The 72,089-nt window shown below is 37.9% G+C and overlaps 2 protein-coding genes and 1 long non-coding RNA gene across 4 annotated transcripts; 1 reads left to right on the forward strand and 2 right to left on the reverse strand.

Annotated features, from left to right (window-relative positions):
- Positions 1-10,471: 10,471 nt before the first annotated feature.
- LOC121984325 (F-box protein At4g18380-like) lies at positions 10,472-13,462 on the forward strand. Its single transcript, XM_042537203.1, has 2 exons — positions 10,472-10,682; positions 10,939-13,462. The coding sequence occupies exon 2, from the start codon at positions 11,085-11,087 to the stop codon at positions 12,144-12,146; it is 1,062 nt and encodes a 353-aa protein (XP_042393137.1). The 5' UTR covers positions 10,472-10,682; positions 10,939-11,084; the 3' UTR covers positions 12,147-13,462.
- A 14-nt stretch (positions 13,463-13,476) lies between these two features.
- LOC121984326 lies at positions 13,477-14,296 on the reverse strand. The gene is made up of 3 exons (XR_006112852.1): positions 14,197-14,296; positions 13,685-13,859; positions 13,477-13,589 (listed from the first exon to the last, which is right to left on the reverse strand). It is a non-coding gene; the product is annotated as an uncharacterized LOC121984326 (long non-coding RNA).
- Positions 14,297-40,024: 25,728 nt separating this feature from the next.
- Positions 40,025-55,548, reverse strand: LOC121984327 (tRNA-specific adenosine deaminase TAD2-like). 2 transcript variants are annotated; one of them, XM_042537206.1, is made up of 8 exons: positions 54,957-55,548; positions 49,082-49,135; positions 45,562-45,599; positions 44,665-44,731; positions 41,644-41,803; positions 41,468-41,561; positions 40,825-40,925; positions 40,025-40,369 (listed from the first exon to the last, which is right to left on the reverse strand). In XM_042537206.1, the coding sequence occupies exons 2-8, from the start codon at positions 49,100-49,102 to the stop codon at positions 40,323-40,325; spliced, it is 528 nt and encodes a 175-aa protein (XP_042393140.1). In that variant the 5' UTR covers positions 49,103-49,135; positions 54,957-55,548; the 3' UTR covers positions 40,025-40,322. The 2 variants fall into 2 exon arrangements, with proteins under 2 accessions (XP_042393140.1, XP_042393139.1); XM_042537205.1 differs by having other exon boundaries at positions 49,082-49,144.
- Between the last annotated feature and the right edge of the window lie 16,541 nt (positions 55,549-72,089).

Below are 72,089 nucleotides of genomic sequence, written 5' to 3' on the forward strand. Positions count from 1 at the left end.
TCCGAGCGCCCCGGACTGTTCCGGGCGCCCCGGAGCCTAAAGTCAACAGCGTTGACTTTTTTGTCCGGGACCTCTTCTCTGGTTCAGTCCCTCCTCGGTCCGATTCTTCTCCTCCGGATCCGCTCGCTTGGGTGATCTCTGCCATCCGGAAAAGGGCTCACCCGAACCCAACTTCCGGTCTTCTCGAGCGTGCTTCCCTCCGGCTTCTCGTCCCTCTGAATTGCCGCATGTTTCCTTCTCGTCCGCCAGCGTACTCATCCGCAGTCTTCGTCCCTCGGTCGTCGACCTTCTCGCTAGCTGCGTCTCTTGCTCCCCGAGCAATCTTCCGCTCCGACTTTCGTCCCTCGGAACCACCGCGTGCTTCCTTCTCGTCCGCCGGTGTACTCTTCCGCAGCGCCTCATCTCTCGGACGCACAGCGTGCCGTCCTTCTCGCTAGCTGCGTCTTCCGCTCGACTACCTGCACACTTAAACACAAGGTTAAATACGCAGGACCTAACTTAACTTGTTGATCACACCAAAACAACCTTGGGGTTCCAACAATCTCCCCCTTTTTGGTGTGATCAACCCAAGTTAAGCTAGGGTTAAAATAGACATAAAATAGAATTAAGTAAATTAACTTAATTTGCAATTTAAGTGCAAAAAGATAGAAAAAAATTAAAATCTATCTACCTCCCCCTAGACTTATACTTTCCTTTCTCCCCCTTTGATCACAAAAAAATGGGGTTCCAAGAAAAGAAAAAAAAACAATCTAAGGGTTTAAAAACATAAAAAAAATTTCTAGGTTTTTAAGAAATTTAGAAAAAATTTCTAAGTTATTTAAGCTGAGATTTCTCGTTTCAGGAAAAAGTTTTTAATTTAGGAAGAAATGATTTTTGAGAATTTTTCTTAAGTAAGAAAAAATCCTAACTTAAATTTTTGAGAATTTTTAAGCACAAAAAAAAAACTTAGGGAAGAAAAAAAAAATTCTAAGTAAGTAAATTTCTGAAAAAAATATTTTGAATAACCTTTTTGAAGCACTAATTAATTCTTGTATTAATGCTTTATTAGTAAGTTAATTAAATATTTATTTCAATATTTTGGCTTCCAGGTCGTGGCGAGGCACTAGGCCTTCTTGGTTATTGGAGCAACAACCACTTCCTTGACAAAGCCTCATAAGGAAATTCTTTGTTTAATTTTCTCACTTAAAGCGCTAATTTTACAATTTAGTTTAGGCATGATTTAGGAACCCAATATAGGTTCCATCCTACTGGATTATTTAAAAATCTTTTAGGGACATATTTTCTTGAAATGTTCCTAATTTGTCCCGGGTGATATTTAAAGTACCAATTTAAATTATTAAATCTTTTAAAATTGGTTTTAGATGAACATGCATAGTTTTTCAAGTTATCTACTTGAATTTTCAAATCATCATTTTCAAATTTCAAGTTTTCATTTGCTATTTTTAATTTATCTAATTCTTCTAAGGGACAAGATTTAGCTAGAATTACTTTTAAATTTTTATTTTTGATTTCTAATTTGCAGCAATCTTTTGTTAAAAGTTTAACGAACTTGAACATTTTATCGGGAAGAAGAGATCGTACCTGACTTACCTTGTCGATCTCGTTGTCCGTTTCTCCCCCTGAGCTGCTGCTTTCTTCCGATGTGTCTCCCCCTTCATCGATGCTCTCGATGCTCATTTCGGAAGAGCTTGAATCACAGTCGTCGTCTTGATGACTCGCCATCAGTGCGAGTCCGGAAAATGCTTCGACTTCCGATTCGGACGAGGTATCATCCCACGTCGCCTTCAGGGCCTTTCGTTTTTGGATAGGCTTCTTACCCTTTTCCTTGTCTCTGTTCTTCAGCTTGGGGCAGTTGCCCTTGACATGCCCTTCTTCGTCGCAATGGTAGCAGCGGATAGTTCTTTTCTTTCTACCCTGTGGATGGTTAGTTTTTCTAGAATTGTATAACTTCTTAAATCGTCTTACCATCATTACCATTTCCTCGTCATCGAGAGAAGATTCCGATTCAGGTTCGTCTCTCGAAGCTTTGAGGGTGACGTTGTTCTTTGGCTCCCTCATTCCTGCACATCTTGACTCATGCACTTCAAATGTTGAAAAAAATTCTTCTAATGAAATTTTCTCTAAGTCCTTCGAAATATAAAAAGCATCTACTAGTGATGCCCATTTTGAATTTCTAGGGAAGGAATTTAAAGCGTACCTGAGCGAATCTCGGTTACTTACCTCTTCTCCGAGATTCGAAAGTCCGGTGATGAACTCCTGTATCCTCAAGTGTAGATGTGCAATTGTTTCACCTTCTTCAAGACTGAGGTTGGTGAGCTGCTTGCGAAGTAAGTCCCGTCTCGCAAGCTCGGCTTCGGATGTTCCTTCGTGTAATTCAAGGAACTTCTCCCAAAGCTCCTTTGCCGAGTTGTAGGTGCCGACATGGTTGACTTCTTGTGGCGGAAGTACGGTTAGCAGATGGAATTCTGCTTTCTTGTTTGCCACGTACTCGGCCTGCTCTTTCTTTGTCCATTGATTTTTCGCTTTGCCCTCGGGAGCTTCAAAACCATGTTCCATTGTTAGTAATAAATCAAAATCGGTACCGAAAAATACCTCCATGTGCTTCTTCCAGCTTGCAAAGTCCCCCTCGAATTTTGGTGGGTGGATGTTAGATCCAGCCATCTCGTTGCTTCGTTCGGCGGTTAGTCCTCCTGAAGCGTCTCGGCTCTGATACCACTTGTAGGACTGTTGGGCCGTCTAGAAGGGGGGTTGAATAGTCTGAAAAAAAATAAACAGAAAAGACCCTTCTCGAACTTTCAACAGAACACTTGCATAAAGTAAATTAGCAGTAAATAAAAAGCAGAAAGAAGAGGCTCACAATTTGACTTGGTTACAACCAAGGAGGTTGTTAATCCAAGGAATGAACGTGCACTAAAATATCTCCTTCAGGCAGAGAAGCCTCTTACAGCAGTGAAAGCACAAAACACAGAAGCTAAACTAGAACAGAAGCGCACAAGTGTTTGGAATGTAAATTTCTGAGTTGATGAAAAAGGCTATATTTATAGCCTTGGTCGGGGCGCCTGGAAGGGTTCCGGGCGCCCTAGGGGGATAAAACTTTATCCCCCAACGTTCAGATCGCGTAAATCACGATCCTGGTCAAAATCAGGTCCCTTCCGGGCGCCCCGGACTGTTCCGGGCGCCCCGGAGCCCAAAGTCAACAACGTTGACTTTTTTGTCCGGGACCTCTTCTCTGGTTCAGTCCCTCCTCGGTCCGGTTCTTCTCCTCCAGATCCGCTCGCTTGGGTGATCTTTGCCATCCGGAAAAGGGCTCACCCGAACCCAACTTCCGGTCTTCTCGAGAGTGTTTCCCTCCGGCTTCTCGTCCCTCGGAATTGCCGCGTGTTTCCTTCTCGTCCGCCAGCGTACTCATCCGTAGTCTTCGTCCCTCGGTCGTCGACCTTCTCGCTAGCTGCGTCTCTTGCTCCCCGAGCAATCTTCCGCTCCGACTTTCGTCCCTCGGAACCACCGCGCGCTTCCTTCTCGTCCGCCAGTGTACTCTTCCGCCACTCGGACTGACATCCTTCTCGCTAGCTGCGTCTTCCGCTCGACTACTTGTGTTCCTAAGCTCCTGCACACTTAAACACAAGGTTAAATACACAGGACCTAACTTAACTTGTTGATCACACCAAAACAACCTTGGGGTTCCAACAATAACATATTTGTATCCTAACATAAAACATAACATGTGATCTTCATGACATCAAGCATAGCATAACATATCATGAAGCATAGCATAGCATATCCTGAGCATAGCATATTATATCATGAGCATAGCATATCATATCGTGAGCATAGCATATCATATCATGAGCATAGCATATCATATCATGAGCATAGCATATCATATCATGAGCATAACGAACATAGCTTATCTCATACATAAGGCATAACATATCATATCATGAGCATAGCATATCATATCGTGAGCATAGCATATCGTATCGTGAGCATATCATATCATATCATGAGCATAGCATATCATATCATGGAACATACTTATCTCATACATAAGGCATAACATATCATATCATGAAGCATGGAACTTAAACTAATCACATATCAAAGACCAAACATCATGAGAAAACATAAGCATGCTTGATTAGATTCACTCTAAACCCATTTATCCACCTTGGCCGAAACATTACTAATTGGGTTTCCCATTTTTTTCCACTATAAGAAACATGAAACTAAAGCCACCTATAGATAAATAACCATATATCATAAATGAGCATAAACAAGCATGGTTAGTTTGCAAGACATGGCTCTAAGTCTCTACACTTGCTTGGGCCGAACCCTAAGGTGAAGTTCTAAGTTTCATTTGTGTAACATGTAACATGAAAACTTATCTAACAATATACCAAAGATCATATATCATTTAGAAACATAACTAAGCATGATTAGGGTTCAAAACTTTACCCTAGGTTTGGCATTCTCTCTTGGTCGAAACCTACATTTAGGGTTTTAAGTTTTTTCTAATGCCACATGTAACATAATGACTTAACCTATCTTCATACAAGATATCATACCTCATGAGTAAGCATAAATAAACATAATTAGATTTCAAAACTTTCCTCTAAGCTTTGCATTTCACTTTGGCCGAACCCTATAAATGGGGTTTTAAATTCTTCTAATGCAACATGTAACATAATGACTTAACCTCACCATATACAAGATATCATACCTCATGAACAAGCATAACTAAGCATGATTGGGTTTCAAATTTTGAACCTAAGTTTGGTATTCCCTCTTGGCCGAAACTTTACACTAGGGTTTCCATCATTTTTGTTACCACATGAAGCATAACAATCTAAGCTATCAACATATAAAAATTCATATATCATGAGGGAGCATAAACAACATATTTCCTTTTTAAAATTTTTGCTCTAACTCTTATAATCCATCTTGGCCGAAACTTTACATTAGGGTTTTCCTCATTTTTGTTACCACATGAAGCATAAAAACCTAAGCTATCAACATATAAAAATTCACATATCATGAAGGAGCATACACAACATATTTCCTTTTCAAAATTTCTTTGCTCTAACTCTATGATTCATCTTGGCCGAAACATTAGGTTAGGGTTTCTAATTCTTCTAATAACATATAAGGTCTTAAAACTTAAACTAACAACACATGAAAGATCCTACATCATATAAGAGCATGGGCAAGCATGATACCAAAAGAAACTTTGCTCTAGATCTTCCCTTTTTGTCTTGGCCGAAACTTCAAGATGAGGTAAATATATATTTTTTTCTACAACATAAAGCATAACTTGTAAACTTGTAAATCCTAAGTGACTACCAATCTATCTTGTCCAAAACTTTCAAGGAAATTCATAAAATTTAAAAAAAAAACATTTTCATACAACACAAATCGAAACTACTTGTACTGCAGTGAGGGGATACTCACATTCTCGCTTGATTTTCTTAGGGAATGGACCTTGCTTGTGGAGCCTTCCTAGAGAGGAGCTTCTTGCTTGGGCTCGGCAATGGTGAGGGGAAGAAACTCTTGGTCACGGTGAGGAGGAGGAGGAAGGGAGAAAAATGAAGATTTTCCTTCATTTCTCCTTTTATTCTAAATGAGAAGAAGAAGGAAAAATGGGTGTTTCCTTCTCTTTTCCTTTACTTCTCTTTTTAATGAAAAGAGGAGGCAAGAATTCTCTTTTCTTTTGAGAGGAAGAAGGCAACTCTAACTTCTCCTTCTAATGAAAGAAACTCTTTTCTTACTCTTAACTATATTGTCACTTCTCTTTCTAACAATATCTTCTCTTGGTCTATTGGTTAACACATACATGTATCTAGTAAGAGATCCAAGGTTCAAACCTTGGTCATCTCTTTTTGGTTCTCTTATTTTTATTGTTTTTGAAATTTTTACATATAAGGCCTACTAAAAAAAATATCTAAAATCTTGCTAGATATCCTAGGGGTGTTACAGTATGTTGGCAGGTGGAGATTGGTCCATTCACATAGACAATCATCTTTGTTTGTTAAGTACAAATAGGGGTAAGACTGTTACTTATGGAACAACTTACATAGCTGAAATTAGAGACAGATCCATAAGTTGAGGTCGTCTTGATAATTGTGTTAAGATGAGATCATTTATGTGTTAATAATAATCAAAGTAAATGGACCCACCATTTACTGAACCTGTTGAAGGTCAGATTAGAATTCATATGTTGAATTCAGGATTAGACATTAGGTATGTCTAGATCAAAATCTGAACGATGTTAAATTTGAAGACAACATGCACTCTTTTTAGTAAAGAGAATAACATCTTAACATGTGATTCATACACATGTGCTATTGTGACAATAAAGGTAGTAGGAGAATGAATCTCTATTTCTCTACTATGTAAGTCCTTTGAGATTATAAGTTAATCTCATTTTTTGCCTTAGTGACTATTTAGCTGTTTACTTGAAGTTTTAATCAGTGTCTGCTACTTTAGCGTGTATCCTATGGCTATGCATGATTCGGTCTATGGAGCATAACTAGGAAAGCGACTGATTAAAATTAATAGATTCTAGCTAAAAAGAAGAATTAAATATATTTACATCTTTTGATGTTATTCACTGGTCGACCCATTTCTGTTATGTATAGAAATGAATGTGAATATTGGATATGGAACATGCTCTTAACATAATGGTCATTATAAGGGATTAGAGATGTTCATATTGATGTAAATGAAAATTATTTAATCTAGGTAAATAGCAAGACATGGATATCTCCAAGATAATGGTTGTGTGCCACTTGAAGATTGGATGGTTCCTGGATAAAGGCTATGTGCCATCAGGAAAATGGCTATGTGCCATGAAGAGTGAGTCTCTAATTTATTTGAGCGGCTAAGTAAAGTGTAACAACTTTATTAGCATTGATCGCTCAAAGAGCGACTAAGTAAAGATGTAACAATCTTCTTAGCAACTATCGCTCAGTGTGCTTACTGTCGCACAAAATATTTTCTCTAAGTATGGATTGGATGTTTTAATAAGGTCTTTATGACCAAACTCTCAAATAGTCTATGTGACTTATTAGGTCTTTGTGACCAAACTCTCAAATAATCTGTGTGACTTATTAGGTCTTTGTGACTTACCTGAATGAATTAGTCTTAATGACTTACCTTGGACGAGTGGGAGATGTAGGAAATGGGGAAAGTGGAAACATGGAAACATGCCCACGTTCCCCACTAATCTTAATGGAAAAGTCTATTATACCCCTGGGTTATTTCCCTTTATAAGGGGTGCGTCCAAGGATCATTCGGGAGTAGCTTGAGGATATATAAGAAAGAGAGAAGGAGAACATCTGAGGCGGTGGAATTTGGTTCGTGAAATTACGGAGAGGTTTCTGATCCTGTGATTATTCTTCCGATAGTGAGTCTTGTCGTCGTCGATTGTAGATCTACGGGAGATAGCTATAAATCTTTACCGTATTAATTCGTTTTAATTCATGCATTTAGAATTATCAACATCTCTAGTACCCTGTCAATTCATAGTTAGATAATTTATCTATATGTGGTAAAAGGTGATTAGATCGCCTCTAGCGCCCCGCCAATCCGTCTCTAGACTAACATGGAGGAGGTAAATTACGGGTGGCTACTAGCCATTAATGGCCAAGGCATAGGGAAAGATATGCTCGGACGGGACGAGTTTCGACCCCAAGACTTTATGTGATAACATTCCATGTCTCAACCATCGCACCACCCTGAGAGGACTGGGATAATTTATCTACATGCTCATTGTGTCAATTGGTTTCTTAAGTGATCCTTATATCTTAGTATCGTTTATAAGTTTACTACATTTATTATTTGTCAATGACATTCAATAATGATATTTTTGTGATCTAGTAAGTTTCTTCATTGCACATAGATAGGCATACCAATTAATTTCATCACTATTTTATCTGATTTTGTTCGTTTGTGTTGTAATGATCCCAAGATGACAATGACAATTTAAAAATATTTATTATAATCAATCACTAGACAAAATACTTAAGCTATAAATTATTTCATGATTCTGCATGCGAGACTAAAATAGAGTATCAAAGCAAAGTCACACATACGAGAGAACTATTCCTTCGACTCGTGAGGCCTAACCATTGCTTATTATGTTTAAGTTGTGTCTATATGCTATCTTCGTTAACTTGTAACTCTTCTTAGGTGGGGCTTAAATAATGTGTATAATTCTCCTCATTTTAAGATTATACTTTTGCCAAAGCACAAAGTTCAACTTATAATTGAAAAAATCATTCATATTTGGTGAAACCCTGTAGTCTCTCCACTATCACATTAAAACACCTCACATAGATTTATGGATCCTTATCAAGTTATCTCCACAGAGTACCCAATTTGTTAGAGAACAATAATTTTACTATAATAAAATAAGGGGTCAATTTTCGATGACCGCATGTACTTAGAGAAAAAAAATTTCTTTCACTCTTTAGCCACTTGACGATCATGTACTAATTAATTTCATGATTTATCTCTTTTCATATAACTTAGAGACAAATTATGAAGGATGTCTGAAATGAACGTAAATAACTTTTGCTATAACAAGGGATGCTCATCAAGCTTGGATTTAGAGATTGGAGATAAGTTTAAAGGATGATAAATATTATAGATTGTGGAGCCAAACTTGGTCCAGTTTACAATTGTCGAAGTCGAAGTTTTATTACTTAGATTGAATGTTTTTTAAAAAAAAAAAATTGTTCAAGTAGTTTTTCCCAAACAAAAATTAGAATATTTTGGTATTAAAATAAAAAGAGAGAGAATTCACCCTTATTTAACTATAGAGGTTTACTGCTCTTATAATTTTTAGTTTTTTTATAAATTATTATACCTATGATTTAATTTAATGTTTTTGGGGAAAAAAAACTCTGATTGGAATTATTATTATTATTATTTATTTTTTGATATGAAATAATTCTTCATTTGAATTTGAAGTGATATCACTAAATTCCTACCTATAATACCATTATACAAATTTAAACTTTAGACCATTGATGTAAATCCTCCAAATCTTACTTATCCCTCAACAAAACAACAAATATGACGATCATGAAACAATTACCCCGACAAATCCTAATACATAGAAAATTGATACAACTTATTTTTTTATTATTATCTAAGTATCTAGGTTTCGCCCGATCAATCTTGGAGATAGACATTTTTTTATCTAATTCATCTACTAGATAAATTCTAAGTGCAACTTATATATATTCAGATGCCGACCTTCAAACAACTTACTTAATCCTTTTAGGTCTCTAGCTGAGTTGTGTGGGCAAGGGAACTTCATTTCTTATGCTGCTTACTCTATCCTTCTATTGGCAAACACTAAATCTAGGGTTCTAGGCAAAGGCAGAATGGTTTGAATTACCCATAAGCAAAGAAACAAGGCACAATAACAAACAATTGGTTATTTTTTTTTCCTTTTATAAAATCAAAGAGTATCTTGGCATCTTGCAAATGTGATTAAACTATGAAGATAAAATCAGAGTGTGTTAGATTGTTTATTAACAAGGTAACCTAAACCATTAAAATGGCATAGTTTTATTTCATAACTAAGTCCAAATCTAGGGTTAATAGAAAGGGGTAAAGAAATCAAGGGCAAATGAATCTAGGGTTTTGGAGATAACATTTTACCCCAAATTGAGTTAGTGTATACCTTTTAATTTTGGCAAAGCCTTGATTGGATCAAAAAGTACACACCTCAATTAACTTGTTCTTTGATTATCTTGGTGACCTTTTCTTGTCTCCTATTCATTTCAATTCCAATCCCTTTAGGGTTTCCCTTTTTAGTCTAATAGGAACAACCATTGTGCTCCCTTCTAATTTTAGTAGTATGAATATTTTTATATTGGATTTCAGAACTTAATTTAGATTTTAGATATCGAGTTTAGTATAATTATAATTCTTTATTATTCTAATTAAGAATGCCTACTAGATATGCTATTTTTATTTTTAAAATAATGCATATTTTTTCTTTATTTCACTCTCTAAAATATATAAATTTAATAAAATAGAGGAATATAGATAATGAACAAAACTGAGTCGTTTGATTGGACGAACTGATTAGGTCAGTTTGGTAAGTCGGGTTGGGTCAAGTTGATCGTATCGAATAGATCAGTAGTTCAATTTGTTTAATTAGATTAGTTGAGTTGGATTAATCGACTAATCAACCAATTTCAGTTACAAATTGCAACCGTGACTCCAAATTTGGACTCTAACTGTGAGATTGTCGATGCAAACAGCTGGACAGCGAACACAGGAATTCAACCAACGGGCTCTCAGAAGCTAATAATAGTAATATTAATAGTAATACTATAAATATTTCCATACAACTAATCATAACTAAGTTAGGTCTATTTTGAGTAAGATTTTTTTTTAACAAAATCGTGGAAATTTGGAAATTCGGAAGAAAATAAATATAAAAAAAGGTGTTTATTCTATAAAAGGGGGATCCCCGGAAGGGACGACATAACCCGCTGCCTTCTGCCCCTCCGCTCACTCCCAGCTCCGCCTCCGCCACATCGTATCGATGATCACGACCAGAAGAACGCGATGCTGCATCCAGTCATGTAACAGGATGCTCTCTTGCTTTATTATTCTCGGTCTTCCAGTCAAAAATTGGATGTTGGAGGTCGCCCTAGTGGAAGGTAATTACTGCTCAAAATTGAGTCTTTGTTCACTCTGTAGAGGTGATTCAGCTACGTGGTTTTGTTGATTGCGTTCTTGATGTTGTGCTCTTCGATAAGATTCGTTCGTTTTAATTGCCTCTGTCGGTGTCTGGAGGTGGAAAGGTTATGAATCACCGAACTTGGGAACGGGGCTTGCTTTTCTCTGGCTGAATGTTGAGCTGTGGTTGATTTTTGAAATCGATACTAATCGTGGAGATTATTTGTCTTTCCGCAGGTTATTGATTATTCTCTATATCGGCCTGGAAAAAGATCCCTCCTTGCTTTCTTTGTCACTAAGGTCTTGTCGTTACAGCTGAGCTAGGTTAGACATCAGTCGATCTTGCTACCACCCTTAATTGTTCGATTGCCCTATCAAGAGAAATGCAGACCAAATTCCGGATTCATGCAGACCCCTCACTCAACCAGGACCATTTTGACCAAATTCCTGATTCATTGCTCCTTCTCATATTCAACAAGCTCGCTGATGTACGTTCTCTTTGTCGCTGCTTGGCTGTGTCAAAGCGCTTCAATTCCCTTGTTCCCCTTGTTCACGATCTGTATGTCAAGATAGATCGGATAGTGTCTGTTGATGGTGACTGTGATGCTATAAGTCTTTCTTCCCCTAAACCCAGAAATATCTTTGCCCATCTATTAAAGGTCATGTTGTTCCGCATCTTCAAGCCTTTTCATCACCTTCAGAGCACCAACGGTGGAAATAAACCTCTTTTTCCACGAATCTTCCATCATTCCCCAGCTCAAGTCCTCAAGACTTTCACTCAAGTGCGCAACCTGAGGATTGAGCTACCGGCTGCTGATGTTGGAACAGAGGATGGGGTCTTCTTGAAGTGGAGAGCAGAGTTTGGAAGCACTCTTCAGAATTGTGTGATATTGGGTGGAACCAGGATTGAACCTGGTTCTGATTCAGTAAATTCGGAAGGGTCGGTGGAAGACAACGGAAGCATACCAGAGTCCTTCTATACGAATGGAGGGTTGAAGCTGCGTGTTGTTTGGACTATTAGCTCATTGATTGCTGCATCAACAAGGCATTATCTTCTCCATCAGATAGTTAAGGAACACAGAACATTGAAAAGCTTGGTCTTGACAGATGCTGATGGTCAGGGGACATTGACCATGGGAGTCGAACAGCTGAAAGAGTTCAGGGAGAAGCCGTTGACAGCCTCAGCATCATCAAACAGGAGTCAGGTACCAGCATCAAATATGAAGCTAAAATATGCTCCATACTTGGAGCTTCCTGAGGGAATGAGGATGCAGGGAGCTACACTTGTTGTCATCAAGCCTGCTGGAGAAGGGACAAGCTGTGTTAACAGTGGCAAGAAGGAAACTGAGGCATTAGTTTGTGGGGCATTCGATGGGCCATTTCAAGCTGCTGTTACGGCATTAGGGAAGAGACGAACTTACTTGTTGGAGATGAATGGTTTTTAGACTAATTTCATCATTTGGCTTAGTTATCTTCCTATGGCTTGCACTGGTTTTTATTGTCCATTGATGTTGAACCACTTTCAGATTCCCATTTCTACTGGAATGATATTTCACTTCTGTAGTTGAGTAGGAATGCAATTTCCAAAATTTTATGCTTTTTTGTTTAGTAAGAGCATCTGGTTCTATGGTTTAGTGCATAATATGGACTATAAAGGTGTGAATTTTCATCTCATTGTCACGATTTGTATACTTAACTTAAGTTGTACAATGGGTGCAATTACATATCTGAGTGTTGATAAAGGTAGTATTAATTACAACCAACATGGCCATAAGTTATCTCAAAATCGCATTTGGGGAGACCAACCTAGTTTCATATCTCATATCTGAGTTGGGTAGTCTAATGAAATAATGGTTCAACCTTTATTGCTCGAAAACTGTTGTCCTGGTTCTCTTGGAGCCTAATTCTGCTTGAAAATGGTACGAATAGTTTCTACTAAGAACATGCTACAAATTCTGATTGGCTAAATGCCTAATTTTCTTGCAGCCTGCTTCCCCAAGTTTTATCTTTAGTCATTTCTCAATTTGTGATCTGCATGGTCGTTTCATTCTTGGTATGAAAACATACGGATCTCTATTCACCTGATAAATTATAGTTTAAACAATCCGGAATGTTGTGGTCTAGGGATTTAGTTATGAAATATCGTTAGATAAACATGTAGCTGTTTTTGGGAAATGCTATTTGCCTATTTCCATTGTGATGATTCAGACAATAATCATTTTCTGGAAGAGCTCTTTTGTAAGGGATGAGTTACACACGAAAACTCATAGATCACTACCTACCTGATGGATAATGACATCTTTCTGGACAATTTAAGCATCTTTTGTAATTTTGTATCGGCTTTTGATACACATTTTGACAACTGCAGCAATCTTCAGATAGAAAAGCTTGTTTTGTTTCAATAATGTGATTTATAATATGCTCACTGGTGAAAGGACTAGTACCAGTATTATTATTTGTTCACTAACCAAAACACCCATTCAATATAGAATATTTTCCATTTTTTGATTGGGTACAGCAAGTATTCATCTAATACAATTGTGCTATGAGTACTTGCCCACATGTTTATGGGTGATTTATGCAATAAAAGTCCACTTTGAACATAGCTACTGGCCATGTACACTAATGCTGACTACATAAATTTCTTCTCATTCACGTTACAAGATGGATGCAGACAATCATGCTGGGTGGCAATGCATGGGAAGTCAGCCTGAAAGGTAAGTACATGCTGACAATTGATTAACAATGAAAATGAATTGCTCAAAAGAAGCCATCCTTTATCTCTGACCTTATCTGCCCACCCTCCTTATCTGCTTGAAAAGGAGAGGTGGATATCTTGCTGGCAGCAATTGATTTATTCTTTTGATATGGTCAGTAGAAGTCCATGTCTGCGAATCAACTTGTGATGTTTGTGCACTTGGTTAGATATTTAGAATCAAGAACTTGATTTCTTTAATTAGCTTCTTGGTCAACATTTACTTACCTGTGTCTTATTATTGTGTCAAGACCAAAGGAAAAAAGGTTGGTGGGAACCTAATGCCAATGCCAAGGAGAAACATGGAGGCAGTACTGAACTTTGAAGTCGAGATTGATTCTTGGACCATGCGACTGGCTGCCTGCCTATTCCTGATAATTAATTGTGAGTGTTCCAATCGTATCTACAGAGATGCGGTATTTCGTTACTTTTAGAGGTGTGCCTTGCCAGGCGGGCACTAAGAATAATTTCTCATAAGTTGTTTAAAATTGACTGAAGAATTTTGTCTGTTTATTTTGCTGCTTCCATAATGAATCAAGCAGCATGAGTCAACTAAGATGATACTCATAATGAATCAAGCAGCATGAGTCAACTAAGATGATACTCATAATGAATCAAGCAGCATGAGTCAACTAAGATGATACTCATAATGAATCAAGCAGCATGAGTCAACTAAGATCATACTGTGTATGGAGATTATTGGTTAATATTAAGTCGACTGATGAAAGTTGAAACCAAACCTTGAAAAACTATACGATTTGTACCCTGCAAAGGCAATGGACTCTCATTTGCTGCTGCCCACATGCTCCATGCTGCCTGGTTGTGGAAAGGAAGGACAGCATAAATGAGAGAGATGCAAGCCATAAATTTTGCAATCATTCTAGTGGAAGAGTGGGCAAGTATCTGGATAGGAATAATGATGAGGGGCGCAGGTGTTGTCGTTAACTGGGGGAATTTTTAAAATAGACATAAATAATAAAGTTATTATAAAAATAGTTAAAAATAAAACTTTTTACGAATTTAGGTGAGATGAATTCATATCCGGGATTTAAATCCCGCTAATTATTATTTTTTATTTATTCCTTTATATTCCAGGATTTAAATCCCGGTACCTTCTAATTACTGGGATTTAAATCCCGGATATGAATTTTTTTTAATTTTTTTACAAATGGTTTCATTTTTCATTTGCTTAAATTTTATTTTTTTAAAATAAAAAAAAAATAACGACGCTATAGCCCAACAATCACATGAGCGGAATACGGATGGTAGAATTCTTTTTCTCAGACGATTCCTTCCACACTGAAATCGTCGATGTCCGAGATGTGGTACCGATTGAATATAATTTATAGCATATTCGATAAATATTTTTATATTTAGACGTGACAATCTTTCTACCAATAATATAAATGTTGATTTTCCTTATATTAAATATGATAATCTTAAATATTTGTTAAATCTCATAATGTCTTTTATTTTCAATTTATTGAAATTATTTGCTAATATAATTTATATTATATTTAATAAATATAAATATAATTTATTATTATTATTTAAACCTATGTTAATAAAACAATTTAGCTTTGTAAAAGAAATTATAAAAAATTATTACGAATTTGATTTTTTTTAAAAAAAAAAATAAAACTTAAGCAAATGAAAAATGAAACAATTTGTAAAAAAAATAAAAAAAAAATCATATCCGGGATTTAAATCCCGGTAATTAGAAGGTACCGCGATTTAAATCCCGGAATATAAGGAAATAAATAAAAAAAAATAATTACCGGGATTTAAATCCCGGATATGAATTCATCTCACTTAAATTTATAAAAAGTTTTATTTTTACCTATTTTTATAATAACTTTACTATTTATGCTTATTTTAAAAGTTTTCCCTAGTTAACTTCGCAAAATGATTCGGGCTATAAATGTATAAATCAAAGGTAAATTTGCATGCAGTCCCTAATCATAAACTCATCTTTACATGTAGTCCTCATCCACAAAAATCTTTGTTTCCACTCCCTAGTTAAATATATTTGTCTAATTGTCCATGATACTTTTCGGTATAAAAAGTCTAAATTAAATTAGAATCTAGTATATTTTCTATCAATTGAGTACAATTCTTTTTTCACCTCAATTGGATGAAAAATATACTAGATTTTCTTTAAATGATACTCAATTTGATGAAAAATATACTAGATTTTTTTAAATGGTAAATGTTGCTGAATTTACGAGGAATTATATTAAACAAGAAAAAAATCGTGTTCAATTTAATAGAAAATATACTCAATTCCAGTTTAATGTGTTGAATTTGATAGGAATTATACTCATTTTTAGACTATTTGTATCGAAAAAATATTAGGGTTAATTTTGATAGAAAATATACTCAATTCTAGTATAAAGTATTGGATTGTAGTGTAAAGTGCTGAATTTAACTCCCTGCATACTCGTTTTTAGACTTTTTATATCTAAAAAGCTGAGGGACAATTTAGGTAACAATTTTACATAAGAGAGTTGAAACAAGTAATACTTTGCATGCAGAGAGTGGAAATAAAGTTTTTTGTGATTAGAGACTGCATGCAAAGTTGTGATTGTGATTAGGGATTTTTCTCTATTTTACCTCCATTTAACTTGATAAAATTTATCTAAATTTATTCAATTGCAAAATATATGTAATTAAATAAGTTGAAATAAATTAAATTCATTAATATTTATGAATAATATTAGTGAATATTATGAATAATTTATGAATAAAATTATTTATTATTTTATATAAATTTAATTATAAAAAATATATATTTTCATGTTCTTTCAAAATTTAGTATTTATAATACGTTAAAAATAATATAAATTTTATGAATAGGATGATTTTTTAAAAAAAATATAAATTATAAGAATAATAATGTTGATAATTGAGATCCATTAAAAGCTTGAATAATGTTTATAAATAAGTTGAAGATAAGATTTTAAGTAAATTAATTAATAAGTAAATAAATAATATTGAATATAGTAAGTTTAATTTGACTCGGATCATTGACACCTTTAAAGTTGTTGCATTTAATTTTTTTTTTTTTGAAAAATATGGGAATAGGGGCAATTTTTTTTTTTTTTTTTTTTTTTTTTTGGCAAAAGTCACTAGAGGATTTTTTTTTTTTTTATCAAAATCATCAAAAGTATCCTATTGATTTTTTAATGAAAAAGGTATCTCATTCCTATAAAATAGCACAACTGTTTTTCATTATTATACTCATTATTATTATATCTCTTGTCTAAATAGGATACGTTGTAGGAGCTATGAAATTGTAGTTACTATATGAAATTTTTTTAAGATTAAAATTATTCGGAGCTTCTAAAAATATTTTAAATACAATTTTTGAAACTAAAATTGAGTCATTACGGGTTCCACTTATAGTTAGTTGTAGATCTCTGAACGAGTTTCGATTTGATATATTATACATCTTGTGGTTTAATCTGAATCAAAAGTTATGGTCTCTTAAAGTTTATAGTTTAATATTCACATTATAGTACTATAATTTTGTAGTTAGTACAACTGAGATACTATGTTGTTGTAGCAACTACGATTTCGTAGCTATTATAATGTGAATGTCAAGACCTAAATTTTGAGAGATCATAAATTTTGACTCAAGTTAAACTACACAACACATAATATATCAAATCAAAGCTTATTTAGAGATCTACAACTAATTAATAGGTGAAACCCATAAAATATAATTTAAAGTCTTTTTCTCTGAATAATTTATCTTAAATAATATTCATGGTGTAACAACTATGATTTTGCAATTATTACAACTGTGTGGTAGTTACAATTTCGTAGTTACTATTGTTGGTGCAACCTTAGGTCAAGGTTGACCTGGTTGACCAGACTCGAGTTGACTTGACTCGAGTTGTGTTTTGATGTTTGACGAGTTATGTTTGACAATGTTTAACGTGAACAGAAATGTTTATACCTTGATGTTTTACAAGGATACAAGCTTGGGAGATTGTGGGTGCAACCCGTGGTCAAGGTTGACCTGGTTGACCCGAGGTGAGTTGACCTGACTCGGAAAAGTCCAAGCAGGGAGCTTGGCACGGGAAAAGTCCAAGGATGGAGACTTGGCACGGAGAAGTCCAAGTATGGGAACTTGGCAAGTGGAAGTCGGAGAGGGCTCGGTAGCTCGTTCTCCGGACTGTGGTCAAAGAGGGCTCGGGAGCTCGTTCTCTGGACCGGATGGAAGTCGGAGAGGGCTCGGTAGCTCGTTCTCTGGACCGGATGTGGAAAGTCCTGGTGAGTGAAGCCGGGCAGACTGAAAGTCCTGGTGAGTGAAGCCAAGCAGTGGGAAAGTCCTAGTGAGTGAAGCCAGGCAGTTGGAAAGTCCTGGTGAGTGAAGCCGGGCAGATTGGAAATCCTGGTGAGTGAAGCCAGGTGAAAATCCTAGTGAGTGAAGCTAGGTGAAAGTCCTGGTGAGTGAAGCCGGGCAAGGGAAAATCCAGATGGATCAAGGGTGATCAGACATCTGGTGTTGAGAAGGTCAAGTAGGTCAAGGGAGTGACCGGATACTTGACACGAAGAGAAAAGTCCAAGTGGGTCAAAGGGATTGACCGGACACTTGGTGGGGAGACTTAGCAGGTCAAGGGAGTGACCGGATGCTAAGCATGATGTACCAACAGGTCAAGGTTGACCGGATGTTGGTTTGGAAGGTTTGGGAATTGGTTTGGGCAAAACCAAGCTCGGATCGATCGTGGATCGATCGGTGATACTATGTATCGGATCGGTCGGTGACCGATCGGTAACAAACAATAGCCTCTGAGTATTATCGATCGGTGCCTGGGCACGATCGTGAACAAACGATTAGAAGGCAAGAAGTTCGGAGAAAGCATCTGATCGGTCCTCGGACCGATCGGGAAGCCTGATCGGTCCCGGGACCGATCAGAGTCTTCTGGACCGATCGAGAGATGTTCGATCGGTCCAGCCGTTAGCTGATGGCTCTGGCGGCTAGTCTTCATCTTCGTTCTTCGCGGTGAGTGCAGTTATAAAGGAGTTCAAGGGCTACGATGGCGCTTTTCTTCTTCTTCCTCTCTGCTTTTTTCTGCTTCTGAGCTTTATTGAGCTCTCCGAAGCTTGCGGTGAGCTTCTTCTGGTTTTCTAGCGAGCTTGGATCCGAGAAGTTCTTGCTTCATCGAGATTCCATCGACAACGAGCAAGCAAAGTTTTATATTTCGATTGTTCTTGTTTGCTTTCTCTCGTTGTACTCCTTATTGCTATTGCAAAGTTCTTGTGGCGAGGTTTCTCCACCCATAAGGAGTTTACATTAGCTAGGACTCATCCACCAACGGATTGATAGGCTTCAGTCCACCTTAGACACGCACGAGCCGAGGGGATCATCTCCGAACCTCGTTATCTTCGTGTTGAGGCTTCGCTCTATTCTATTTCGCTTGGCTCGCTAACCCTAATCGTAGGAAGAAACGAAGAATTTGGGTCGGCTATTCACACCTCCCCACAAGTGGTATCGAGCAAGGTCGCTCTTCACGGATTAACACCCGAGGGAGCACAAGCTAGAGATGGATCAACTCGGAGAAGACATCACCATTCCACCTTTCTATTTTGGAAGGTAAGAATGAGGTATTTTCTTATGACTAACCTAGAAAACTGGAGGTGTGTGCAATTAGGTTTTACTCCTCCATTGGATAAAGAAGGAGAACTTTTGGAGAAGAAGAAGTGGACGAAGGAGCAAATCCACCAATCAACCATCAATGATGAGGTAACGAAAATCATTGAATTTTCTTTACCTAATGATGTTTTGTGTAGGATAGGTGGATATAACGATGCCAAGGAGTTGTGGAACAACTTGGCAAAGTTCCATAAGGGGAACTCCACTTCAAGCCATGAAGAGGAGTCAAGTGAGCCAAGGAGTTCACTTCATGGAGGAATGGATTTAGGAGTTGAGGGTCACTCAACATCTAAAGAAGAAGAGGAGGAGAGTTCTTCTTCAAGTTCGGAGCAAGAAGAAGAAGCTTCTACCTCCGAAAGGGATGAAGAAGAAAGTCTTCATCCATCCTCAACCCTAGGTAACTCAAGCATTTCAATTTCAAATAAATTACACATATTATGCTTTGAGTGTAGGGAATTTGGACATTACAAGAGTAAATGTCCAAAGAGGGTTAGAAAGACTCCACCGGCGCCAAAGATCAAGGAAGCCGGAGTCCCGATACGCAAGGGCAAGGACCACGTGGTGTGCTTCCAATGCAAGCGAAGGGGACATTATCGGAGCCAATGTCCGAGGGGGAGGCAATCTCACAAGGACAAGAAGACGAGCACATCGATAGGGGGAGCTAAGGCAAACCTTAAGGTAATCTCTAAGGCTCATTTTTGCAATTCAAATAGAACACATGCTAGTAGCCTTATTGCTATTGTTAATAATGGTAAGCATGATAACAATAGAAATCGATACACATGCTTAGGTGCCAAACATGTGAGCCTAGATAAGGATAACACTAGGAAAGCCAACCCTAGGATCAACTCATCTAAGGTTAGGGAGAACCTAAGTAGAAATCCCAAATCAACTAGACACATGCCTAGGAATACCTCAAAGAAAAATGAAAAATTAAAAATTGAGGTATTAGAGAAGGAGAATCAAGTCTTGAGGTCAAGACTTGATACTTTGGAAAAGGCTCTTAAAAACTTGGAGAAGTCATCTCTAGGGTTTAAGGGTCAAAAACCAATGTCCAAGGACAAGAAAGGTTTGGGTCACAAACCTAAGTCCCAAGTGGTCAAGCCCACTTATCACAATGTTCCATTCGATTATGGAACAAAATCTAGGGCTAGGAAGACCATCACCAAGGTCACAAGAGGAGTCACCCCTAGAGTTGATCTTGATGAGTCTCAAATGACCAAGGCTTCAAAGCCTAGGAGGGTCATTAGAAGGGTTGCTAGGGAAGTCATCCCTAGTGAATACTTAGTGAACCCAATGAGCTCCAATAGGTATTGGGTTCCTAGGAGCGTGATTCCATCACGCTAGATGAGTTAGGGTGTGCCAACCTTACTTGAATAGGTAGTTAACCTAATCATGGCAAAAGGTGGCACTTTAGGAATTTTCAAGGTGTGATCAAGCCTTGAAAATGAAATTAAGAATTATACCTAAGGTGATTAGGATGTGCCAATCAAATTTGAGAAATTTTTTAGAGTCAATCTAGTTGGCACATAGTGATCTAAAAGTCTTGAGGATATGATTTTAGGTCTAATACACTTAGGAATATAGAATTTATGGCAAAATGATCAAAATTATCAAAAATGGCAACTAAGACTAGAATTAGGTATTTTCTATACCTTTATATGCTATTTGTCATGTATTGTTTGTCATATGCCATGTCATGACATCATATTTATTTTATGATCATTTGAAATGTCATGATAATGCTTAGGTTATTTATATGTCATGCTTTATTAAGTTTCATACTTTATGTCATGACATCATGACATTGGCACATGTTATTATGTATGATATCATTATATGCCATGTCATCATTTCTTGCATTTATAATCAATGAAATTGATTTAAGGTTAAAAACACAATTTGATATGGAGATCAAATTGATGTTTAGAAAATGTATGAGACCTTAGCCTAAGATAACCTAAACCCATATCTCACATCAAAATTGACTTGAATGTGTTTGATACACCGTAGATGTGTGTGAGATATTAGGATGATGAGTTAGGATCAAGGTGCATGGTTCTTGTACCTAGATAAGCCTAATTCAAAATTGGGGATCATAGGGAAAGCTTGTGTACAAGTTATGTACATTTAGCCCTAAGATTGTGGTCCTAAATTAAATGGCTTAAAATCATTTTAAAATTGATTTGAAAAACCTTGATGAAGCTTTTCTAGTGATAGCATTCATCATTGAGAAAGTTGATACAAAGTTGAGTTAAACTTGAACTATTTCAAAGCTTTTAGAACTTTGTATCAAGTTTTGAAAATGGAAGTTATTTTCGTAGAAAACTATTTTTCCTTGATAGTATATGTTATGAGGAATGTATCCTCAAAATTTTACAATTTTTGGAATTTTCTGGAATTTTCTAGGAGTTTCTGAATTTCGGGAGGAAAATCAGAAATTCTGAGAAATTCAACTTGTGGGACCGACCGATCATCAGGTTCTGACTGAGAACGAGGGATCCGTTCTAATCAGGTCCGATCGGTGATGTGGTTCCGTGAGGCGAGAGAGTAGAGTGCCAAATGCTGATTTTTGATTGTTGACTGAAATTTCAGCTATGGGAGTTAGTATTTTGAAGGTTTGAAACTTGAAAGACATTGTTGGTGCAATGGTCAAGGGGAGTTGACCTTTAGGGAAATTTTACCTATTAGTCAAGGGGAGTTGACTTTTAGGGAGTTTTACTCCTAAAGACTTGAGTGATATGGGATTATCACTAAGTTAATTGTTGACCTTAGTATCAAGGGGGAAATTAAGAGTTTCAATGAAAGGTATGGGACTTTCATTAGGAAGAAACTCTTGACCTTGATTCACTATTTTTGATGTGTGTCAAAAAGGGGGAGAGTGTAGGTTTGGGGAGAATGTTCAAGGAAGAACATTAGAAAACCTAAGTTAGGTTATCGGTTTAACCTAACTTGATTATGGGTTTTGTCAAACATCAAAAAGGGGGAGATTGTTGGTGCAACCTTAGGTCAAGGTTGACCTGGTTGACCAGACTCGAGTTGACTTGACTCGAGTTGTGTTTTGATGTTTGACGAGTTATGTTTGACAATGTTTAACGTGAACAGAAATGTTTGTACCTTGATGTTTTACAAGGATACAAGCTTGGGAGATTGTGGGTGCAACCCGTGGTCAAGGTTGACCTGGTTGACCCGAGGTAAGTTGACCTGACTCAGAAAAGTCCAAGCAGGGAGCTTGGCACGGGAAAAGTCCAAGCAGGGAGTTTGGCATGGTGAAAAGTCCAAGCAGAGAGCTTGGCACGGGAAAAGTCCAAGGATGGAGACTTGGCACGGAGAAGTCCATGTATGGGAACTTGGCAAGTGGAAGTCGGAGAGGGCTCGGTAGCTCGTTCTCCGGACTGTGGTCAGAGAGGGCTCGGGAGCTCGTTCTCTGGACCGGATGGAAGTCGGAGAGGGCTCGGTAGCTCGTTCTCTGGACCGGATGTGGAAAGTCCTGGTGAGTGAAGCCGGGCAGACTGAAAGTCCTGGTGAGTGAAGCCAGGCAGTGGGAAAGTCCTGGTGAGTGAAGCCGGGCAGATTAGAAATCCTGGTGAGTGAAGCCAGGTGAAAATCCTAGTGAGTGAAGCTAGGTGAAAGTCCTGGTGAGTGAAGCCGGGCAAGGGAAAATCCAGATGGATCAAGGGTGATCGGACATCTAGTGTTGAGAAGGTCAAGTAGGTCAAGGGAGTGACCGGATACTTGACACGAAGAGAAAAGTCCAAGTGGGTCAAAGAGATTGACCGGACACTTCGTGGGGAGACTTAGCAGGTCAAGGGAGTGACCGGATGCTAAGCATGATGTACCAACAGATCACGGTTGACCGGATATTGGTTTGGAAGGTTTGGGAATTAGTTTGGGCAAAAACCAAGCTCTGGATCGATCAGTGGATCGATCCAGTGATACACTGGGTATCTGGATCGGTCTGGTGACCGATCAGTAACCAAACAGTAGCCTACTGAGTGTTATCTGATCGGTCTGCAGACCGATCAGGAAACAACGATTAGAAGGCAAGAAGTTTGGGAGAAAATCATGTTGATCGGTCCCCAGGACCGATCAGGGTCTTCCTGGACCGATCAGGAGATGTTCTGATCGGTCTAGCCCTAGCCATTGGCTCACAACGGCTAGTCTTCTGTCTTCTGTTCTTCGCAGGTGAGTGCAGGTTATAAAAGGAGTTCAAGGGCTACAGTGGCAGCACTCTCTTCTTCTTCCTCTCTGTTTTCTTCTTGCTTCTTGCAAGTTCTTCCTGGTTGCTTCTGCGAGCTTTGTTGAGCTCTCACTGCCGAAGCTTCGGGTGAGCTTCTTGCTGGTTTTCTAGCTGAGCTTGGATCCGAGAAGTTGCTGCTTCATCAGGATTCCAGTCGACAACGAGAAGGCAAGCAAAGGGTTTTACATTTCGATTGTTCTTGTTTGCTTTCTCTACTGTTGTACTCCTTATTGCTGTTGCAAAGTTCTTGTGGCGAGGTTTCTCCACCCATAAGGAGTTTACATTAGCCGGTTTTCCGGGGACTCATCCACCGACGGATTGATAGGCTTCGTCCACCTTACGGACACGCCGAGGAGTAGGAGTATCATCTCCGAATCTCGTTACATCTTCGTGTTGAGGTTTGCTTCTCCTTTTTCGTTTCTATTCGTTTTATTTCCGCTGCGTTAACCCTAATCGTAGGAAGAAACGAAGAATTTGGGTCGGCTATTCACACCCCCCCCTCTCTAGCCGCGATCATCGGTCCTAACAACTATAACACACCTAATTTAGACAAGAAATATAGGATGAGAACAGTACCAGAGAACAATTGTATCATTTTATAAAGAGTAGGGTGCTCTTTTGATAAAAAATTAATAAAGCATCCTCAAAAAAATTAATAAAGCATCCTTTGACAATTCGATAAAAAGGAACACCCTTACCCTTTTACATTTGTCTATACTTTTTTAGTAGCATATACTTCACTTTCACTAATATCTAAATCAAATATTATGTCGCTGAATTTAGAAATCTAAAATTGAGTGGTAAATTCTAAAGGCATTATTAAATCATTTTAATAATTTTATTAGAATTATGTCAATTTAATTTATTCCAATTATAACTATGAGTTGATTGATTTAATTAAATCGAGTTTTAATTAAATACCTAAGTTAAAAATTAAAAAAAAATAAAAAAAAGATCACTCATCTTCCTCAGCTGTCGCCACCCTCTTACTGACATCGTCTACCGCAGCTTGCCATCCGCTGCCCATCGTCGCCCCTGCTGCCACCTCCGGCCATCGCGTTGCCACTACTGCCCACCGTTGTTGCCCATCGTCGCCCCTACTGCCACCTCTGCCCATCGCGCTGCCGTTGCTGCCCACCACTGCTGCTGCCCACCGCCCGACTGTCGTTGCTTCGCACCGCCGCCGCTACTGCCACCTCCGCCGCCCACTATCGTTGTTGCCAACTCCGGCCGCCATAGGAAGCTTCACGGTGATCTACACGTGTGAAGGAATGTTGAGCTGCTTCTGCTGCATGCTGCCACCTTCGCACAACCCCATTATTGATCCGACACCGCTCGCCGTCCACCGCCGCCGCTTGTCGACCACCTCTGGCCACCACTCCTTCGTGTGCCACACGAACGTTCACGGTGATCTGCTTGCTGCCACCTCCGCACTGCCGAGCTTGCTTGCTCGACGGCTCTGATCTTTTCGAGGATAATTTTGAAAAAATGCTTAACCTCCGAAATTGAGAAAAACCTTGGGTGACCCATGGTTTTCTAATTCCAGCTTTGATGCCGAGATTGATAATGCTTGCTGATGTTTCGGAATCGAGAAAAACTTCGGAATCTAAAAAAACTTTGAACCAAATACGGTTATCTTGGATTACTATATGTGATACCCCTGAACCAAACACATCCTAAAATATCCATATCTCTCCTGCATGTGATGTCTTCAGGCTGGATCTCTGAATAGGTAAAAGCATGCGACCTCGCTCCGCTCCCCTCTCCAACTAGTTTAGGTGCGACGAGGTGCGGCTATCGACTCCTCAACCATGGGCGCGAGGTCGGGTATACCCTAGAATGCCTCCGTAGCCTGGTGATGAGGCTGCAACCTTGACCATCGCAGCCTAGCCACGGGCTGGTCGCGACCTCGACCTCGACCTCCCCCACAGCTTGGTCGCGAGGCTCGAGGTCACACTCAACTATTTTTTATGGTAAATTAATTTATGTTTTTCCCCTTTAGTTTGATGGATTGGTGGTGTAGTGTCCAAACCAATTATTTTAATTGAGAGGATTTATTTGATTAATTCATATTTAATTAGAATTGATTAATTTAAATAGATAGATTTAGTTAGATTTAATTAATTAAGTTATCTTATGTTTATGAAATTTGGATTGATTAATTATATTAAGTAAATGGTTGGATATAAATTTACTAAAGATATAGGAAATCCAAATTTATATCTATAAAAATTTATATGATTTATTATGTATAAAAAATTTACATGACCCATAGATATAAATATATATATAATTTATTACATATCCAAATATGTATATAAAAATTTATATGACTTAGTATGTATAAAAATTTATATGACTCATGAATATAAATATGCATAAAATTTATTACATATCCAAATATGCATATAAAAATTTACATGACTTAGTATGTATAAAAATTTATATGACCCATGGATATAAATATGTATAAAATTTATTATATATCCAAATATGTATATAAAAATTTATATGATTTAGTATGTATAAAAATTTATATGACTCATAGATATAAATATGCATAAAATTTATTACATATTCAAATATGTATATAAAAATTTAGATGACTTAGTAATTATGGCAGAAACATTCAAAGGTAAGGTTAAACATAGCAAAACCTATATAAGTGATTCCTCACCTTGGATTTTCGCCACCTCCCAACCCCTAATCCCTACCTTTAAGCCACCAGTCCCAAACTTCTTCCTCACCTTGGATTTTTCTGCCACCCTAGCTCAAGTTTTCGCCGATTTAAGCTCTAAGGGGAGGAGAAGACAAAGAGGCTTGGTAGCAAGGAATCACAGGCATGTTCGATATCTCATATCATGTATTAATTAGTTCATATAAACTATGGATGTTTAGGTACCATGGTAGATTAGATAAGTTTTGGATTAAGTTTAGTTATGTTATGTTTCTTCTTACTTCTTATCAAGATAACTTATATGTTAATTTCGAATTCTAAGTCTAGGATATATGACTTTAATCATATTTTTGATAATCTTGTAACATATATAGATTTCAGAGTTGGTTTAATTATGTTATATTTCTTCTTACTTTTTATCATGATATCTTTATACGTTATATGTTAATTTCGGATTCTAAGTCTAGGATATATTACGTTAACCATGTTTTTGATAACCTTGTAACATGTATAGATTTTGGATTTGGTTTAGTTATGCTTATGTCTCTTTTTACTTCTTATCAAGATAACTTTATATGCTATATGTAAACTTTGGATTCTAGGTTTAGGATATGTGACCTTAACCATGTTTTTGATAATCTTGAAGTACATGTTAGTTTTGGATTTTAGGGTTTAACATGCTATGACCTTAATCATGTTATTGATAACTTTACAATACATGTTCGTTTCGGATTTAAGGATAGGATGCTAAGAACTCAATCATGTGTTTTGACAACCTTGTAAGATATTGTAGTTGGATTTTAGGGTTAATATTCTATGACATTAATCATGCTTTTGATAACTTTATAACACATGATAGTTTCGGATTTTAGGGTTTAACCTACTATGCAAGTAATCATATTTATTGACCTTGTAGTATAGGTTAGTTTTAGATTTTGTAACATGTGTGATTTATCCATCTAAGCATTCTAATGTTATTAGAAGATAGCTACCATGTTTATTTAATTTAGATTTTGGTTTGGATTTATTAGGGGCATTCGGATTGTTTGCAACATGTGTGATTTATCCATCTAAGCATCCTAATATTATTAGAAGATAGTCACCATGTTTATTTAATTTAGATTTCGGTTTGGACTCATTAGGGGCATTTAGATTGTTTGTAACATGTTTGATGTATCCATCTAAGCATTCTAATGTTTTAGAATATAGCTACCATGTTTATTTAATTTGGATTTCGGTTTGGACTCATTAGGGGCATTCAAATTGTTAGTAACATGTATGATTTATCTATCTATGCACCTTAATGTTATTAGAAGATAGCAACCATATTTCTTTATTTTAGATTTTGGCGTTGGCTCATTAAGGGCATTTGGATTGTTAGTAATATGTGTGATTTATCCATCTATACACCTTAATGTTAGTAACTTGCTTGTATTTTGAAAAACATAGAATAACATGAGATACTTAGAGTTACAGCTTTTAAATTGTATAGGCTTATATTAGTACATAAATATGAATTGGGACTAAAAATATTATATTGATTAAGTTAGGTAAATTTTCACATGTTAACAACTTAGCTTTTCATAAGATTCAACTAAAAACTCTTACCTAACTTGAGCAACTAATTGAAAGCTCCTATCTTATAGATAGTCAAGCTCGAAATCAAAGTTGGACATTTCTAAAATGGCTTTTCAAAATTTATTTTGATAAAAACCTAAATATTTTGATAAATGTCATTTTTCATGCCTTCATTTCTTTTCCAATTGCATATTAACTTATTTTTGAAATTTTGACATATGAACTTGTTATTTATTATTGGATTCATTTATTATTTATTGGACTTATAGTTAACTTTTGGTTCAACTTGTAGTTTACTTTCTATAACTTTACTTCTTGACTATGATTAAGTGATGCTTGACCTATTTGGCTCAAATCTTTGACTATGATTAGACTTGAATTTTCTTTTACATTTGATTATTCTTACAATATTACACTTGACTATATGTTTTGATTTAATATTTACTCTATGTTTATATTTAACTCATTTTGATGTATGAAAAAAGGGGGAGAGAGGTAGTTTTTTTTTTTAAAAAAAAAGGTAAATACCAAGGGTTGATTTTAAATTTGTCTATTTACTTCTCAAATTTCAAGAAATCCTATATGATTATGGGAGCAAAAATTAAAGGAGAGTTATTTTCTAAATTAATATATTCATGTATGATAGAATTAATTATATTTATCTCATGCATTAAATATAAATTCCAAAACTCATTCTTTTGATTATTGCTTACTAACTTTAGCTTAGTCTTTATACAATCAAAAAAAGAGAGATTGTTAGTGCTAGATGTACAACTTTTAACCCAGAGTTTTGATATATGACTAAAGTTAAAATTAGGTTTGTTATGATCTAACGAATTAATATCAAGTGTGCAGGAGTAGGTTACTTAATAGTGGAAAAGTCCTAGTGTGTAAAATTAGGTAATGACAATGTCTTAGTAAATGAAGCTAAGTAATGGAAAAGTCTTAATGAGTAAAGTTAGGCGGTAGTGAATTTCTAGTGAGTAAAGTTACGCAACTGAAGTCTAGGTGGACTAAGCTGAAAGCTAAAACTTGGCAATGAAGTCTAGGTGGAGTAAGCTAGAAGTTGAAGCTTGACAAATGAAGTTCGAGTGGAGTCAACTGGAAGCTAAAAGCTTGACAGACAAAGTCCTAGCTAGGAGCTATCAGAATGAAGCTGAATGTTTGGTAAACAAGTCCAAGTCGAAGAAGCTGGGAGTTGTAGCTTGACAACTTAGTTTAGATGAGTTAGTTGGATGTTCAATATCTAGACCCAACTTAAGTGTGAATAACTTTAAATTAGTTTTCATACAAACAAAAAGGAGAGATTGTTGGTGCTGAAAGTATAACCTTTAACCCAAAGTTTTGATATATGACTAAGATTAAAGTTAGGTTTGTTATGATCTAATGAATTAATATTGTGTGCAGGAATAGGTTACTTCTTGACAGTGGAAAAGTCTTAGTGAGTAAAATTAAGCAACAACAAAGTCCTAGTAAGTGAAACTTAATAGTAGAAAAGTCATAATGAGTAAAGTTAAATAGTGACAAAGTCCTAGTAAGTGAAGCTAGGCAACTGAAGTCCAGGTGGAGTAAGCTAAAAGCTAAAGCATGGCAATGAAGTCTAGGTGGAGTAAGCTAAGAGCTGAAGCTTGGCAAATGAAGTCCAAGTGGAGTCAATTGGAGTCAAAGGCTTGGCAGACAAAGTCCTAGCTAGGAACTATTCGAATCAAGTTCAGGTGGAGTCAGTTGGGAGCTAAAGGTTTAGCAAACAAGTCTAAGTTGAAGAAGCTGGGAGTTATAGCTTGGCAATTCAATTTAGATAAGTCAACTGGAGGCTGAATGTCTAGACCTAACTTAAGTGCAAGTAACTTTAAATTAGTTTTCATACAATCAAAAAGGAGAGATTGTCGGTGCTGAAAGTACAACTTTTAACCTAGATTTTTAATGTATGACTAAGGTTAAAGTTAGATTTGTATGATCTAACAAATTAATATCAAGTGTGTAGGAGTAGGTTACTTGATAGTGGAAAGGTCCTAGTGAGTGAAAATAGATAATGACAAAGTCCTAGTAAGTGAAGCTAAGTAGTGGAAAATATAGGATCGAAAAGAATTTAGATATCTCCATAATTGCATGATATTGTCCACTTTGGGCCTAAGCTCTCATGGTTTTGCTCTTGGGCTCTCCCCAAAAGGTCTCATGCTAATGAAGATATCTTTTCTCTTATAAACCCATGATCTTTCCCATGTGTTTTCAATGTGGGACTATGTTTACAACCTTGCAATCCCAACAATCCCCCCTCAAATAAAGGACCACAGACTTCCCATGTCCAATCCTTGACCCACCAGGTCTTCCTGCCCCTCGGTCCACCCGACCTACTAGGACTTCCTTGCCTAACCGCAACTAGGACTTCCTGTCTGGTGTCTGGTCCTCTTGATCTGAACTTAGGCCAAACAATCTCTTAGATCTATCTCTATAGATCTGTATCCCTAGAATGCGGGATGCCTCACCTAAGTCCTTCATTGAGAAGCAACTCCCTAGCCAGGTCTTGACAGACTGAAGCAAAGGGATGCCCTTCCCAATGTGTAGTGTGTCATCCATATACAATATGAGGAAGACAACTATATCCCCTACAACCTTCTTGTAGACACAAGGCTCATCTTCGTTCTTGATGAAACCAAACTGTTTGATTGCATCATCGAATTGAAGATTCCAGCTCCGAGAAGCTTGCTTTAGTCCATAATGGACCTGTGCAGCTTGCATACTCTGTTAGTATGCTGTGGATCTACAAAACCCTCAGGTTGTGTCATGTACACATCCTCGAGTAGGTTTCCATTCAGAAACGCGGTTTTGACATCCATCTGTCATATCTCATAGTCATGGTAAGCTGCAATAGCAAGCATGATCCGAATGGACTTAAACATCGCTACTGGAGAAAATATTTCATCATAGTCAATACCATGAATCTGCTTGAAACCTTTAGCTACCAAGCGACCCTTATAGATAAGTCCATCCATGTCAGTCTTTCTCTTAAAGACCCACTTACACCCAATAGGTTTTACCCCTTCAGGTGGATCAACCAAAGTTCATACTTGGTTGGTGTACATGGATTCCATCTCGGATCTCATGGCCTCTAGCCATTTCTCAGAATCTGGTCTCATCACAGCTTCCTAATAGGTGGTAGGCTCATCCTCTATGAGCACAACGTCATCATGGTCAGACAAGAGAAATGAGTATCTCTCAGGCTGATGATGTACCTTATCAGACCTGCGAAGAGGTATGTCTACTTGAACTGGTTGTTGTTCCTCAACTCTTTGTGGAACAACATCATCCACAACACTTTGTGGTTCCAGTTCAACTTCCATCGAGGCTTCAGTGCTATGGTCCGCATCTTGAACTTCTTCAAGATCGAACGTACTCCCACTAGTCTTTCTAGAAACAAAGTCCCTTTCTAGAAAGACCCCAGTCTTTGCCACAACTACCTTGTGCTGATTGGGAATGTAGAAGTAATATCCCTTAGTCTCCTTGGGATATCTAATGAAATAACACTTGTCGGATTTGGGTCCTAACTTGTCTGAGACTTGAAGTCGAACGTAAGCCTCACAACCCCAAATCCTCATGAAAGACACCTGGGCATCTCTCCCAGTCCATATCCTATATGGTGTCTTTATCACAGCCTTGGATGGAACTCGGTTGAGTATAAAAGCTGCCGTGTCTAGAGCATAGCCCCAAAGGAATGTCGGAAGATCTGTGTGACTCATCATAGATCGTACCATATCTAATAGGGTACGATTCCTCATTTCGGATACACCATTCCACTGTGGTGTTCCAAGAGGAGTAAGTTGGGATAGAATCTCACACTCAGCTAGGTAGTCACGAAACTCATGGCTAAGGTATTCTCCACCTCGATCTGATTGAAGTATCTTAATACTCTTGCCAAGCTGGTTCTGTACTTCATTCTTGAATTCTTTGAACTTTTCAAAGGATTCAGACTTATGTGTCATCAAGTACACATAACCATATCTACTGAAGTCATCAGTAAATGTGATGAAGTACCTATAACCGCCTCTAGTAGCGATATTGAAAGGGCCACATACATCACTATGTATAAGTCCTAACAAATCAGTCGCTCTTTCGCTGTGCCCACTAAAGGGAGTCTTGGTCATCTTGCCTAGTAGGCATGACTCGCACGTCTCATAAGATTCAAAATCAAATGAGTCCAGCAAACCATCCTTATGGAGCTGGAATAAGCGCTTGTCATTTATATGACCTAAGCGACAGTGCCAGAGATAGGTTTGGTTCAGGTCATTTGACTTGAACCTCTTGGTATTTATGTTATAGATAGGGCTTTCAAGGTCTAGAATGTAGAGTCCGTTCATCAGAGGTGCACTACAATAGAACATATCTTTTAAATAAACAGAACAACATTTGTCCTTTATAATAAAAGAGAAACCTTTCTTGTCCAAACAAGAAACTGAAATTCTGTTCTTTGTTAATGCAGGCACATAACAACATTCATCTAATTCTAATACAAGCCCGGAGGCGAGATAGATGATAAGTTCCTACAGCAGCTGCAACTCGTGCTCCATTGCCTACACGTAGGTCCACCTCGCCCTTCGCCAATGCCCTGCTATTTCTGCGTCGCACATTAGTACAAATGTGAGCGCGATCCGTATCTAATACCCATGATGAAATAGATAGATTGACTTCATAACATATATACACTGAAGTAAGTCTCACCTTCTTCTTAAGATCTTGTACACCTTTCCTTCCGATCATCGCGCTGTAGCAGCGGTGCGTAGTTATCCTTGGCTCAGCTTCGGGACCTGCCTTTGCTTGGGACTTTCCTTTGCTTTGCTTGCCCGCCCTTGTGAACCATCGAAACATAGTGGCTTGCTTTCTTAATTCGTTCAGCTAGCTTAACATGTTAAGCACTCAACTTGTCAATTTCGTTCATATTGTAGTTTAGAAGCCTGATTATAGCTATCCGCAAGGATTGCAAGATCAGTCATCGCCTCATTGGCCGCGCGGGAATCTCAACCTCTGTGTTTCTATGTACTCAATCATTTTGAGTACATGAGGCCTATGGGGCCTCGACATCTTGCACTGAAATAGTGCCCTTGAGATCTCAAATCTCTCATGCCGCGCTTGTCCTTGATACAATTGGCGAAGATGTTCAACCATATCGTGGCGCTCATCAACTCGTGTTGCTCGAAGCTCGAGTTCATGGTATGAGCATTAGAGGGACACATCTACGTCATCTCTTGATGCTTCTTATAAGCATCTTTGTCACTGGCATTGGCGGAGGAGCCTCGGAATGGCTCAGCGATTACGTTCCTGGGTGAGAACTATTCTCAAGTTCCTGTACCAGTCCAGGAAATTTGCTCCGTTGAGCTTGTCCTTCTCAAGGACAGATCGTAGGGAGAAAGTGTTCGTATTTGACGTCATGGTTATCTACAACAGAAAAATATAGAAAATAAATATCATATTCTTTTTAATCATTTAATTAGGCCTTTAGCTAAATGATGCTCCCACTAAATTCTATAATTCATGTGGGACAAGATCCACATCATACTAACCCTTGAGTTAGCTTTGGCTAAATCGCCCAAGACTTAGTATGATCGGTAGGTAACAATTTACCAATTACATCTCTATGCAACTCTTGTTTATAGGATCATTATCCGCAGTTATATTAAAACTTGAGTTAGTTTTGGCTAATACGCCCAAGAATTAATATAAATGTGATTTATGTCCTATCTTTCCAACCATTGGAAGAATGCCTATAGTTGTACTCGATCCAACCGAGTTAACTAGGAATACTCAATCTAATTGAGTTTGTATTCGCCCATGTGTTGATAAGCGGGACCAAGATTGTCCCTCCGTACCCTACCAAGATAATATGTATTGCTCTGCTTTAGCACATTCAACAACACATGTGATCGAGGTAGTGATAGGTATCACGACATGGTAGGCATTAGAGTTGACGCGATTTAGATCTAATCTAATCGTTGATGAGTATCAAATTCATGATAGATCTAATTTAATCGAAAGGGTGCATCTTGTACACGATTTAAATCTAATCTAATCGTTAGGCACTAATTAATTACTAATCATGCATCACATACACACAAGCAATTAATTTAAATTAATTTGTGATTAGTCATGACCCTACTACGATCTTCTCAAGCCAATGAGAAAATCGGATGGTCAACCTAGGGTCAACAGCTTCTCAAGCTCCTCCTTTTGACCACCTTGTGTTGCTCGCGCCCTCCTCGTAACTCCATCTCGAGTGGACCTTCCACAGCTCCAATTTTGTACATTACAATTTTGAAACTCGAGTTACATTCGAGTCTAAACTAATTTACAACAAGAATAAATAATAGAGAAAGGCACGACACGCAGGTCGCGTATCAAAAATACAACATACACAATCACATGACGGCACGCAGGCCGTATTATGAATTACAACACAAAATATATCAATCCAATTGGGTCTTTTTAGGTCATGACTATCACAAATTATATATAATTCTAAATTATGTATTTTCTAAAATTTTCTGCAATTTTAATACCAATTTTTACGAGTAAAAATTCCCGGCGGTCCCGTTTAGCGATTTTCGGGCGCAATCGCGGAACGAATCCCCTTGCGGGGCCAGGGGCAGCGCCCCTACCCGCAATCTAACCATCGCGAGTGTCCCTAAGCGATCCTACAGCGCCTTAGCCCGCTGTCCCAAAAGGTTTTGGGGCGAAACCTTGCCGTTTCGGAAAAATCTTCTCGGTAGTCGAAGCCTACAAGTGTATAAACACTTGTGCTTCGCTTCTACGAGAAAAGTACTCATAAAAACCATAAAAACTTAAATTTACAGAAAATCACAGAAGCTATATTTTTTCATAAAAATCAAATTAAACTCGTATAAGTCACCGCATTTTCGCGTCGCGGAAACCCCGAAAGCCCCGCCACCGGATCCGTGCGAAGAATAAAACTTCGAAAACATTACGAGTACGAGTTTACAAACTCTAGATCTACATTAGAGTATGAGTTTTACCCTTGATGCGTGCCTTTCGCGAATCCTGCTCGCCCAATGGTGCCGGATCTCAAGATTGTCAAAGTAGACAACCCTCTAGAAGTATCCACACGAACACAAGAAGGAGATCACCAAACTAAAGTGTGCTAGCACCTTAGTAGGGTTCGGCAAGATGAGGAGAGGAAGAGCAAGAAGAGAGAGCACTAGGAGGAAGAAGATGAGAGTTACTCTTGCAAAAATGAAACTCATTCAAGCAATAAAGTGGTCGGCCACACTTATGTGGTTTGTAACCTCCATGGGATACCAAGAGTCACAACTCTTGGTAACTCCCATGAGGTGGCATCCCACTTAAGCAATCATGATGATGTAGAGCATCATCATTGGCCCACTCAATGCCAACTCACCAATGAGGTGGCATAAAGTCAAGTCAAACTTGACTCTTCATCTTCCTCTCAAGTCAAGTCAAACTTGACTTAATCTCTCTCATGGTTGATCTAATCCAACCATTTAATTCAAGCCAATTTAATATAATGAATCTAATTCATTTAATTAAATTGATTCAATGAGTCATAATCTAAATTAGACTCATTAAACACATGAATCAACTTGAGTCCAACTCAATTAGCCCAATTAGGATTACTCTTAATCCAATTTGATTCATCACATGAATCTAATCCTCTTGGTTCATCATATGAACCTAATTGTTGGTGCAACCTTAGGTCAAGGTTGACCTGGTTGACCCGACTCGAGTTGACTTGACTCGAGTTGTATTTTGATGTTTGACTTGGGAAGATTGTTGATGTAACCTTAGGTCAAGATTGATCTAGTTGAGTTGTATGTTGATGTTTGTCGAGAAGAGAGTTCTATTCTTGATGTTTGACAAGAATAGATGTTTGGGAAATTGTTGGTGCAACCATAGGTCAAGGTTGACTTGGTTGACCTGATTCGGGAAAAGTCCAAGCAGGGAGCTTGGCACGCGAAAAGTCCAAGTATGGAGACTTGGCACTGGAAAAGTCCAAGCAGGGAGCGGGGAAAGTCCAAACAGGGAGTTTGGCGCAGGGGAAAGACCTAGTGAGTGAAGCTAGGCAGTTTGGAAATCCTGGTGAGTGAAGCCAGGTGAAAGTCCTGGTGAGTGAAGCCAGGCAAGGGAAAGACCTAGTGAGTGAAGCTAGGCAGATTGGAAATCCTGGTGAGTGAAGCCAGGTGAAAACCCTAGTGAGTGAAGCTAGGTGAAAGTCCTGGTGAGTGAAGCCGGGCAAGGGAAAATCCAGATGGATCAAGGGTGATCGGACATCTGGTGTTGAGAAGGTCAAGTAGGTCAAGGGAGTGACCGGATACTTGACACGAAGAGGAAAGTCCAAGTGGGTCAAAGGGATTGACCGGACACTTGGTTCGGAGTCTTAGCAGGTCAAGGGAGTGACCGGATGCTAAGCATGATGTACCAATAGGTCAAGGTTGACCGAATGTTGGTTTGGAAGGTTTGGGACTTGGTTTGGGCAAAAACCAAGTCACTAGGTATATGATCGGTCTGGTGACCGATCGGATCGATGTGCTTGATCGCGGTATCGCGGCCTCGATCTTCCGACCGATCGAGCTCGAAGACGCCGATCGGCGTGGACCGATCAGAGCTTGATCGGTCGTGGCGACCGATCGAGAGACGATGTCGCGAAGCACGCCAAGAGTTGGGATCGGGGGACCGATCCGTTGATCGGTCCACGAGCATCGATCGAGTCGCACAAGGTTACGCGGATCGACCGATCGGTGGGACCGATCAGCGTAAGGCACGATCATCCACGACCGATCGAGGTTCTAGCTGCTGGTCGCAAACGCTAGTTTCTTCATTGCTTCTTCTTCGCAGTATAAAAATCGAGGCATCTTACGTGCAATTACTTTCTTCTTCTTCTTGTCTGAAGATTTGTGGTGATAAGAGCTCGTTGAGTTCCTTCCGAAGCTTCGTCGTGAGCTTCCCGACTGCACTGCGCTCTTAGAGTTTTTGAACTCCGACGAAAGCAGATTGCAAGAGTAGAGTGCTTATGTATTCTTATTGTATTTCTTGCTTATTCTTTGTACTTGTACTCTTTGTTTTCTGTTGCAAACGTTTGTGGCGAGGTTTCTCCACCCACAAGGAGTATATTGTATTAGCCGGTTCTCCGGGGACTCATCCACCACCTTACGGACACGCCGAGGAGTAGGAGCCCTAATCTCCGAACCTCGTTACATCGGTTTGTTTGAGGTTTGTTTTTCTTCTCCTTAGTTTCTTCCTTGTATTTCCGCTGCACTAACCTAATCGTAGGAAGAAACGAGTAATTTGGGGCGGCTATTCACACCCCCCCTCTCTAGCCGAGTACGAAGGATTCTAACACTAATCTCCATCTAATTGTCCTTAGTGTGTGACCCTATAGGTTCTTGTAACGTTGGCAATGCCCCTAAACCCATTTAGGAGCATAAGTAATGAGCGGTATCTAGCAACACATCATTACTACCCAAGTTACAAGAATGTTGAGATCCAACATCACCTTGTGACTACTAATTGTGACCTCTCACAATATGTGTCCTTCTATCCTAGACATCTAGATTGATCAATGTGAGGCATAGACCGTGTCATCCTCGACCAATCTAAATCTTGATCTCCAAGTAGACTCACTAAATCAAATGAGCTCAATATCTCATATTGACTCATTTGGGCATAACCATGCACCGTGGTCTCACTCTATCAAGAATATCGATGTCGCTCCCGTCATATAGGAGGGATAGATCTCATCTACATCACTCACATCCCTCTGCATAATTTGTTTTATAGTCCACCCAGTTACGGGTGACGTTTGACGAAACCAAAGTACATAATTCCTTATCTAGGGAACCATGGTGACTTCAGGTCTAAGGACTAGTAGTCATACTAATAGCCACATGAGAAAGTATATGACACTCATATAACGATCCATGATACTTTCTCATGGCGGGTCATTCAGTATACATTCTCCAATGTATACCCATGTGTCAACTTGATATCTCTATATCCATGACTTGTGAGATCAAGTCATCGAGTTGACCTACATGTTAGTCTTATTGCATTAACATTGTCCCTGAATGTTAATACTTGACTAGGAATGATTAAGAGTAGTGTCCCCTATATCATCTCACTATCGGTTCAACTAACCGATTGATATAGGTGAGAACCTTTCTACTCAAGGATGCTATTATACTTAGTTTATTTGGTACCAATACAAGTAAGTATAATAACAAAAAACAAATGTCTTTATTTATATGAGAATATGATACAACAAGTCTATAATATAATCATCAAATGATTGATTATAGGACTCTAACTAACACTCTCTGACTTATGTTCTCTTGAATAAATTGTAAAGATTGATTTTTTTACTTCAGTGGTTAATTTATTTTTATAAATATATAAATTCAAAGAAATGAGATAGTATTGGCCGAGGATAATTACTTATGTCTGACAAAATGTTAAATTTAAATAGAAATTCAAGGACCGATATATATATATATATATATATATATATATATATATATATATATATATATATATATATATATATATATATATATATATATATATATATATATATATATATATATATATATATATATATATATATATATTCTTTCTAAATACCAACTCTATGTCAAAATATATATATCCTCAAATATGTTATGATTCCTTATTAGTCATGAATAGAAATTCAAGGACCGATATATATATATATTTGTATCTTCTGAATACTAACTCTATGTCAAAATATATATATCCTCAAATATGTTGTGATTTCTTACTAGCCATATACCATGAATCAAGGTAAATACAGCAGGGTGACAAGCTCATCAAACTAGTAGTCCCTCGGTACTGGAGCCTGAACACTAACAGTATTTGTCAATAAGTGGATATCTCCTGTCACATCTGCAACCATCTAAGTCTCCTCCCCAATAGGTTGATAAGCTAAAAATGCATATGCTCTAGTGTCTTCTCCAAGTTACCTTATTAATTAATCGAAAAGTACGACAGACGATTCAAAAGTCTAATATCTTTTAATTATAAATTTTATTTAGAAAAAAAATATCTATAAATATATTATAACTAAGTATTAAACTGTAAATATCTAAAAGACAACTATCACTGTAACATAACCCAGGTTACTTTAATGATTAATAGATTTCTACTAGAGGAGTCACAGTGTATGCAACAAACCGTGATGTAGAATTGTATACTTTTGACGTATGTAAAATCTCCTATGTGCTTTTTTGCAGTCATACAGTTTGCTTAATGCCAAATAGCACCTTGTCTACAATATTTGGAGTCTTTTTATTAACTTTTCACATTACAAATTGCAGACATGCCCGAATTACCAGGAAAACAAGATTTACCTGGAACAGATTAACATGTCAAAATAACAATTTTGATTTGAAAGTGCCTTGTTTAAAGTACTGAATGGTAACATCTTGGACGGAGCAAAGGGTTACAAACAGAACCGGTCAAATTAATTAAATCAAAATCGGATCAATTAAATTTTTTAAGACAGATTGAACCAACCAAATTTTATCATAAAAAATGAATAAATCAAACCAATAAAAAATTAATTAATTTTGTCAATTATGGAATAAACCAAACTTTATGGCAATCGACTCGTACTGCACATCAGTCCACTACTATTAGCTGGAGCTAGAATTGAAGCGGGTGATTTTTAAGATTTTTTTTTAAAACAAATCTATTTAGATATACTAGTCAACTGATATCAGTCCACTAGTACCGATTTATTTTATTTAATTAGTTTAACTAAAATTTAAATTTAAAAAATAAAACAACTGAAAAGACCGATATAATCAAGATTGTTTAAAACATTCAATTAAATGTTCAGATAAACCCAACATACGGTTTAACTCCCGAGCCCAATTTTATAATGTTCGAACTTATTTAAAAAGGTAACGTGTCAAACCAATCAAACCTAAAATAAATTAAGTCTTTAAATAATTGTATAAGTTTTACTTAATTTCTTTTTTATAAACTTAAACTTGATTCATTTAAATATTATCAAACTCTAAATCCGAATTTATTTGATTATTTACATTTTTTATATTTTAACTTTATTGGATTAGATATTAAGTTTGATAATATAAATTTATTTGTTTACTTTAAAAATATATTTATTTACCAAATTAATAATAATTTTCTTGATGAACATGATTCCCGAATATTATTCATAAATATTGTTCACGAACGTTAACGAGTTAACATTTATGTGTCAAACTTATTTGTTTAATTAAATGAGTTGTTCAAACATTTTCATTTAATCAATCTGGTATATATTGATCGAACATAAATAAATTCTTACCAAACCAAATACTATATTTGTTCATGAACATTCGATTCATTTACAACCCTAACCCACCTTTCCAATTCAATCAATTCAGTTCTTTATTTCGATTTAACTAAAATTTTGATCAAGACGAATTGGTTTCCTATGATTCTAGAAATTTCGATAACAACATTCCGCCCATGAATTTGTTACCAAAATTACAAGAGTAAAACTTTAAAAGCTGAAATTTTCAATCATCGTTTCAAAATGGCTGCAGCAATAAAAACACACTGAAGGTGGATACCAAATAATGTAAAGGAGTGAGCGTTGCCTCAAACAGCCACCAACCGTATAGATGGAGTTGAAGTAATTTTGATGAGATGAAAAAGAAATTTATCCAGTGGATTGACAGATGCGAACTGGTCGATGAGGTTTTGGAGCTGCAATAAATAGAATATCAGTGAGCATCAGTATGATAACGTCAATAGGAGAGAGTGATCTGAATAAGTAATGATTTTAACAACAAAAGGAAGCAGGGAGGACAATTTGTTGCCTATAAAAATCATGATACCAAATAGTGAAAGATATACTGAATGTTAGATGTGAAAAAGAAATAATGAATCTTCTGATAATCTCAAACAACAAACAAGTTCATAGATCAGTTAATTAGATAGGAAATGACTATCAGATATTGCATCCAATTCCGCTAACATGAGGTCCAGTGTTCCAGGATTTCAATTATAGCATTGATAAATACAGATAAAATTATTCAAAAAATAAATGGGTTCACATAATATATAATGATTGATTGATGCAACAAAGTTGACTGTCAAGAGATTCAAATAAATCATATATGGACAATATTAAATAAGAAAAGTATATTGGTGGGAGTTACCATTTGGATTTCCTTGTTCATAGAAACATCTAAAAAGAGCAACAGCCTCATCTGCCATAACTCCTCCTTTACATTCAAAGCCCTTGCCCGGTAAAGCACCTCTACGAGTAAAGAGAACTATGAGCTTGGCTCAAAAAAACTTGAAAATGATTTACACTAAAATAAAGGGGGAAACATGAAAATAATGGCTACGAAATATTCATGGAAGGTAAATTATAGAGAAATAGACACAGATTCATCAATGAGCATTAAGACATGCTTAATTACTTCAATGACCTCTTCAACAAGCCAAGAAATATAAACCCGATACATACTACATAGATGAGAAATTTAACTGCACCATGCATTTTTTCCTTGTTTGTTTTGTTAAATTCTCATATCTCTATGTCCAAAGAAGCTTCAAACCATTGGGATGGCAGAACACAGATGAGAAGTCTAAGAAAATTACTTTTTCATCAAAAATAAGAAAAGAGCATAAGCAAGGGCTCAAAACAAAAGAAAGCACTAGGCAGACTTGTAATTAACTTTGCAAGTTCCTCTTGCCCTCTATACAAGATATATAGAATTGTCATGGAGTTCGACCATATGATGTTTAAATTTCATTGTTTCTTTAAGGGGGAAAAGGATCAATTTAAAAGTAAACCTTGGCAATTTCTTAGCGATCTCATGAAGGGATAAAATAGATCCACAGCCTCCGAACTTGTCATTAGCACAGCCATAAAATACTTTCCTTATGCCTATATGAAAGCCATTAAGAGGAACAAATAACAGACCAGTAACTGAAAGTACAAAAATCCAAACAGGGTATCTTTAGCGAACCAAGAATGGACAAGGCTGTTGCACACATGATGCATGGTTCACAGGTAACATAAAGATCGCATTCCGACAATCTATCTGCAACTTCCAATTGATTAAAACCAATCTTTTGCCACTCTTCAAGCAAAGTATCGATAGCTTCCATTTCTGCATGTCTAGTAGCCTGAATATACAAGGGAAAAACACCGGCATCAACGTTCATCCAATTAAACAGCCTAATTTACAAGGCATATGAAAATATTTTAAGCCTTTAGCCATGTTGAGGTGGACAAGTGAAATATGTCTAATGGCAATTAACTAATCATTGCAAGGATGGAACATAACACTGACAAACTTTGCAGGATAAGAACAAACTATTTGTTTCATTTCCCTACGGATAAACAATTCCAGTGAGGAATACATGACTAGCATAGAAGAGTGGCAAGTATATAGGAAAGCATCTATTAGAAGAATCCTAAAAAATAGAATTGGACTAATACTTTTTCTCCATTTTCTTTAGCAAAAAAAAAAGAGTAGGAAAATAAAGATAAAGAAACCATATTCTGCTAGAGTTATTCTATGTATTACATCCATTCGATTTGGGTGAAAATTTTGTTTTCAATAATATAGGACAGTCCGATGCAAGAAGCCCTGTCGAAAAGTCGATTGTATGCAGCCGTACTTGCTTTGCAAAAAGTTGTTTCCGAGACTCGAACTCTGACCTCTAGATCACATGACAATAATTTTACTGTTGCGCCAAAGTTTCCCTTCTTCATAAATAATAGAGCTCGATTCATCCTTGAAAAAAAAAATTCAAATCTACTTTTTCATTTATGGTAGAGTTTTCCTAGTTACTTTGGAGTAAGGAAAGAGGTAGAGAAATTTAAAATTTAAAATTATATATATATATATATATATATATATATATATATATAGAGAGAGAGAGAGAGAGAGAGAGAGAGAGAGAGAGAGTTGATATGCTCCCTAACTCTCGTTGCATGACTATGCAGTGCTCCGTCAAATTTTTTTTATTTTCACTGTAGCAGTGCCTCGTCAACATTAAAAAAAAGCCTAAACTATTTTCCACACTGTAGCAGCTACGATTTCGTAGCTGCTACAATATGGTTAGACCACAAACCAAAACGTAGTAGCAGCTATGAAATCGTAGCTACTATGTATCAAGACCAGAGCGTTGTAGTAGCTACGATTTTGTAACTGTTGTATAACATGGTTAACACTAGAATGTTGTAGCGGCTACGATTTCGTAGCTGCTATAATGTGGTTAGACTAGAGCATTATAACCGCTACAAAATCATAGCTACTAACAACGTGGTAGGACCACAAACAAGAACGTTATAGTAGTTACAGTTCCGTAGCTGCTACAACACTGTATCTGCTAATTCTGACGGGGCGCTGCTATAGTAGAAAAATTAAAAAAATAGTGACGAAGGACTGCTACAGTGAAAATCGAGCACAGTCGCAATCAGGGAGCATATCATCTCTCTCTCTCTCTCTCTCTCTATATATATATATATAAATATATATATATAATAGAGAGAGAGCTGATATGCTCCCCAACTCTCGTTACATGACTATGCACGATTTTCACTGTAGCAGTGCTCCATCAAATTTTTTTTATTTTTCTACTGTAGCAGTGCCTCGTCAGCATTAAAAAAAAACTAAACTATTTTTCACGCTGTAGCAACTACGATTTCGTTCCTCCCTCTAAAAGTAACATTGAAAACTCTACTTCTTACTTTCCCACTAAGGAAACTAAAATAAGAAAAATATTTTTCAATCCTTTTCATATATAAGTTTATTCTCTATCCTCTTTTTTTCCTAACTGTTTCCTTTCATAGAAGAAAACAAAACCTAAAAGAATATGAAATTGATCAGCAAAGTATGCAAACAAGTTTGGTTCATTTTGTTACACTTGGCTATTAAAAACCATGAGTAGACTTCTAAGCGATGTAAAACAAGTAGAAATATTGATTACTACAAATACTGTCTGTCACTTTCTTTAAAAACCTACTCAATGAAACTATTTTTCACAAGTACACAACTAATTTAATGATTTATGGGAATCCAAGACCCAATGTAAGATCTTTGTCCATGCCAACAAACAATTTCTCGGTAGAATCAAGCTTCTCCTAGTAAGATGATTCTAATTCTTTTCTAAAATAAATCTTCACAACATAAAATCTAACGAGGGTGAAAGATCCAATCAGGAACTAAATTGGTAGCCATATGATGTCGACTCAACATTTATCATATGATCTATGCTATGATATGTTTGAGATACTTAGATTTTGTAAAGAGCATTTATTTGCCCAAAGAATTCAAAAGTAGTGACTAACTGACTTTAATTTCACATCCATAAGGCAAAATTTTCTTCTCCGATGCTGCTATTAGTATAACTAAAAAAAATGCCACTATTTATCCAGCTTCTACATATTTCGCTTTATCTTGGGCAGAAGTAAAAATAGGAAGAGGATGTGTGTTTCTGATTGACAAATAAATTGACATGGAATGTAAATAATGCGAAAGCATAGATTAACCTCTTACACATCAAGATCTACATGATCAGAAGTGAAGGTATCAATTAGGTAGCAAATGGAATTCACTAAATTAGTTAATTACACGTGTTAAAGATGTGAAGGGTGAATCATTGTACATTTTAATTAGTGTTCATATATCAGCAATTGAGGGTTATCCTTGAAAGGGGGAGGGAGCAAATGTAGCAATTTTTTATTAAGTTGAACAACAGGAAGTAACTACTAAAGTTTCAAAACAAATTAACTTGTAATCCTTGAAAGGATATGCCACACGTATGATACTACAAACAGTAAGAGGCTTGTAAGAACTCTAGGTAATGGATGTAGCTTCTGGAACACTTGTGGCACCTTTTAACTCAAATAAAATTTGAAAGGACGTGAAACTACATAGCAGATTTGAGTTACAGTTTCAGTAAATGTAGCAAGCTAGTGACATCAATCAGAGAAAAAGAAAACAAAAGAAAAGGAGTAGAATAGATCTGAGACATACATTCCTTGTTGCGGAGGTATGGTTGCTACCTGAAGAGATAACTTCTCCATCCTTCACTACAACACACCTAATGGAACAAAAATTCTAAATAACAGAACAGGGTGCCTAAAACAACTGGTATTCCAAGTAAATGTTATCATGGTTATGATGTTACATTGCAACTTGTCATCAAATATTGAGATGATAAAATTGGAATACATCCAAAAGTATCCAAGGAACAACAATAGTACTCAACATCAGACTATCCAGAAATTGGAAAACATACACAAATGTATCCAAGGAACAACAATTATAGTCAACATCAGCTGCCTTAAAATATAAACATGTGGCTGTACAGAAAAGAAGTGTAAAGGTGTAACAAGAAAAACCCCTACAATCACAAAAGCTTCTAGAATCATGCCTTATTTACATTAACAATTGCACCCTCCCTTAATACATTCTGAGCTCCAGAAAACAAGTCTAACAAACCAAACACAGTTTGACACAATTAAAAAACACACAACGCCACCTTAACAATTAAAAGCAGAGTTATCCTTCATATATGATGACAAGACTCCACCTAGTGGGATAAGACTTGGTTGTTATTGTATATGATGACAATGATCTAGTTTGGACACTAGCCTTAAATGCTATTAGAAAAAATGACTAGAGAACAAAATGGAACTTCAAATGCATGATCTTTTTAAGTGACAAACAATTCATCAACAATAATTAGTAGAGTTTCCTAAGGAACACTCCAAGTAAAAATGCCCAGAGGACTTATTGGATATCTAACATAATTATGACATAAATCACTACTAAGAAAGGGAAATGATAATTGATAACAAGATGAACCGTCCACTGAGTCAAAAGAATTAAAAGGTAAACAAACATCACACAGAGAAACACTATACTTACCCAACTGGAACTTCTAGCTTTTCCAGTGCAAGCCTAGCCTGATGAATTAAGAACCAAAAAAATTAGCATCATATTTGTAGTATGAGAAAAAGTAAGCCTATAAGATATAGCAAAAAATATCCAGTCACTCAAAATAGCACTTAAGTCTTTCTTGTGGTGTTTTTGCCAGAGTGAGAGGACCGGAAAATGGATGAATGAATGAGCCGATGGATATTGTTTAATCTATTCTTCCACTCATTCATTGAGATAAATGAATGAATGGAATGACTAGTTTATTCCTCCATCAATTCACCCATTCAGTTGAAGTAAAAATTGAAGGATAACTAAAATTGAAATAATCATAATAATAATAGCCTCCTCTCCATAGCTCCTTTCTGGTGTTCTCTCATTTCATCCAACCAACTTCCAAATACTCCCAACTCTCTTTCAATTTGTAAACATAAACATTTAATTAGTTTGAGAATAATTTGTGCGGCCTTGTGGCATATGATGTAATCTGGAAACTAATCAATGATTAACAATTAAAACAATAAGGTAAGACCATTCCACTGTGGTTGAATTTCATGCAGCCACATGCATCAAATAAATTTCTGGGCTGCAACAAAATAAGTTCTGGAAAATATAGAAAACACAACTCTATCAAGCATGTAGCAACTTATTAGTTTTAGGCTCTGCTTGTTTTGTGTAACATGTTTTCTTAGGAAATATTATTCATTTTCCAGTCTTTGGTACAATGTAATAGATAGTCAAAGAAAATATGGAAATTTTGGCGGCAAATGAGTTTATCTCAAAATGAGTGGAAATCATTTTCCTCCCCCAATGGGCAACCCTCTGCTCTAATTAGTAAACCTTATCCGCATTCCACTCTCTACCATTGTCTGTGAGGCCTCCACTCTCATCCTTGAATCATTTGAAGCCGTACATGAGCCTTCCACCAACTAATCTTATCCTTCATGTAAATAAGTGGCTAAATAGTGTTTCATTTATCCTTCCACTTGTTTCCTGTGAGAATTGTTAAATATTGTTCCAAGGATGTTTAAATATTGTTTAATCATACTTCTACTTTTTTACTTAAAGGATATGGTTGAGTGACGATATATGTGACCTGCATGACTCGTCCGGTCGTGCTCAGCTCACTTAGTTGGAACACCTATATCATTCATACCCACCCAATCGTGCTTGCCTAATCTGCCTAAATCGAGTGGCCCTTCCTTGTCATTCAACCCACTCGGTAACCCACCTCTTAGACCAACAGTCAACCCACCTGATTGGACTCATCAAACTAGCTGACGCAACTAATCTAGCTTACTCAACCCATTCAAGGTAAACAGGCTCTTAGCCATCTCCAACATAGACAAATCCCTCCTCTGCCCTTCACCCTCATCCGTGAGTCCACCCTTATTAGAAAAAGGGGAAAATATTTCATCTATGTGTGAAACAAACGATGTGTTAAGTGTGACTTCAAAACACATACGAAGACTATGTGCGCAAAGAAAAATGATAGAAATGTAATAAACTAGGAGAATATAAGGATAAATACATTGCATGAATCGAAAATCTAACTTGTCTTCTTGATATTATTTAAGGACCTTAGAGGTTTTAGACAATGTGAAATGAAGAAATCAACCAATGTTGTCGACAAAGTCAAGTATTGTTAATGGTTGTTGATTATAAGATGAAATCAAATAAAATAAAATTGAGGGTAAAAAGATATGTAAAAAAATAATATAATATAAACCTCCTATGTCCACCCAAAGTGAGTGTACTGGAAGTTAATAAATCAGAATCTTTAAACTTCAACTTATTCAAGCTGATTCATCCATTCTTCCAACCTAAGAGATGAAAGAATGGGTACATGAGTTCATGTGTCCTCTCATTCATCCATACTTCGACTTATCCATCCAATCAACCATCTAGTGGTGAAATTTTTTTGGAGCTATGGGCTTCATCAGGTTATGTTATGTTGGCTTGAGATGCATTCATGTTCAGAAAAGGAATGAGGTGCAAACACACGTTCAAGTACAAAACTATATTTGTTGGTGCGACTAAAATGTATCATATTAGTTATCCATTAATGGGGATATTGTATCAGCATGGGCAAATGTTACTATTTCATGTTGACAAGGTTTCAAATGGCATCAACCAAGACATGGTCAATCGTGGCTGACATCGTCCAAAGCCAACAAAGACAAGAAGATTCTCTTGCCACACCTCACACTTTGATTCCAATAATCAATGGGTAAAAGGAGCAAAGAGGGGAAGAGTAGAAGCACCAATAAATGGTAATTGGCCCAAATAGGAAGATTTTCTTTCCATGGCTAATACTTCAATTGTGTGGCATTCATAGGGGAAGGAGATGAAACACTAACAAGTGAGGGGAAGGGAAGCAAAAATGCACCAACCGGAGCACAAGCAATAGCAAAGAAGAGTGCAAAGAAGAGTAATAAAAACATCAGACAAACCAAGATATATCCATATCTTGTACCTATACCTGTTCAAATTTCAAATGTTTACAAGGTTATGTTTATGGACATGAGAAGAAATTAATTCAAATATTAGATATCTTGGAAGAACTATTTAATATGTAATTATAAAATTATAAGATTAAGCTTAGTAGCATGCTATAAGAATCAATGCTCTCAATACACTCATTTTGATATTAGAAAGGTATATTCGTTAATTGAAATGCTTCTTATATTTTTGTAATTTATTGATTTTATAATTCGTCTAGGCTTATATTTTGTAGTAAACAATACTTCGTGGTAAACAAGCTAAATAAAAGGAAATTATAGAACCAAAAATAATTAGTGTTCATCTAGTTGTGCTTTAAAGAGAGACCAAGCATGCCAATTGTCGACACGACAAGGTACTGAAAATGTCATGTTCCGATTAACAATTGAAACTTTGACACCTAGCAATACTTTAAACCTTGGATACAAGAAAATGAAGCATAAAAAGTGAAATTTATGTTGAACAACTAAATTGACATCAATGCAAACACTCATTCACATGACAGCAGGTTAAAGCACTATATATAGAACATAACCTAGTAGGTATACAATCTTGATAATTGTATCCACACAAGAACTTATAGAGAAAGAAACAATCATAGAGTTCATGACTTTAATAATACAATAAAGAATGAACTAATCATGACAACATTAGGGCCATTGCTCACAAGATAAATAGAAGGACAATCAAATTTCATCTTATGAAACATAATTTTCATGCAGGGGAAGTGTGATGGCAAGCTAGAAACAGAATTTTTATTTCATACACCTGATCCACATTCAAACTTATGTCTTGAACATATATATATATATATATATATATATATATATATATATATATATATATAGGGTCATATTTTCCTTTCTCGCAATGATCAACTAACCTGCAATTTCTTGGAAAGAAAATGTAAAAGATAAACAAGGATATAATAGATCTCAAAAGGAAACAATATATGAGCAATTTCAAATTACATCTCAGAAAGATGAATTTTTTAAAGAATTAAGATAACCTGCTCAAGGGCAAGCTCCATAAATCTCAGTTCAGCTAGGGAATGTCCAGTTTCCTGTGCCATCTAACAGTAAAACGTGGCATTGTAATTCACAGAAAACTAAATTTAAAAAAACTTCAATAACCTTTAACTTAAGCAAGGAAAATATTCTAAAATCCCACTGACCTAAAACATTCTTGCTGAAATATAATTTAGATGCATAGGCAACATAATTTGCTTGAAATATGAACTGTGCAATCAAACAACTCATAGTATATTTTAATATATGAACTTTGCCTGAAAAGAGCCTACATAACAAATGATCCTCCCTATCTGAATCACATAACAACTAAGTCACCCTGAATTGACTAGCCTGGACCATCTTAATCACTCAAACCATCATGCCCAACCCGTCCAATATGCATGACACCTGAATTGACCAACTAAATATTGGTCCACCTAACCCAACTAGATTAATTGGCTCGCCTAGACCGCCCAACCCATTCAGACCATTTGCCGCCTGAGTCACCCAACCTAATTGGCCCACTTAGCTCAGCCCCAAAACGTCCAGCTCATTTGGACCGTCTAAGCCAACTAACATGCTAAGCCCAATCAGAATGTCCAACCCAATTGGATCGTGCATGCCATTTGACTTGCTAGCCTGCCCAACCTACCCCAAGGACTCACTAGTTTCGAGCTCACAAGTTTAGTGCTAGGACTTGAGGATAAGGTTTGATGCTCATGAGTTGGTTAGGAGGGTCACTGAGGCTTTAGGATCAAAGATGGGTATTGTTTGTGAGAATAATGGGTGAATATTTAATGTAGCAATAAAAATAACTAAACTCGTTGAAAAAAATATATATTATAAGAACGAAAGAGGATTCGAAAAAGGGATCCTACCCCTTTTAATAGACCAATTATTTGTAAAAAATGACTTGATTGCTAAAAAAAACTAGGAAACTTTCTAAATAAAAATGACTTTCTTTTAAGACTTCCAAATTCTAGAATTTTCTATACTCCACTATGACTATGACATCCTCCTTTATCAAAAAGAACTCGACTATGTCAATTAGGGGAACAAAATGATTTGTCAAGTCTTGGGATGCCAAGTATAGGTACAAAATAAGTGATCAAGAGGTGCCTTAATAGGAGATGGTTCTAACACCTCTTGTTGGATCTTAGCGAATAAGTCAAGCTGTATAGTAGTTCCTCTTTTGTGATCCATGTGTCTTCTATGTTTGGGAGTACTTTCTAGTGGACTAAGTATTTTTATGCGTCCATGAGAAACTCGTACTATCTATGTGTCAATGAACCTCTCAATTATAGATTGGCACTGACAAAGGAGGAAGACGCCATAGCAAAAGTACCACATGTGAGCAAATCAAAAGATAAAAAAAGGATCTCATTATAAAATATCGGACCCTCTATACTGAAAAATAAACAAATATTTAATTTATGTGGTACCTCAATGATATAAGCAATAGGACCGATTTTCTCACATTATGAAAAGCACTAGTGGGGCAAGAACACTGTTTCTTGTGGGAGTTTTTAAAACCCGCTTAATGTGGATGTAGATAACAATGTAATCTCCTCTATTGTATTACTTTTGTCTAGGAAATACATCTTTATGAATTTCCTAAAGATCATTACTCAATGAAAATTTTAAATTAATATCAATATATATATCTCAAATATGCTTAGAAAAGATCTAAGTTGACTCGAAAAGGTGGAAAGTGATAGGTAAGAAAATAACTAGTCATAAAACTAAACTAGCTAGGTGACAAGCTTTAGACCCATAGATGGCTTCAAATGGATTTTACCCACAAAATGATTTATAAAATTGTTATAAGCAAACTCAACAATGGGTAAAATAGAATCCACCCAAGCAGAATATAATTAATACCCTCAGTTTGACCATTGGTTTGAGTATAAAATGCAAATAAAAATTTAAAACGTCCTAAAAAGTTTCTATGGTCTTTTAAGCATAGCAAACAAATTTGATATTTTCACACATACCTCTATACATTTCTAATTCCTCATGAGACATGGAAAAATAAATGATGAATTTTGTATCCTTAAATTGTTCTTTAAGGAGATTGTTTGATATAGGTAATTTTTGCAATCAAACAATCTCCTTAAAGAACAATTTAAGGATACAAAATTCATCATTTATTTTTCCATGTCTCATGAGGAATTAGGAGTGTATAGAAGCATGTGTTTTGTTTGGTTATCTTAGTTGTCTGGCACATATGGCATTGTGATACAACTATATAGTTAGGTCTCATTTTAAAGATGATCAATAAAACTTGTCCAAAATCTGGGCGGGTATTGTCGAAAACATATCATGAGATCCTAGCTCATAATTCTAATATTAAAAAGTCCCTATGTAATGTTAGATGTCTTCCCTTAAATAGATCACCGTCCTTAATTACAAAACCAACCAAGTTATGATGATTTCCATCTCGAATGTCTAGAATCTCAAAGTCATAACTTGTAAGGTACTCATTGTTTAGGCATTCAAATTCTATCACAATAGTTTTCATCTTGTGCAGTGTGGCTACAACTCGATTCAATTCGGCTTGTTATCTTTCCTTAATTGGAGTTTTAAGATAAAAGTGTACTCTTGGAGGAACTCAGCTCATCTAACATGTTTGGAGATCAATTTTGTTTGTGATTAGATATAACTAAGTGCCTTATAGTCAAAGTGCAATATAAATTTGTTTGATAATAAGTAGCATGACCAAGGCATCAATGCCTTAGAGCTTAGATAATAGCATAAAATTCTTTATCACATGTGGAATGACATGTTGATTCTTATTGAATTTCTTGCTAAAGAAGGCAATGGTGTGCCCTTCTTGCTAAAGTACCTCTAATTTCTATCCTAAATGCATCACATGCACCCTCACTTTAAAACCAGAATGTCTAAGGAACACCCTAACGACAAAGACAGAAGACTTAGTCATCCTTTCTTTAATTTATTGAATGTTAAGACCCAACTTAAACTGCCAAAGGTCCTATTAAAATGCTTATAAAAGGTCACAAAGACGTGAAACATTTTAGCCTCTTGAAAGATATGGGGTTTTGTTCAATCCTTGATTGCTCTAATTTTGTCAAGATATTTTGAAATGTCCTTTGCGGAAATAATAAACCCAAGGAAGAAAATCTGAGTTTATAAGAAGAAGCACTTCTTAAGGTTGACAAATAGCTACTCAGTCTGAAGGATCTCAAGAACTAAACGGATGTGTTTGAGGTTGGTGTTATATACTTTATAGTAAATCAAGATGTTATCAAAATACAGTATTAAAAAAAAATTATATACAATTTTAGAACTTGATTCATTTTACCATGAATGTGCTTAGGGCATCTGAGAGCCTAAAGGTATAACTATCTATTCATATAATCTATTCTGTATTTTAAAAGCAATTTTTCACTCATCACCTACTCTAATATGAATTTTGATGATGCCCGCTATGTGGGTCAATCTTAGAGAACCATTTGGCTTCATCCATCAAGTCGAGTATGTCATCAAATCACATTAGGTTCCTTTTGACAATGATTTTGTTGATAGAATTACAGTTAATGCACATTCTCCAATAGTTATCCTTTTTATGTTAGTAATGCAAGAACGTCACAAGGGCTCATATTTTCTCTAATAAAGTCTTTCTGTCCTTCGATTTTTCTATTTAGTTCAATAACTTTAGGAGATACATGTCTTAATGTGGAAGGTTTGACAAATATAATCGTCAAATAAAGAAATTCTAAAGAGGTATCTTATGAATTACCACCTTATTGAAGTGTGCAACAAGGTGGTAATTCATAAGATACCTCTTTAGAAGTTGTATAAAATACTTATCTAAGATTTTCTTTACCTTAGTGGATGGTCTTCTAGTGAGATATTGGTCCAGCCTTAAGGTCCTAGGCTACTAAAGCTACTACCACTTCTGAGTCCTTTTCCTTTTTTATTTTAATTGAGACTATGTAAGAAAATAAAGGGACTACCTCGAAGGTTGGACGGAAGGCTAGGCGGACCAAGGTCTTGGTTCAACTAGGTTAGGCTGGACTAGTAGCAAATTGACATTTTGTCCACTGTATTTAAAGACGTAGGTATTTTTTTCTCTAGTAGTGAGTTGCATTTTCTCCCTAGTGAGTTGTGTAGAGGTTGTAAAGCCAACGTCTACCAAGGATGATATGAGCAATGTTCATGGGGAGGATACCGAACTAAATTTTATCAGTAAGGGTTCATCTCAATAGGGATCAAGAACCTCTACATGACTGAGAGGGAAGGTTGATCTTCCCACATTATATGGATTCAAGTGATAGAGACTCGACTGAGGTTTTGCATGGGTTGGATTCTAAAAATTGTTTTTGTGGAAACTATATTAATGGAACTTTTACTATCTATGACAAGTTTGCATGCTCTATTTTTGCACTTTACAAAAGTATGGAAAATACTAACATGCTTCCATGTATCATCAATCATGTGGATAGGATGAGTAACAATACATAGAGTCCTATAGTTTCTCCCTCACCTCCTTTAATTTATAGGATTTTGTTTTGGGGCTCAATTTAGTTAGCATTTCCCAAAGCTAGAGAGTACTTCATGTCCAAGATCATGCTCAAGTTCTATGGATAAGACTCTACATGAGCATTTCAATGTTGTGTGACCCTTGTTGTGATAATTATAACATTATATGTTTAGGTTCATGCTAGAATTAGGATAAAATTTCTCAATCCTTCTTTGGCTTTGAGGGTTGGCCTCTATTGTTGGATGACAATTCAAGGATGGGTTGGGTTAACAAATTGTTTGGATTGAGGTGTCCTCCTATAAGATGGTGTAGTTCTAGCAAATAGAATCCATCGGTATGTAGAGACTTTAATAATTTGCTCAAGTTTCATAGCCATACGGTTGAGTTCTTCTAATGAGTCAAAGAAAATAATTTGTCATCAATAAAGTGAAGAAGGACAACTCTAGGGCCTTGTCTAGCTTTGTTGTGCATATAGTGTTCCTCAACTATACTTAGGTATTCCGTTATACTTAAGGATGACTGTTTCAAATTTATTTACTTACTTTAATCTCTAAAGTGTATAGGCACTTTTTTTTGTTATTCTTCCTTTCGTTTTATTTTATTTCATTTTGATTGGCCTGAATGCTTTCTCAAAAAAAATTAGGATTTCTAGTGAGAATTTTGGGTACATTGAGTTCATTCAATAGAATCATGTCTACTAATTAAAGAAAAACATTAACCTTGATTAACTAGCCGAGGAATGCATTTGGATCATACCTATTATAAAAGGTCAGGGTGTCCACCTTAACATATTCAGTTGATGTCTCTTTTTCTTGCTTAAGCTTGTGTCGATGGTGGTATTCAAAAAGATAATCGTCATCATCTCTAGTTATGGATCAAGGGTCATGATACAAATTACATCTAGGTGAAATTCATAGATGCATGTTTTTTGATAGATATAATATTAGACTTTTTTTCTTTAACAATATCACCTAATTTGCTAGTAACTCATTCTTTAAATTTTTCTTAGTCCACTTGAGCTCTTAGGGTTTTAAGCATGTTTTCAAAATTGCGGCATCTGGTTTAAAGAATCTCATACCTATTATTTCTCTCTCGTAATGGAATTCAACAGTCCTGTTGAGAGTTGACAAATAAGAAAATTTATAAAATTTGTAACGCTAGTACACTGAGAGTACAGATAAAGAACTAAGGTGATTTGTTCAAGGATAATTTAAAATGTATGACAAGAAACCAAAGCTAAACGACCTTCCTCCCTTTTTGTGGTAAGGAAAGAAAACTAGGTTTTGTGAGAAAAAAAATAGGTAAATGAAAAAAGTCAACGAGCAACTAGAACTAAATAGAAGTAATTTTCAAATGGGGAATGGTGTTACCAGGGTAATGCGAGTCTATTATATTATGTTGTTAAGGTTTGTCGATCCAGTGTCTCCAGGGAGGCAATTAACGTCCGGGAGGTGCGCCGGGCGTCGTCGATCGGCTGCCAGGTGTCCGTGATGTATCGCGGGAGGTTGAAGGAGGCGGCAGCCCGTCTGTGCTGGTTTCCGGTGCTTGCAGGGAAGGAATAAACTGTGGCGACGAAGTGAGCGGTGTTGCTGGTATACGAAGGCGACCAGGTCGGTGGCTTCGTTAGGCGGAAGGGTGGCAGGAAGTCGGGTGGCTCTGTAGATCGGAGGACTCCGATTCGTGGCGCCCGGTCGTGGACGACCGCGGGGAGGTGGCGCAGACAGCGGCGGCTCTTGGCAGCGGCGTGCGGGAAGAAATAGGAACGAGCCTTAGGAGGTGCTTGGTTCGGGTAAGGGAATAGGAAAAGATATGGGATTGATTGCAAATATTAATGAAATGGGAATAATACCCATACCCCTCATATTAGTGGGGAATGGCCCATTCTTCTATTTAGAGGAATGAATCCGTGGGTCCCACCTTCATTTCCCCAAACCAAGCACAGGTTTCATTCCATTCCCATTCCAAACCCCCCAAACAAGCACCCCTTAAATCTGTCAGGGGCTGTTACAACACTAACTGGGCGAGTCAAAATCAGGGCCTGACTTAAAAGAGAAAAGAGATGCTATAATTTTTTTTTTTAAGTAACATATAATTTAAATAGAGTTTAATAATAAAATTCAAAAAATAATATATTTTATTTAAAATATGATGAACTCCCTACAAAATATATTTCTTAAGATTATTCAAAAAATACAACACCATTCAAAATATATTTCCTAAATTTCTCCAAAAAGTGTAGTCCCTACAAATATAAAAACAAAACAAGTATTAAATAATCATTGAAAAAATCTAGATCTTCTAACATTTTGGGAAGCAAAATCATCAATAAAGTCTTCCAAATCAAGTTTTTCTAACACCTCATTTTCAATGCATGAAATTGCCAAGTCATTTAATCTTTCTTGAGACATAGTTAAACGCAAGTACGATTTTATCAATTTTAGTTTAAAAAACTTCTTTCTGCTGATGCTACAGTAATGAGTATGGTTAACAAAACTCTATAACTTGTCATTATATTTTAGAGCAACTTGAAGATTATCACAACACTCATGCAATCTATTATCATTCATTGAAAGAAAATTTTTAGGATTGAATAAAAAATCAAAAATGTTTTCAAAGATTTCTAATTGTTCAAATCTACTTTTTAAAGAGGAAATAGCAATATCAACAACAACAATAAAATAATTAATTCTAAAAGATTCCTCAACAGATTATGAAATCACTTCATGATAATTTTCATCAAATTATTTCTTTCTATGAGTTGTACGTTTTTGAGAAAAAATAGGATCAATTTCCATTTAAGATGTAATCTCTTTCACTAATGTCATAGCAGATTGGAAACCTTCCCCCATCTTTCAAAATAAGAAATCAATCCTCTCAAAATCTTTATTGCAATATCAATTTGCATATCTTTAAATTGTAATTTTTTATTAATCAATTCAACTTTTTTTCAAAATGTTATGCAATATAGTCATGCCCAACAAAAATTCAAAACTTTCAAGTTCATGTGTTACTAAAGATTCGGCCTCACTCCTAGTCTTAGCATCTTCACTAACTTTCGATAATTTATATAAAGCTTCTTTTATCTCATTTGGCTGGGTTATTATGGTTGTGATACTATTAACATGACTTTCTCATCTTATTGTTGGCAATGACTTTGGAGTTAATTGATGAACATGATCTTGTAAAATCTTCCACCTTTTTGTAGAACTAGCAAATAAAGTATACATGCGTTACACAACTCCAAAAAATGACACAGCCTTAACACAAGATTTTGTCATATCACAAATTGTTAAATTAAGAGAATGACAAGCGCATGACATATAAAATGCTCTTGGATTTATTTCAAGAAATCCTTTTTGTACACCTTGATTTTTACCTTTCATATTAGAATTATTATCATAACATTGCCCCCTCACATTATCAATATCAAGTCTAAGGGTTTTCTAAAACAGATTGTAATTCATTAAAAAGTCCTAATCCAAATGTATCATCAAATTTTAAAAACTCTATAAAATACTCATTTACCTTTATAGGACAAGTTAAGACATTCACGCATCGAATTATCAAAGTCATTTGCTCATGGTGACTTGCATCTGAAGTACAATCAAGTATCACTGAAAAATATTTTGCCTCTTTTATTTTTTCAATTATAGTACTTCTAACTTTAGAACCTAATATAAAAATCAACTCATTTTGAATCTTATGACTAGGTAATGATAATGAATCTCATTATTTTGAATGCGTCTAAAATGCTCTTGCATTACCCAATCAAATTCTGCAATTAATTTAAGTAGCCCCAAAAAGTTACCATTACTACTTTGGTAAATTTTTTCATTGTCCCCACGAAAAGTCAAATTATGTTTAGCAAGACATTTCACAATAGAAATAATCCTAGCTAAAACAAATTTCCAATGTTCTTTCTCTTTCTTAATTTACACTTGGATCTCTTTGTAAATTGGTTCATTCTTTTTCAATCTAATTTCCAAATCAATCCAAGTTCTCATGTTAGTAATATGCTCAATACCATTCTCATGTTGTCTAAGTCTATCACTTAAACGTTTCCAATCATTCAGACCTTCATTTGCCAACAAACTTTTATTTTTCACTGATTTAAACAATTTGCAACAAAAACAATATACTTTGTTTGCATCTTTCGAGTATACAAGCCATTTTCTATCTTGATTCTCTCCATTTGGTAATTTTCTTGTGTAATAAGAATATGAAAAATGTCTCGAAAGCTCATCTACAGTGAACTTAAGATTACTTTCTCTTATAGGACCTTTCTCTACCAAAATATCTCTTGTTTTATTATCAATGTTATCCCAAGATCTTGGATCATGTATATCCAAAACATGACCAATTTTTCTCTAACTCATTTTCATTCTCAATTATATTACCAACTTCTACATTCAAATCATTATCATCATTTTCTCTCAATTCTTCTTGCTCATTCATTGTATGATTATTGTCATCATTTTCTATCAATTCTTTCTGCTCATTGATTGCATAATTATTAAGTTCTTCCTGATTACTGAGTTGTTGCTCATTTATTGCATAATCATCTAGTTCTTCTTGATTACTTAGTTGTTGCTCATCTATTGCATAATCATCTAGTTCTTGATTTTTTTTCTTATAATTCATCAATTGAATCTTCGATTGAAGAGCTAGTTTTAAAAACTTTATGAAGAGCACCTTTCTGAGTTTTAATAATCATTTCTACTCTTTTTCTTTTATTTATTTTCTGACTCACATATAGATATTTCTTTGAAAACATGCTTGTAATACAAATTTTAAGTGTAAAAATAAAACACACAAAACTAGCAACAAAGCTAGCAAGTAGCAGCGAAATAAAGATAAGTAGTGAAAATAATAGTAAAAGAGCAACAAAACCTGATTTGTGCTTGAAGCAATCGATAGATGTCACTTTTACAATAATTTTCAGTTGAACCATAGATCTAAGGCAAGGATCACTGAGAGATGGAACTCGCAACAGTTTTACTCTTCGAGCATAAATCCAAACACTTCTTCCCTAGAGGAACTCAAACATGAGTCGCTGACTCGACCATCCAGAAACCAAAGCTATGAAAGGGAGAAAGAAAATCAGTAAATCACCTCCACTGTAGCTGAAAATTCCCAAAAATGGTCTCTAAATCCTGTTAACACTTGACAGTGATCAGATTCAGAAGCTGACACTTTACTTTTCAAACACAAATCCAAACTGATTTTTCCCAGATGCATGGAATTGTATTCGGTAACTCTCCTCCTTCAAAATTAACAACTTTCTTGATCAATAAGATCTCCTATGGGCTACAAACTACAGAGTGCGGACCTACAGTTGTGAGGATAGAACCACATGACCACGATCGATCGAGAAGACAGAAAGAAAAATCTTGCAAAACAACAGTGCGAAAAGGATAAAAGAAAAAAGGAAACGAGAGATAGTATCAGGCAGAGCTTCCTTCGTTTTTTTTCACAACACCTTATTGCTGCTTCAAAGAATGAAAGGTTCAAAGCAAGGATGAAAGGTGTTGCTTCAAAGGTTCAAAGCAAAGGACGGTTCAATATCACAGTGCTACCTTGGAAAGGAAAATTTGCCTTGGAAAGGAAACATGCTACATATTCCTTTTTTTCTTTTCATTTTTTTGAAAGTATTTTCTTAAATTTTAATAATATATATTCAATGTTTATTAAAAAAAATTCAACTATATATATATATATGTTTGTCAAATTTGGGGCCCTTAAAAATCAGGGGTCCGGGGTCGTCACCCCCGATGACATGTCTCATGACCCTGAAATGAATTTCCTTGTCTCAGCAAAACTCTGATATAATCAATCAAGACAAATACAATAATCATTCTACATTTGTTTTTCATTGTTTGTACAAAATTTATTGGATGTGCTCATCTTGATTCATCAGAGCTATATGATGTTCACTATCATGCTGGCCAGCATGAATATTTAACCTATCTTTACTGTTCCAATTTGTGAATCCTTTACTAACAAAAGTCTCCCCTCCTGCTAGTTTTCCCTTATGTTGGGACCGAAATGTAGCTAGAGGGGGAGGGGGGATAGCTCGTCGCGATCTCGTGCTTGTCGTTGCTTGCTTCTTGTGATGATGTGCAGCGGAAAATACAAGAAACAACACACTTCAACGCTAACACGTAGATTTACTTGGTATCTACCTCAAGAAGAGGTGACTAGTCCAAGGATCCACACACTCACACACCCTTCACTATGAAAACCCTCCTTTACGATAACTACCGAAGGCGGAGAAGCCTTACAAGCTCACAATACAACAATAAGCAAGAAGGAAGCCAAATACAAATAACTCTTACAAGATTTTATACAATGAAACCCTAGCTTCTTCTTCTTCTTGTCGTAACTCGCCTCTTGACTTGGACGTGCCTCCAAGAATCTTCAAGACTGGCAGGGAGAGCTGTGGAGAAGCTGTGGAAATCGCCCTTGCAAGCTTGTGTAGAAAGAAAAACAGATTCTACCGAAGAAATCGCACGCCAATGCCTTTATCTGCGCCAACGGTCGAATCCCAATCGATTGGATTGCTCCCAATCGATTGGGGAGGCTATAAATCGATCGGGCTATTGATCCAAAGCACCTCTGTGCTCTCTAGAAATCCCCTGGATCGATTGTCCAATCGATTCACTATATTTTGTGCGATTTCCAGAGATATCACACGAAAATCCAACCTCCCAATCGATCAGCCGATCGATTGGAGGCTCCCAATCGATCGACCGATCGATTGGGAGGCTTTCTGTTCAATCGGCAAAGGCTCCCAATCGATCCATGGATCGATTGGGAGAACCCTTTGTAGCGGGTGCTCTCCCAATCGATCAACCGATCGATTGGGAATGAGTCAATCGATCGGTTGATCGATCCAGCTCCTGTGGACTTGCCCAATCAAGTCCAAAGCCCCCTAAAACCAACATTCGGTCAATCCATGGCCTGTTGGTACATCATGCTTAGCATCCAACCATACATGACCAACCTCGAACTAGCCTTCTAGCCTCCTCCATTAGCCTTGTGTCCCTCAGATATTTCCCATCCTTCACGCCTTGCTTTCAGGAGCTTCCTTCAGCCTCATCCTAGTTGTCGAATTATACCACCACACTCGACCAACCTTGAACTAGCCTTCTAACCTCCTCCATCAGCCTTGCGTCCCTCGGATATCTCCCCATCCTTCACGCCTTGCTTTCAAGAGCTTCCTTTGGCCTCATCCTAGTTATCGAGTTCTCCTTGCCAAGTCACACTAGGACTTACCTTGCCAAGACCACATACTTGGACTTACAACCTTTGCCAAGATCACACTTGGACTTCCCATTGCCTGGCTCCTCACTAGGACTTCCTAATTGCCTGGCTCCTCACCAGGACTTTCCACTTGCCTGGTTCCTCACCAGGACTTTCTCCTGCCTAGCTCCTCACTAGGACTTCCCGTTGCCTAGCTCCTCACCAGGACTTTCTCCTGCAAAGCTCCTCACTGTAGGGGATCGGATGGTCGGCTAGAAGGGGGTTGGATAGACGGTGCCCCCAAATACTCGCTTTCTTCCTATACTTGTTAGTATGTGCAGCGGAAATCTAATACTAACTACAAATATGAAAGCTAAACACAAAGAAAAGAAAGCAAACCGCTAACACGTCGATGTAACGTGGTTCGGAGATAGCTTGCTCCTACTCCACGGCTGTCCGTAAGGTGGACGATCCCTCAATCCGTTGGTAGATTAGTCCCCGGCAAACCCCGGCTAGCTCAAACCTCCTTGTGGGTGGAGAAACCTCACCACAAACTCACCAAGACCTCTTGGACACAAGGGAAACTCTTGAGCACTTGTAGACTACTAATTAGACTTTAACCAAGTCCAATTTCATCAGAGATAACCAAGCTTCCAAGCCTTGGTTATATAGGCCGCGAATTGAAAACCCCGCCTACCAGTCGACTGCCAAAACATTCAGTCGACTGCCCTCTGTGGAAATTCGACAATTACACCCCAACGGCTCGATACCAGTCAACTGCTAAAACTAGCAGTCGACTGCTCCACACTGGCTGAGCGAACATAAGTGTTCGCTCCCAGTCGACTGCACCAATCGACTAATGAAACATGCAGCCAATTGGTACCGAGTACATTCTCTCACAGTACTCGGACCCTCACCCTTACGACTCATTTGACGCTTCCTTCGCAACCTTGACCTTTTGCCTTCAAGCCTACTTCCTCTTTGGCTCTCGTCCCTCGGATGCATACAAGCTCACGGCTCGTCCCCAATGCCATCCTTCGCGTATGCCTCGAAGTCGCTTCACTTGGCCATTGTCCTTGCTGCCTTGTCCACGGTCCCTCGGATGCTCTATCCTTCACCAGACCCGAATCCGTCAACCTGAGTCACATGTGTATCCTGCAGTCCTGCACAACTCAAGTACACATATCAAATACAAGGGTGAACCTAACTTAAACCCTTTGTCCAACCAACAAAACACATGGTCCCGCATATCATTGGGATTGCTCCAACAATCTCTCCCTTTTTGATTTTTGACAATACGTTTAAGTTAGAGAAAACAAATAACAAATAAACATGCTAAAACAAATGGACTTACGTTGCCAAGGCTACACACTTGGACTTACACCGCCAAATGGACTTACGATACCAATGCTACACACTTGGACTTACAACGCCGAATCGATGCACCATACATTGGAACCTATCCTAAGGCTCCCCCTACACCTATGCTCCCCATTGAGCTAGGATTTTTTCACAGGGCTTTTTAAGAATCTATCCCAAGGCTCCCCCTACGCAAAGACATTTTCAGGTTTTTTCAACTAAACCTTACTTCTCCCCCTTTGCCTAACATCCAAAAAGCTTTCCAACAATATCCCAATTGTTGAAAACTTATCATCCAACTGACCCTAAACTCGTGTATTCATCCCCCATGGATCTCATACACCTCAATGAGTTGACTCGGTCACAAACCAATGCTGAAAACAAAATTAGACTGGTATCAGTCGACTGCCCCAATCGACTGCCCTTATCGAAGCAACACACAGAACCATTTTGTGCTCGATTTTCACTGTTACCAGCCGACTGGTAACTGTACCAGTCGACTGGCACACTGTTTCAACCTTCAACATTTCTGACCCAAATTCAGAAATGCGCCAATAATTCCACAGACATCCAAAAATTCTCAAATTTTATGGAGAGGGCTGTTTTACCCATGTCTATTTGGGAAAAATACATTCAAAAATGTATCTATCACCAATCCCAAGATTGACATAAAATATAAAATTAGCTAAAAAGTTCAATCGAACCTTGACCTAAAGTCCTAGTTTTGACTTCCTCTTGATGTATTTGCCCATACTAACCCACAATGCATCCCTAGCATTGGTTTATATGACATCTATACATCCAAAACCAATTATCATGTTATATGGCCCCAATGTCATATTTCTAAGCATGAAACACAACTCAATTGTGCCAAAACCCTAGGTTTGAGACTCAAGTCCGTCTCCAAACCACTTGGCACATTCCATGACCCAATCTAGACTCCCAAGTAAAACTCACTTGAGATCCATTGGCCATGGGCCCCAACTTGACTCTTAGAACTCCTCCTAGAGCTCTTAGCCTTAGGCACCTCCCTAGGTGACTCATCCACAATAGTTAGGCCACATTGGTGCACCTTCGGTGACACTTGGCCTACAAACCTAACTTTCTTAACCTTGGGCACCTTGTCCTTAATTAATTTATCCTTACTATTAAATGACTTTCTCTTGCCATTTATTGGCTTCTCCTTGCTATAATCATATGCAGCCCTAGCATACGACTTTCCCTTAGCCTTGGAGATATTAGATCGGTATCCCAAACCCGATCTATCATTGTTGGGTCTTTGACTACCCAACACCATACCTAAACCCTTAGATCCAACATTGAATCTTTATAGGGTTTTCTATTTATCAAGCTTTGCCTTTAAAGCTTGATTTTTCCTTTCTAGGTTCCTAAACTTAGAGTCAACATGTCCACCATGGATATTCCTAGGCCTACCCTTTCTAGGTATATGTCTCCCTTTCTTGGGATTAATGCCTTGGGTCTCCTTAGGTCTACTATTTCTAGAGTTATCATGAATTGGTCTCCTAGGGTTATGATCTACAATTACCCTATTCCTTTCATGATATCTAAATCCAAAAAATTTTATTTCTACATTGATCATGTCCGAACCAGGAGTCAACGGACGCTGGGGATGTGGCGCTCCCTGCTGGATTCTCGAGTGCTCCGGCGAACCTGCAACAAAACCGAGCCGGGGGGGTGTCCCGATGACGGCCCTCCGACGCTCAAGTTAGGCGAAAGAATAAGAAAGTGGCTTAGAAAATGTAGACTTGTGTACCTCCGGTTGAAGAAGTGGAGGCCTTATATAGACCTCTCGAAGGAGCCTGGGCACACCAATCGAAGCAATCACCTGCTTTCGACCATGCCTAGGTGTGGGCCTGTCAGAAGGGCATCCATAAGACCATATTGCTACTGTATCAACCTTTCCGTGACGTGATGGTAGGGCCTTTAATAGTGCCATCTTGCGTACAGTCTAATCACCATGCCTTTGCTGACATACCATATCCCGAGCCGAGCGAATAGGCCGCTCGGCTAACCACTGTTCGCTCCTTCGCCACGATTCGCCGAGCGACACCGCCGGCCATTCTTCTGTCTACCGAGCGACACTCCGCCGCCACTGGCCCGGCTTCTCCGCTTTGGCGTGAAACCCAAACCTTTGGTGGGTAATCTCGGTTCGGACGGACCCCATCCGTGGGTCCCCATTCTTACCGCCGGATCACTTGCCTCCCTTCAAGTCTAATCGAAGGAGGCGTGAGTCCGATCGATCGATTGTGTGTCCGAGCGGCGGCCGCCTTATCGCTGCTGCTGATATCCCTTGAGCCGTTCGGCCCTCATGCCAAATTTAGCCGCTCGGCTCTTCACTTTGTATGCCTTGGCGCCCAACGTGGATGTTTGCTTGTCTAAATCCTCTTGAAAATTGCGCAAGTCTTTTTCATTAAGCCGAAGCATGCGCGGTATGGGCGCATTAATTGCGCTCGGTGACAGAGCGCCACGTGGCTCGTCTCTAGTGGCGGTGACGCGCCGTACGATGGTACGCCCTTTGTTTTGAAATGAACGGCTAGATGATGACATCGTCTCTTGTGCCCTGCATCCGACGGACGAGGCTGAGCGGTCTCGTTTGTATAAAGCCCTCGTTCTGGCTTTCACGCCGCACTCTCTGTTTCATCGCGCGTCCTCTGTCGAAGCTGCCTGCTGCTAGCTTACTCCGGCGACTCCCAGTGCTTGCTTTCCGGCGATTTTCGAGTTCCTGGGGATTCTTTCCTTTGATCTTCCCTCAGTAAGCTTCTTCTCTTCTCTCGTCCCCTTGTTTCCGAGTATTGCTAGGCTTCCTTCCCTTCTTTAGTCATGGCGAGCACTTCTGCACCCGCTACCGAGGTTCACGGTCCGTGGTATATGAGTATGGAGAGTAGGTTCGATGAGGAGCACGCCCGGCGCGTTGTTAGGACCTACAGGATCCCGAACGACCATGAAATAGTTGTAGCCGGCCCGACCGACCGGCCCCATAACCCGCCGATCGGTACCATTTGTTTTTTTCTGGACCAATTCCAGGGCGGCCTTAGATTTCCTACCCATCCATTTATTTTGGAAGTTTGTAATTATTTCCGCATCCCGCTCGGCCAACTTGTGCCGAATTCCTTTAGGCTACTGAGCGGGGTGGTCGTCCTCTTTAGGCTGCACAGTATCCCACTTGACCCCAAAATATTCCACTACTTCTTCTACCCCAAACAATCCGAGTTGGGTACTTTTATTTTCCAAAGTAGAATAGGCTTCAAATTTTTTGAGAACATGCCGACCTCCAACAAGCACTGGAAGGAGTTCTTCTTCTATATACGACTTCCCGAGCGGCCAGCATTCCGAACCAAATGGCAGACCGCTGTGCCGACCCAGCCGGAGCTCGGCAAATTCAGAAGCAATCCGGCCTACCTTCATGCGGCAAATCGCTTGTCCGGTCAGCGGTACAAAATCGACCAGTTGCTTCTCAAGGGGGTGTTGTACATTTTTGGATTATCTCCCATTCGGGCCAATCTCCCCTACCGCATGGGTAAGGACTCTTTACTCCCTTCGCCTTTTTTGTCTAACTGATTTTAATTTCTTCCACTGCAGCTGAAGTCATGTGGCGCTCCAAGGCTACCGATCATCTGAAATTGAAGGCCGTGGAAATTGAGGCGGCTACCAAAAAAGAACTCGCCGAGCGGGGTCTTATCCCCAGCCGCCCGGTAGATGCAGGAGAGGGGGGGACGCAGTCCGCCCCTGAAACAGAAGTTATGTAATACCCACTAAGCTTGTAAGATGAATATATGAATGTGGGATTTTTCCTTAGAAAAATAATAGGAAGCGAGTTGAACCAAAAAGGAAATAAAAAGAAATAAAAATAGGGAGAGGTCAAGGATTGAACCTTGAACCTCTTATATTATATTTCATAGAATTAATGGGTAATAACCAGTTGGGATAGGAATAATATGTTGATAGCAAAGGAGGGAAACTCATGATAAAGGTAAGAGTAAAAGCTAGCCAAAAGGAAACAAGTAAAGAGCAAGAGAAAGGCAACTTGCCTTCCTCCCTTCCTCTCCCTCTTCCTCTTTGATTTTGCCGAAATGTTTAAAGAGGAATTAAGGGGATTCATTCCCCCTTATTTCACCATGAATGATGAGGATAAATAAATAAATAAAAATAAAAATAAAATATAAAAAAAAGGCTAAGGGAGAAGGAAAGCAAAAACTAAGTTTGCTACCTCTTCCCCCTTAACATAAAAGAGAATATGTAAAGGGAAAATTCTATTTTCTCTCATTGTTCTCATTCTCTCCTCTCCCTCACCGAAACCTCAGTTTCCCCTCTCCTCCATCTTCAGCCCCAAAGCCAAATTTTTCCCTAAGAAAGCCTAAGATACAAGGAGGACTTAGCAAAGGAATCAAGGGAAAGGAACTAGAAGAAGAGGCTACTTCTTCTTCACCATACCTTAGATCCACAAGCGAAAAGGATGTAAGCTTCCCCTCACCTGTGGTACAAGGCGTTTTAAGTGTTTTTCGGATTTTATGAAGATTCTAAAACCTAGAAACAAGTTTGAGAAAATTCGGCCAAGAAGAGCTTTCAAAATCTAATGGTGTTTAAACTAGTCTTCACTACATGATAGATTTTTCTATGCTATGTAAAGGGGTTCTTCTTCATGCTTTTATACCTATATGATGCTTGATCAGAGGAGTACTGAACCCTAGAATTTCGGCCAAAAATATTCTTAAGAGGCTAGAGAAATTTATTGTTTTACCCAACTAGTACAAGGTTCTCCCTATGAAATATTAAGGATCATGTATTAGTTTTCTTCCTTAGAAGATATTTGAAACTAAGAGAAAACCCACTCATATGATTCGGTCAAGAAAGGGTTTAGGGTTAGGAAGACCTTGAAATTTAAATAACCATGCTCATGTGGTAGAATACAAAGATCTTAAAGGATTTGTATGCTTGAATATTGCTAGAATTTCATGAACTCCTTCTTAGGGTTTTTCGGCCATGATGAGATGGATAGCTTAGAAAAGCTTAAACAAAATTTTAATATGCTCAAGACCTCTGTGTTGTTTAGATATGAAGGTTGTTTAATGCCCTCATGCTTAATTAGGGTGTAGAAAAATTAGTTGCATGACATATAACATGTATGACCACAAGGGGTCCTAGCTTATTCATGAACCAATTTGTATATATGTTTCTTAGTAACTTTTGCCATGAAACTTACTTAGGTTTTTCATGCTTTAGGCCACTTAAAAACCTAGCTAAAGAATGGTAGGTTTCGGCCATGAGAAAAAAATAAAAGAAAAAGAGAAAAAGAAACCTAGAAAGCCTAAGACACAATTCATATGTATACTCATTATACTTGTCTTTATACATGCTATGAAACTTGTATAAATTCTCATGCTTTTAGGCTATTTGAAGCAAGTTTATATTCTGTGAGTTTCAGCCAAGTAGGGTTTAAAAGACCTAGAGGCCTTAGAAATGAAACCAAATGTGTTAAAAGTACTTCTTATGAAAATAGGATAATGTATTGATAGTGTCACATGCTTGTATAATCTTTCCATGATCTAAATGGACCATTGTGAGTCTCGGCCATGAAGGTTTAGATGCCCTAGAAACCCTAGGACTTAAATTAAATATGCTCATGTCACTCTACATGAAATATGATAAGTAGAAAGCCAAGGTTCAATTGCTATATGTTGTTTTTTGACCTAAAATGATGCTAGGGTATGTTTCGGCCATAACTATTGTATGATGCCTTGTATGAATTTATACATAATGTTAGTCCAAGTTCACATGCTTGTATGCTTGTTTGTAGCCCTAATGAGAACTTGTTAAATTTCGGCCATGACATATGTTAAGGGCTTAAAGAACTTAGGAACTAATTCAAATGTGTCAAATGTGTTTACCTTGTTCCTTGGTAAAAATGTTATAAATATGATTTAAATTTGTCCATGCTTTTATGTCATATGGAACCTTGTTTCACACCTTAAGGTTTCGGCCATATGAAATTAGGGACTTGAGGAACTTAGAAACTAAGTTAATCATGTTTATAATGCTTCCTATGAAAATGTTATGATGATAATTTAGGTGCCACATGCTTGGATGTTGTGTTTAACCTAAATTGAGCTCTAAAGGGGTTTCGGCCACAAGGGTTTAGGAAGCTTAAAACCAAGATGAATATGATACCATGTTTCCTATGATAGGATAATCACAAGATACACCCTTATGCTTAATATGTATGCTTGTGATTTATGACTTATGATATGATATGCATGCTTTTATGATATGATATGCTTTGTGCTAAAAATATGCATGCTTATGTTATGATATGTGGTTAAATTATGCATGCTTTAATGCTATGTTTAGTGCTTAAAATATGCATGCTTTCATGATATGCTATGTGGTTAAATCATGCATGCTTGATGATATGCTTTATGCTTAAGATATGCATGTTTTTATGATCTATGCCTAAGTGATGCATATTGTGATGCATGCTTTTATGATACATGATATGTATGACATGTACTTTATTTTATATGTGAGTGGCTTGTACCAAGGGTGGGCTCCATAAGCGCCCCGGGGACTAAGGACCTCGTTAGGGATGGGCTCCTAAGTGCCCCTAGGACTAAGGGCCTAGTATGTTTGCCTCGTAGGGTTCAAGACTTGCTACCTTGGACCTACAAGGTTGCGCGCAATATGTAAGTGGTACATAACCGGGATCCCCCTTATGTTGAGATTATTTTCAAGTATATATGTAAAAGAAAATGGTTTTAAAGATCATGAGACATACACATGTTTTTCGGATACATGTTTTCCAAAATCATATTGCATACACCTTATGATTATGCTATGTTTCATGTTATGCTCTTGATTATGATATGCCATGATAAGGTATGATTATGTTATGTTCATGCTATACCTTATAGACATGTTTCGGCCATAGTATGATGCTTTGATATACATGTTTCGGCCATGCTTTGATATACCATAATACTTGTTTGTTATGCCATGTCTAGCTATGTTTTATGCAATGCACTATGTATATGTTTCGGCCATGGTGATGCTTGATATGCTATGACTAGTTGTGATTATATTATGATGCATGATATGCTTGAATAGAATGCTATGTTATGCCATGATTAGTTGAGATTATGACTTGTTGATGCATTCTTGATTATGTGCTGATTGTTGGTTTTAGTGAGTAGGAAGGAACTTACTGAGCCATGAGTGCTCATAGCTTACTTTCCTTGTACCACAGATAAAGGAAAAAGCTGGATGAGTTAGAAGAGCAGTAGGAGGGGCAACGAAGATGTGTGTGGCAGTGGCTAGGCAACCAAATAAATAAGAACATGCTTAAAGTTTCTTTAAAGAACTATGCATTAGTATTTTATGACTTGTGATACCTAAACATGTGTGGCTTGACATTATGGTTCCACTGGATTTGATGTTATGATTTTGATGTCATGTGATAGTATAGTTCAAAAGAAATTTAAAAGAAAAGTTTTATTAAAACTATGAAAATTATTTTAAATCTTCCGCTGTAATACGTACGTAGAGTATTGTAGCCCCGTCCCTTAGGGTAGCAGGGAGGGCGGGCGTTACAAGTTACCCAATCCGCTTCAACGGAGGTTGAGGCGGATCCTGTTTCCTCTGCTCCAGCCGAGCTAGGAGTCCCCCAGGCCGGGGATTCACCACTGGAAGTTCGGCGGAAACGTCGAAGAGACTCCAGCCTTCCGCCGACCCAAGAGGGCGAACCACAGGCGCCGATCAAGATCGCTTCGCCAGATCGCACGCCGTCGCAGATCAGGACCCCCGTGGCCTCGCCCACCGCACAGCCCTCTGGCTCTCCTCCACGGACTTGTCGTCGCTTACGACGGTTGGGCGAAACTTCAACCATAGGGGAGTCCTCGGGCCAGGCGACTGCGGCCGAGGAAGTGACGGCCGACCACCCGACCATCAAGACTACCCTTCGATTCCCATCGGAGGAATATTTATTGTCTGCCGATCGGCCATCAAGCCCCGTTCATGAAATAACCTTGACGGGTCCGCTCGCCAAACTTTTCGAGGACGCCCAGATTCGGGTGGCCCTCATGACGCCCAAGCAGCTCGGCAATAACCACATGCAGCAGGCCACTTAGGTAGGTTCATTTTTCTTCCTGTGCCATGTTACTGTTCGGTTCCTGATTTTATTATTTCCCTTACAGCATTGGGGTGAGCAAATCGCCACTAGCCATCGGCTGGCCGAGCTAGAGGATCTCATGGAAAAACTCCAAGTCTCGGGGGGTCCATCGGCCGAGCGGGAGAAACAAGCCCGCGAGGCCGAACAGAAGAAGTCCGCCGACCTGGCTACAGAGGTGGCTCGACTTGAAGGCTTGGTGAAGAAGCGCGACGAAGACGTGAAGCGCGCCAGTAGTCGGAAGAAGCGGGCGATCGCTGATCTGGACAAGATGAAAGTTGAAGTCCGAGCCCTAGATCAGCGAACTAAGGAGCTGGAAGCCCAACTAACTGCCGAACGGGATGGGCCTCCCGGGCGGCGCTCAGAAAGTACAAGGAAGAGGAGCCGAGTCGTCTGGCTGCTGCACGTCAAGATTACCTCCGCTCGGAGAGGTTTGGCACAAAATTTGGCGGCAGCGTCTCTTCAACCTTTGCCGAGGCCGTTAAGGTCACTATGGCCTACTTGAAGAAGGGTGGCCACCTTCCTGCGGGAATGCACATTCCCGCCTCCGATCTGGCGGCCATGACAGACGACATTCCGGACGGTTTCTTCAACTTCGAAGACCCCGAGTGAAGAGTGTTCCTCGTCTCTATCTTGTTTTTGCGTTTCTTACGCCCAGCGCAACTTTTTGTACTTGCCGTTCGGCGTGCTTTCCCTTTAATGCAATTATGTCTTTGCTTGCGTCTTTCTGATCGCTCTGCACGTATCTAGCCTGTGTGAAGTCAACAAACGCCAAGTATCGAAGGACCAACGCCCGAGCGGGCCTAAATGTTTTAATACTTGTGGTTTTCGCGGTTTCTTATTCTCTGATATTCGTTCGTCCGCCCGGGGTATTTATAGTCGCCGGACCGACTCTCGATTTTTAACGATGGTGCTCGTCGATTTTCCGCTCGATTTTTATAGACGCCGGCTCGTCTCCCGGTTTCCTGGCCGGAGGGTTTATAGACGCCGGATCGTCTCTAGATTTTTAACGACGGAGCTCGTCGGTCTTTTGCTCGGGGATTTATAGACGCCGGTTTGTCTCTACGGTTTAACGTCTGGGCTAGACGGTCTTCCGCTCGGAGGGTTTATAGACGTCGGGTCGTCTCTACGTTTTAACGTCTGGGCTAGACGGTCTTCCGCTCGGAGGGTTTATAGACGCCGGCTCGTCTCTACGGTTTAACGTCTGGGCTAGACGGTCTTCCGCTCGGAGGGTTTATAGACGCCGGCTCGTCTCTATGGTTTAACGTCTGGGCTAGATGGTCTTCCGCTCGGAGGGTTTATAGACGTCGGAGCTCGACGGTGCGGATATTTATAGCCGGTCGGCGTGGCTCTCGATCTTTAACGACGGAGCTCGTCGGCGCGGATATTTATAGCCGGTCGGCGCGGCTCTCGATCTTTAACGACGGAGCTCGTCGGCGCGGATATTTATAGCCGGTCGGCGCGGCTCTCGATCTTTAACGACGGAGCTCGTCGGCCTTTCAGGGCTAACTCCTTACCAGGCCGAGCGGCCTGGGTCTTCGTATCATATCCTGCGCTCGGACGATATTCGGTCGGCGCGGCTCTCGATTTTTAACGACGGGGCTCGTCGGCGCGGATATTTATAGCCGGTCGGCGCGACTCTCGATCTTTAACGACGGAGCTCGTCGGCGCGGATATTTATAGCCGGTCGGCGCGGCTCTCGATCTTTAACGATGGAGCTCGTCGG

This window comes from Zingiber officinale, chromosome 5B (genome assembly GCF_018446385.1).
Source record: "Zingiber officinale cultivar Zhangliang chromosome 5B, Zo_v1.1, whole genome shotgun sequence".
Taxonomy (NCBI): Eukaryota; Viridiplantae; Streptophyta; class Magnoliopsida; order Zingiberales; family Zingiberaceae; genus Zingiber; species Zingiber officinale.

What these genes read in the sequence shown, in the direction of transcription:
- LOC121984325 (XM_042537203.1), top strand. Translation starts at nt 11,085, where the DNA reads ATGCAGACCAAATTCCGGATTCATGCAGACCCCTCACTCAACCAGGAC.
- LOC121984327 (XM_042537205.1), bottom strand. Translation starts at nt 49,144, where the DNA reads ATGGCACAGGAAACTGGACATTCCCTAGCTGAACTGAGATTTATGGAG. An exon ending in AAGCTAGAAGTTCCAGTTGG is followed by an intron (nt 44,732 to 45,561) that starts GTAAGTATAGTG and finishes TTGTTCCATTAG; the next exon opens with GTGTGTTGTAGTGAAGGATG. An exon ending in ATCGCTAAGAAATTGCCAAG is followed by an intron (nt 40,926 to 41,467) that starts GTTTACTTTTAA and finishes CTTTACTCGTAG; the next exon opens with AGGTGCTTTACCGGGCAAGG.